We start from the raw sequence: 72,089 nt of genomic DNA, 5'->3' as shown, positions 1-72,089 counted from the left end.
AGATTTATATATCATTATTGTCTAGGAATCTGACAATAAGCAAAAGTTTTTCTAACACGAAATATGAAGGGAAGCCGTTTTTAAGATCCATACTTTTCCACCCCTAGATCCTAAGACTCCAAGAGGATGTGATTTGAATTATATTCGATCAAAAAAAATGCATTAGAATATCAAGAACCATTGATTGACCAGCTTATTCCTACTGATACCCGTATGAGGATTTGATGGGCACATCCTTCATGTAGGATTTTAAAATAGAATGATCACAGAACACCCTCTCATGTGTTACTTCACAATCTTTGGTTGACATCTGATGGTATCAATCAGATTTTCACGTATCACTTGCAAAATTTATGGTTAATGAAAGTTTATTGAAAAATTTTCATACACCAAGTACATAAAAGAGGACCAAAAAATACCATGGAAATACATTACCTCCCTCATAGGTTGACCTAAATATGAAGGGAAGCCGTTTTTAAGATCCATACTTTTCCACCCCTAGATCCTAAGACTCCAAGAGGATGTGATTGGTTTTGAATTATATTCGATGAAAAAAATGCATTAGAATATCAAGAACCATTGATTAACCAGCTTATGCCTACTGATACCCGTATGAGGATTTGATGGGCACATCCTTCATGTAGGATTTTAAAATAGAATGATCACAGAACACCCTCTCATGTGTTACTTCACAATCTTTGGTTGACATCTGATGGTATCAATCAGATTTTCACGTATCGCTTGCAAAATTTATGGTTAATGAAAGTTTATTGAAAAATTGTCATACACCAAGAACATAAAAGAGGACCAAAAAATACCATGGAAATACATTACCTCCCTCATAGGTTGACCGCCGATAGATAGGAATTTAAGAAGGCTACCATAATTGGAACACGTTTTAGGTTTAACAGCCGTTCAGTACCAATAGAATCTAACATACTTCCCTAATTTTCTTCGAAGGTTACACTAATAAAACCAAATGTAAAAATTGATAGAACTATTCAAGCAATGACAAAGGGAGCCTAAAATCGAATGACGGGAAGAGATGAGCAACCACAAGATTTCTTTACTGGGAGACACAGATGTAGTTGAGTTTTCTGGGTTAACGTATACGAATTGGCACTCTAACCGAATTAATAATAATATTATTGGAGATTCACTTTAATTATAATTAGGAATACTAAAAAGTTTCAGTAAATCGAAGTTATTGAACTGCATTCACAGGCATCATCGAATGATTGAAATGGGTAGAAAAACGGTAAATGATAATTTGGTGGTATGGAAATAGGACCATCACATTTTACAACTTCATAAACATAAAAACAATGGTGGAAAAATGTTTCATTTCCAATTTCATTGTTGATAGATCGATCATCAGGTCCATCACACTAACAACTAATGATATAAAGTAATATACATGATACAAATTCATAGTATTGTGAAATTGTCACAATAATGATGTCTTATTCCACATTGAACTCCTAAGGAGTATGATTCACAATAATATAACTAATCGAACAAGTGAAGCAAACACTCTGAATCAAAGCCCGTGCCATTACAGCATGGGTCATATCCTAGTATTGATAAAAGATAGAATGAACTTTTGACGACAAAAGTTAAGCCTATTATGTCATTATGCAAATATTGATGAAGATAGGATGAACTTTTTCATAAAAATATTAAATCTTTTACATGTCTCTATGCAAATATTGATGCGGAATAGAATGAATCTTTTAATATTCCGCAGTATTGGTCTTTCCTCGATCCACATCTTTGTGTAAGTATTGTGCGGCTCCATAAGTTCTCTTATGTGAGCATTTCCGATTAAATTAATCACGGGTTCTCTTGTGGTTAATTTAATTGAGTATTTTGGATACAAAGTCATGTTTCATGTGATTTGTTAATGCCTAAATAAGTCCTTCTTTTCTTGTGAAAGTAAGGTCGCTCTTGTTGTTCTTTCGGGAATGATATTTTATGGGGGAGAGTTCTTATTTGAACTTATGCTTCATTGCCAAGTATTTGTGGGGAGTGCGGTTGTGGAATATTGTAGGAGTATTCTTGTATGTTTATAAACTCCTTGATGAATACACTAGTTTCGGCTATGTGAAATCATCGAAACAAAGTTGATATGTTCTCTTTTGGTCATGAAGCATCTATATGGAAATTTCATTAGGATCCCACTAGTTTTCGTACCTTTGCCAATTTATATTGACAAAAAGGGGGAGAATTAATGTGTAATTCACACTACAAATACATATGGTTTACGGATCATTATGTAAGGGGGAGTGGTTTTCATGTGAGATGAAGTATTGACTAAGGGGGAGTGATACATATCACCATAGTATTGTTGTAAAAGTTGTGATACAATTGGACTTTGATACTATGTAATAATACAATGACACTGTATAACAATGATTGAGAGCTACTGTTTTCTCATTGTTATAGCTACGGATCTTCAACAACTATGATCCTGAGTTGAACACGTTCAGAATCACTGGAGTACTTGGAAGTGACGAAGATTTCGAGTAATGCTGAAGAACCAAGGAAATCAAGCATTTGGATTGAGAGATACAAAGTTTATTTATTTTGTAATCCATATGTATTGATAGTTTTGTCACTAAAATTGAGAAAGGGGGAGATTCTTAGAGCACTGCTCGGTCGAACTCGCAAACGTTTCTATCTCAAGCTTGTTTGTCTAGTTTAGTTGCCAAAACTATAAGTCTTGATTTCTAGTCTACTTAGAGCTAAGTCTCAGATTAGGATAGAAAGTGTAGTTGACCATTAGGCTTCACGGCGTTCATCGATTACAGACGAAGAACTAAGAGAAGCTTGTGGAACTGCATCAACAAAAGGTATGTGGAAACTTGAACTCATCTATCACTCAAAAGTATATCTACTCTATCTCCTATTTGAGACAAAATTTGCATAGCTATATAGACTTTAATTATGCACATTTGATATTACGAGCTGAGTTTAACTCGCTTACATATTTATCGAAATATGTGTTGGTAAGATTTCGTTTTAACCAAGTTCATCTTATATTCTTGACGAAATTCAAAAGATGATCATGTGAAAATCGCCTTGTAACATCTTACATGATTTGTGTGAGACAGTCATTTGATGTAGACTCGGAATGTTTCATACTGATCATTTGATCACTTGAAAATTACTTTGAAGCTAATAGTTTGTGTGGTACAGCTAATATCGTCTTCCAAGAATGTTTCAATGGTTGAAATGAGAGTTTAGAACAATTGGATATAAGCACAATATGCGTACTTGCATGTATGTTATCCAAGTTTGGGAACCATAGTATGCATACCCGTATGCGTACTGGTTGGTTAATGAAAGTCCGGGAACCTTGTACGCATATCGGTACACTTACTGGAGTGAGGTTCAAGTCCAGGAATTTCTGCTGAGTTTGGTGGTATGCGTACCCGTTCGCATACTGGCAAACCCAAACTTAGTCCGGCTACTTAGGTATGCGTACCTGTATGCATACCTGAGTAAGTTAAGTTCTAAAATCGATTTGTTCATGAACTGAATGCAATCTTTTGCAAACCGTGTCTATAATGTTCATGACTTGATTCGAGTGAATCAAAATCGATTTTGCTTCAATTGTGTCTTGTATACTTTTATGAGAATATAAACAATTGAACAACTCTAGAACTAGTTTCATTTGAGTCATTTGAACTAGCTATGGTTAAGATGAATGAGTTTGATATGAAATTGTTCATATGGATAACTTCGGTTAATTATTGTTGAGCCAACAAAGGTCTACACGTTTAGGTACGGTTACTCATATCTAAATGAAGTCACTTTTCATTTGTGTGTAACAAGCTAAGTTCGATCTAACGGTTGAAAGATATTAGCTTGAGTCTAATCAGGTTTTCATCTAACTGTGAATAATGAATGCTTTGTTACCAAGGTAACATTGATTGCAAACCCTGATTTGAAGACTATATAAAGGAGAAATCTAGCAACTGGGAAACCTAATCCCCACACCTCCTGTGTGATACTAGTTGCGACTAGAGTTGATTCTCCTTTAACCTTAGGTTTTTCCAAAACCCTGTAGGTTAACGACTTGAACACTTCATTGAGATTGTGAAGCCAGACCCAACTATTTTCTCTATAGTTGCGTGTTCTGATCTTTTTGTTTTCTATCATGATTGAGTACTATCTTCTCTAAGATTTTCTCGAGATTTAATCTCCGATAGGCAAGATAAAAATTAGTCACAAACATCTTCGTCTCATCGTTTGTGATTCCACAATATCTTGTTTCGCTACCATATGATAAAGATTATTGTGAGGTGATTGATATTTCTAGGGTGTTCTTCGGGAATATAAGTCTGGTACATCAATTGGTTCCCGTTCACCTTGATTTATCAAAAGTCGGAACAAAACTCATAGGTTTATCCGTGGGAGACAAATTTATCTATTCAATAAACTTTTCTGTGTGAGGCAGATTGGTTTATCAAGTCTTCGACTTTGGGTCGCAGCAACTCTTAGTTGTGGGTGAGATCAGCTAAGGGAATCAAGTGCGCAGAATCCGGCGTGGTTCTAGAGGCGTAAGGAATGCGACTGCACCTTGGTCAGTGTGAGATTGGTTAGGGCTCAACTACATTCCATTCTGAAGTTAACTTGGAGTAGGCTAGTGTATGTAGCGGCTTAATACAATGTGGTGTTCAAATATTGACTAGGTCACGGGGTTTTTCTGCATTTGCAGTTTCCTCGTTAACAAAAATTATGGTGTCTGTGTTATTTATTTTCCGCATTATATTTTTTTATATAATTGAAATATCACAGGTTGTGCATAAGTTCAATCAATTGTGAATCCAACCTTTGGTTGTTGATTAAATTGATTGACACTTGGATATTGGTTTTTGATACAGTCCAAGTTATTTCTTATATTCAATCGGGATCGCAAATTCCTATTTGTTTGATTGCAGATTGAATTGAGAAATTGAGATATAACTTTTTGATATACTTTTCTTAAGATTGAGTCTGACTGTCTAGTTGATTCTCTTGAAAGTATATTGGAGTTAGTCCATATAGATTGCTAAGCGAAATATTGGGTGTGGTTGTTAGACTCCCCGCTTTTTCAATTATAGTGAAAAAATGATGATGATTAAAACTTCAAACAAACTTGTATTAACTAATCAAACTTCACAATTAGAATATTGAATTCATCCTTAACCAACAAAGGTTTAGCTACACATGATTACAAGAAGAATGAGTTCCGAATAAACCCTAAGTTTTGATGTAGAATTGTAAATATGAGAAATATAATTGAGTTTTCAAGGTGTCTAGATGATAAAAGATGATGTCTTCTTATTGTATTGAGGGTCTTCTTATATAGTGCTCACATGGTCTAGGGTTTAGAATCCTCCCGAGACCGCATTTTCCTTGATTTAGAAGCCCAAACTCGTGACGAACACCTTATTTATGATTTTTTTCAAACCAGACGTAACTCTGACAAGAAAATAGTGTTAAAACTCTCAGAGTTACGGTTGGTATCGACTCTCTTAAAGCTTTCTCTAACTCCTCTTGCATACTTTTTTGTCTTTCGTCATTCTTCATCCTATATCCGATTGACCTTATTCTTTTTGGGTTGCATTCGAATCGTCGTCCTATACCAAATATTTATACCTCTTCGTTTAGATTTACGGTTGGTTTGGAATCAACTGTAACTCCTCATGAACTTTTAGTGGAAATCAACTTGTTTCTACGGTTCGCTTTGGGGTACTTCTTACGCCAACCGCAAATATTCCTGGAATTTGTATCCAAGAGTTGTCTTTGAACCTTACAACTCATTTTTTTTCATGCGGGAATGAAATCATTTCCTTTTCTTAGCTCTTTTTAACACCATTTTCATTGATTGCAGATGATTCACCTAAAGAAACAAATAAAATAAAAAAGAAGAGTAATACAAGGGTAATATGCAAGAATCATAGCAACTACTAGTATGGATTTGACACTCTAAACATGTAAATTAAGCACCTATCACCAAGCCTCTTGATAATAATTATTTATTGAGAATTGACCACATTTCATAACCCCGAGGAAAGAATTCAAATGAGCAGTTTTTGTCAGTCTTGAATTTGGAAATGTAAAGAGAATTATGTTTATTGTTTGGGACAAAAAAAAAACATTCTCTAACTTAAAAGAATTTGAACTAGTCACGGGGTGTAATACATTTGAACCAGTTAAAGTTATGGGGAGTAACTTACCATCATCCACCATGACCTGCTCATCACCATCAAATTCCTCAACAATAGTCAAAATGGATGAGTCATTAGTCATGTGACTAGTAGTACCAGAATATGGAATCCAAATAGGACCAGTTTCAATGGAACTCCAGTAACCGGTTTGAATAGATGTTTTACCAGGATTTGAATTAGACAAAGATACACTCCAGGGATGAGAAGCAGGTTGAGAGATTTCTATTCCAGCAAAACCTTTATGCAAAGCAGTAGATTCATTTCTTAAAGAAGAATATATATACTTGCACTGATTAGCAAAATGACCAGGTTAATTGTAGATCTCACATGAGAATGCTTGAATTCTCCTTTCTTAACGCATTGCCACCACTAGTATGAAAACTATAGTTTGCAGGAAAACCTCTTCGAAGACCATTATTACTACTGAACTGTTTTGAAGCATTATTAGCAGAACTATGAAGATGGGAACACCTTTAAACAAAAAATATTGATTTTGTAGGATCGAAAACTAGAGGGTAAAAAGAATATTTTAGCCATTGTTCATGGTGAATAAATCTATATCTAAGTTCACAGAAAGCAAGAGGTGTTTCTTTGTTCTGTATAGTAAGAACAAAGTTTGAATACTCTCTTCCAAGTCCAGATAGAGTATGCATGACAAGAGCCTCATCATGAACAGGTTAACCAATTTCATCAAATGAATCTGGATAGCTTTGATTTGAGAGATTACCTCTCCGGAAAGAATGCAGTTGAGATTTTCTGGAAAAAAATTGCTGAGTGAAAATCTTTGGTAGATGATTCATTTGTCTCATACCGTAACTTTTCCTAGTAATTCAGAAGCGAGAGAAGGAAAAACTATTTCATATATGCAAGAACCAGCAAAATGATCTAAATCTCTTAATTCCAAATACATAGGATTCACAATAGGGACATTGTTATGGAACTTTTTTTGTGGTTGAGGTTCAATAGATTCGTTGATGTAACCAAACAAATTGGTACTAATTAGTAAGGAAGAAAACTGATCTTTCCAAACAAGAAAATTAGATCAATCAAGCTTCACAAGGACATGGTTAGATTTGTTTGGTAAACGAAGTGGAGAAAAACGAAAATGACTTGGAGGCGGTGGTGGTAATGGTGACGGTTGAAAGTTTTATTTATTTGGTTGAGGCGGTGGTGGTGGTGGAAGATCTGTATGTGGTTGAAAAGTTTGCTGATAAATGTTTTGAGGTTGTAGATTTGATTGTTGCGGTTTATCTAAACCTAGAAATTTAGAGAATTGTTGATGAGGTTGTTTTTGTTGTTAGAATAGGTTGCAGCGGAATTTAGCGAGTTATTGGGTCTATCTCACCATTCTTGAAAATTTTGGATGAGGTTGTAAGAAAAATCCAGGGTTGTATACGAGGTTGTGATTCAAAGTATTTTAGTGGGGGAAGTCTAAATCCCTTGTTTGGTATATGATACTATATAAAAACAATGTTTGACTAAATTATTTCTGTTAAGAAGAAGATGCTTTTATAATATCATTACAGGCCAAAAAATACAGAGAGGATGACAATGACAGTTACAAAAATTAACTTTTTGACTAATTATGTTAGATGTGAGCTGTTAACCAGAACATCTGGTGCAGAATGATTGGTTGAGTAGGAATCATATGGAGGACCAACATTACTTGCGTTTACGGACAATATTTTACACTAAAATTAAATAAATAAAAAATGATAGTATCTCTTTTTTTTAAAAACGGATCTTTTGGGTTTGTGAGTCTTATTGAAATATTTGTTATAAATGAATGTGTATTTATATCAATATTTAAACAGTAACTCGTTATGAGGCAAGACGACATTACCTCAATTATACAAAATCTCTAAATTATCACTTCCGTCGGTATGGATAGTATACCGAGTTTTGGTCAGTATCACCAAAAATCTCCAAATTATCACTTTCGGTTAATATGGATAGTATACCGAGTTTCGGACAGTATCAAAGTAATCGAAAACGTTCCTCGGTCCTACTTGGTGGGGTACCTTGTAGCGAAGAACAATGAGCTCGGACTTGGAAATCGCCAATACTCGGCCTCATACTCGGAACCTTTTTTTATTATATATTTATATATAATACTCATGAGTCATGAATTATACCTAATACTCGGTCTCCTCGTCCAATTACTCGGCGAGTACTCGATCTCCTCGGTCGGTTATTCGGTCTCCTCGGTCGATTACTCGGATGTTCATCGGAATGACCTTGGACTCGGAAATCGTCTCGCTCGTTTACCTTGTAGCGAGTACTCGCCGAGTACTCGGCCGATGAGACCGATTTCGACTACTTTGGGACTCAGTATCACCAAATTGTATCGTATGTGTAATTGTGTACCTAATAGAAGAATATGTACTTATTGATACCAAAGAAATCATGCACTTACTGATGGAAGAATATGTTGCTCTCATAGGAGGAAGATTCATAAGTACTTATAACCGGAATGAAGATGGATCTCTCATCACAAATCCTTTTTAAATTAACAAATTAATTTCATTAGTCCTGTAACTAATAGAGCAGATAGAACTCTAGTAAGAATCTGTAGTAGATTTCATGAAAACCAGAACTGGTCTGGAAACAATTTAAGTTCTCTTATTTTCTACATTTTCAATTCCTAGCCATATCTAAGCAATGATGTAATCCCTCGTCATATCCTTATGTAAATGACTGGGCGGAAAATCTTGGGGTGGATTTATCCACATATGAGTAGTGTTCTTTCTTTTCGGATTAGAAAAAGGGTAATTTGCGTTACTTCCCCTGGAAAGATCGCTAATTTGAGTTACCTCCCCTACAGAGATTAAATTAGTAAAACCTCATTTCGTTACATATTTCCTCCAAAACTAGTTAGCTGAGTCACTGGTTTTGTACACGTGGAACTTCGCTACCGTAAATACCTTCATCTTCTGAAGTTCCGTTTTCTTCCTTCTTTCTGAACAGAAAAAATAATAAATTCCCCAAACCATTTGTAGCAGCCATGGATGGTCAATTAGGAATTTGGTAAGGTTTTTATGTCGAGAAGAGAGGGTAAACCAATTGGTGTTGTTGCTTCTTTTGATACAATTTTTGAAATTGGGAAAGAGAAATCAAATCCAAGAACTGATAAGAATTCAGATCTTCTGCCATTAATGAGTCTTGATGCTAATGGAGGAACTGATGGGGATTGTAGCTAAGAGAAGACCTTTTTATCTTTGATTTGAGAGGGGTATCGGATGATTAAGGTTTTTGGTGGAGAATCACAAGTTGGGTCGATGCCAATTTGCAATTAGTGGATGAACTGAAACTGCAAAGGAATTGAAGAATTGTTGTTGTTTCCATCGATTCACAACAACTAAAGAGAGATTCTTGACCTGATGGTATGAATCTAGTTATGGTTGTTGCAGAAATTACTGATGGGTTGGTGCTGAGTCTCTGGTGGTATGAATCAAGTTATGGTTTAGCTACAATAGATGGAGAATTGATTAGTGGTTGAATTTGTGGTGATTTGAGGTCGTACTGCGCAACTTCAAAATCAAAACAATGTTACTTCATATGGAGAATAAAGTGATTGAGATCCTTAACTGGTGAAGAACCGGATGAGCAATTTCAATTAAAAAATTAATTGAGATCCTTGATTAAATACAATGCAACTCCTCGTGCCTACTGTTCTTGAAGAAAAGATCAAATTGAAGATTTCACCTGCAAAATAAATTAAAAGGTTAAGTTTTCTTTCTACTTTTCCAATTTTGATATTAATTACTCTGACTTGGTTATTCTAGAGACAAAAAATTGTGAAAAAACTCCCACAAAAACTAGGGTTGTTCTTGAGAAAATTTCAATTTTCTTCTTCAGTTTTAAACCATTTTCGAATCTGAGTATAAATTCGTACCGCAAAAATCCTATATTCCAAACCCATTTGGATTTTTGAAAAACCTCATAGCACTAACCTTATTTGATATTCTTCATCCTCTATCGGAGTATGCAGCAAAGAAGATGACAATGATGTTCTAAGATTCTTAGGACTGTCAAATTAGAGAATCAACATATCTCATGTAGAAAATGAGGGTATTTTCGGTTGGGAAGTTCCACTCGTATATTTTGGTCCACCTGTACAAAGATGGTGTCCGCCTGTACAAAGCTGGTGACTCAGCTAACTGGCCTTTGACAAAATATGTAACAAAAAGAGGTTTTACTAATTTAATCTCTGTAGGGGAGGTAACTAAAATTAGAGATCTTGCCAGGGGAGGTAACGCAAATTACCAAAAAAAAGTATAATTACATACCACTTAGGAACCATACTCAGAAAAAGTAAATATAGACTCATAGACCCTTTTAATTTTTCGGCTGCTCCTCTGACTCCCCCAACGACTTTTTTTCTTCAATCTATTCCTCCATCTCTGAACTTCAAGAACTTTTCAATGCCTTCTAAGTAATTCCCTCATGTGGGTTTTTCTCCCTAGCCAGATGGGTATCCAGGAGAAGGGATGACATGATCAACTTGTTTTAATTTGTTCAAATTGCAGCGGAAACAGTGGGAATTGAAATCTTGCATCTATAATTCATTAAACATATTTATCATTTCACTCTGCATATTTAGCGTCCATCCAATTCATAGTTCTTTTATTTCATTAAAATCCATCAGCTCCTTAAAATCATTTCCCTTTTTTTCTTCCGTTATAGATTTCAAATTAATTTTCTTTCGTTTTTTTTTTCATAACCAGTCTGCTTCTTCTCTGACTTCTCTACTTTAGTCTTTTTGATTGAGTGAAATTTGCTGTAAGTAAATCATTATGCTTTCCTCTAAATCGATCTACAATTTTATTTCTTTAAGCTTACTGGTATTTGGTTGACGATGAACCTTAATCTAAACAGATAAGTTCTTGTGTATGTCTATTTCTTCCTACCGAAATGCGCTTCATATTTTTCAGGTTACCTCGATTCTTAGGGGTCTCAATCTTAGATTAGAAAATTCTTTAGATACCTAATATCCTTTTTCTTTTTCTTGCGGTTGTGAGTGAATCTATCTGATAAACTTCCTCTCTTTCTTTTAATCTGTTTTTGTTAGGTTCATTGTCAAAATTAAAATTAATAATAACAAAATAAAAATAAATAAATAAATAAAACACAATTCATTAGGAAATTCTTTCTTTACTTATAATTTAAAGATACAGTCCCAAGTTTGCTTATACGTTTGGATTTAGTAATTCTAAGCATCTTACCTCCTCGTGTTCCCTTATTCTCTGAACCTTCTGATTAGTAGCAATTTGAAATAAGTAACCTAACCATAGAATAGGTAACCTTCGTGACAAAGGAAATACATCCTATCTAGTTACCAGTAGCTGCACCGTTATGTCTAATCCTCTTATATCAACCATTTAGTCAAGCAAGAAAAAAATGATAAACCAGTCCTCTATATAGCCTATATAGCTCTCTTGGGACAGTGCATCGACTGTAGCTAAGCTCTCCCACATCTCTTTACTGATTGACAGTTCATGTTTTCTTATCCCAAATCCTTTAAAGAAATTGTTAAAAGATCTAATGCATATCCCAAAAATATATCATATACAAATGATGTCAACCTAGAATTGGTCGAGGTTTCCTTTTGTTTAAGGTTATTATACCAAGAATTTTTTCAAATCACAGACGTAGTAAACTATCTTTCTTCCAAATACCTTATACTATATATTTTCATGCAGTGCTCTTACTCTTTGTGTCTGCTCTTCCTTCTCTTCTCTTTAGAATAGTCTTCATAAGTTTCTTTTTTCCCCTCTAATGGGGGATAGTTATAGTCTTTACAGGCACCTAAGTGGTTTGTCATTAGCTCAACGTTATGCCAATTACACAAATATATGAATTCTTCCAACACCGTCTGAGTTTTTTAGAGATTATGGGATTAAAGAGAATAATATTCTAGCTCGAGTCTTCTCTGTTAAGACTTTTTCTTCAGAAAATATTAGGGGTGTTTTGAGACATTTTGGGGGTAATGGAATATGATTTCCAGTTAGAGAAGTAGATCCTTATTCATTATTACTTTTCGTTCTTCTGAAGATCTGAAATGGATTGGTCTTAACGGGCCATGGTACCCTTACGGTAATGTGCACTATGCTACTTCAGCTTTCCCGGGAATGAATATCTCTACTGATGCAGTTAAAGAAATCCCAATCTGGGCTAGCATATCGAATGTGAAATCTGAGCATAGATCGGAAGAAAGATTATGATTAATACCTAGTATAATTGGAACAGTAAGTAGAGTATGCAAAGGAAGTTGTTAGAGCACTGCTCGGTCGAACTCGCATGCGTTGCTATCTCAAGCATGTTTGTCAATGTTAGTGACCAAAACTATAAGTCTTGATTTCTAGTCTACTATAACTAAGTCTCAGACTAGGATAGAAAGTGTAATTGAGCTCAATAACTCCATGGAGATCATCATACAAGACGAAGAACTACTCAAGGAACTGGTGGAACTTCATCGACTAAAGGGTATGAGGAGACTTGAACTTATCTATCACTCAAAAGTCTATCTACTCTATCTCCTAACTTGAGACAAAATTCGTTTTGCTATATATACTTTGATTATGCACATTTGCTATTTCGAGCCGAGTTTATCTCGCTTATCTATTTCTCGAAATATGTGTTGGTAAGCTTTCGCTTTGGCCAAGTTCATCTTTACCTAGTGACAAAAGTCATATTATGTTTCAATCACTTTGAAAATGGCTTTGACAAAAAATGGTTTGTGAATAACAACTATATAACGTCCTCTAAGAATGTTTCAATGATTGAAATAGAAGTTTAGATTATATAACCATTGTTGGATATAAGCATTGTGTGGCAACACATATATGTATAAGTCCTTATTCCTTGAACCAAAGTACGCATACTTTGTTGATCAGGAAAACCGGAACAAGAGTTGTGAACTCAGTCCGCGAACTCAGTCTGCAAACCCAGTCCACGAACTGGCGGAGGTTCTCATTCCTAGAATATCTGATGGAGTTTGTGAACTCTTTCCGGGAACTTAAGTCCGCGAACTAAGTCCGCGTACTTGAGTTGGTTATATCTAAAGACGATTATTTATGAACTTATATTTATATTAACTAAGGAATGCAAATTGCAAACCGTGGCTATAAAGTTCATGAATCAATTCGAGTTGAATCAAATCTTTTTTTCTTCGATTGTGTCTTGTATGGTTATATAATATTTATACAATTGAACAACTCTCTAACTAGTTCATTTGAGTCATTTGAACTATTTATGGTGAAGAAGAATATGGTTGATATGAAAGTGCTCATATGGCTAACCATTTGGTTAACTACTGTTGAACCAACAAATATACATGTTTGGGTACGGTTACACAGACCTAAAATCGTGCATTTCATTTGTGTGTAACAAGCTAAGTTTTCAATCCAACGATTGAAAGATATTAACTTGAATCTAATCAGGTTTTCATCTAACGGTGAATATTGAATGCTTTGTTACTAATCTAACATTGATTGCAAACCCTGATTTGAAAGACTATATAAGGGAGAACTCTAGCAACTGGGAAACCTAATCCCCACACTTCCTGTGTGATACTAGTTGTATAACTTAGAGTCGATTCTCCTTTAACCTTAGGTTTCTTCTCGAGACCCTGTAGGTTAACGACTTGAAAACTTCATTGGGATTGTGAAGCCAGACCGATACTACTTCCTTGTAGTTGTGTGATCTGATCTTGCTGATTCTATCGTGTTGAGTACAATCATAACGATTGTCTTGAGATTGTTATCTACGATAGGTAAGATATAAAAGTAGTCACAAATATCTTCGTCTCATCGTTTGTGATTCCACAATATATTCTTTCGCCATGTCTATTAAGATTATTGTGAGGTGATTGATAATACTAGGTTGTTCTTCGGGAATATAAGTTGGGTTATCAATTGGATCATATTCACCTTGATTTATCAAAAGACAGAAAAAAACTTGTAGGTATTTCTGTGGGAGACAGGTTTATCTATTATCGTAGAATTTTCTGTGTGATACAGATTTGTTTATTAAAGTCTTCGACTTTGGGTCGTAGCAACTCTTAGTTGTGGGTGAGATCAGCTAAGGGAATCAAGTGCGTAGTATCCTGCTGGGATTAGAGACATAAGGAGCGCAACTGTACCTTGGATCAGTGTGAGATTGATTGGGGTTCAACTACAGTCCAGACCGAAGTTAGTTTGTAGTAGGCTAGTGTCTGTAGGGGCTTAATACAATGTGTGTTCAATCTGGACTAGGTCCCGGGGGTTTTATGCATTTGCGATTTCCTCGTTAACAAAATTTATGACGTCCGTGTTATTTCTTTTCCGCATTATATTTTGTTATATAATAAAAATATCACAGGTTGTGCGTTTGAATCAATCTATTGAAAATCCGACCTTTGATTGTTGATTGAAATTGATTAATCCTTCAACATTGGTCTTTGGTACCGTTCAAGTGATTTCTATGGTATTCAATTAGGCTCGCAGATTTTTATTTGCTTGAGTAAGAATTGAATCAAGAAAGAGAGATATAACTATTTGATATACTTTATTAAGATTGAGTTTAGTTGATTATCTTGAAAGTATATTGGATTTAGTCCATATAGATTTCTAAACGAAATATTGGGTGTGGTTGTTGTACCCCCGTTTTTTCAATTGGTATCAGAGCAGGAAAACACTTTAAACCTGATAAGTTTTTGTTTGTTGGATTCTTAAAAATTGTCCCATGGGAATTTCTTTGGAAAACTTGCTCTTGGCATCTGTAACGCATGCCAGAAATCCTTAAAAATTGCTCAAGGATTATTATGGATAAAACCTCCTATTTCTCATTATAATCTCATCTCATCTAAAAGGGAAAATTTATATGATGAGAATCAATCTAAAGGAAAAAATAAAAAGAAGGGAAGATTGAGGAAACATTCGTCACGCTCAAAGATGTGGACCCTCACTAGATTAACTCTTAATCTCTTTGAGGAATACTATCGTAATGGACCATATGACAAAGATCTATTCAGAGCGTTCGAAAGTGTTTTTAAATTCTTAGAAAAACTTAATTCTATTAAGACTAAGAATCAACCCGATAAAAGTTTTGTACATGTGAAATTATCAAATAATATTGTACGGACTAAAAATCGGAAGAATCTCCATTCTAGGAAGATAGAGAGATCCAACAACCCTGATTATCATCATTACTTTGATTATATCACTGGAACTGTTCACAAATACCAACCAGAAATGCCACATGAGAATCTCTCTGCACATCATGCCTCACGGTAACATGCCTGGAACTACCCCATTTGTATATATCTTGAGATGGGGCAAGAAAGGGTTTGATTTGTGTACAGTTGGGTTAATTTTTAGATTAAGCTTTCTACTGCATCTGGGCTCTCTCAACAATTTCTGTTGTTACGGATTGCACTTCAAAAAGGATCCCACATTTCTTTTGTGGGTCACGGTTCATAAACGGGTCCAAGCCCATTAGTGAGCCTATAAAGAAGAAGTACGCGGACCTTCTTCTTCCTCCCATCGGTCCGCGTACGTGAACTTTCTAGGGTTCATATTTTTTTCTCCATTAAATCTTCTTTGGAGGAAAATAAGACAAAGGGGTGGTCAATGTTCATTCCAAGTAAGTAATTTCCTCTTGTTCCTCTCTAATTTCTAGATCTCATGATGAATTTCAAGAGTTCAAAAAGAACTTCAAAAACTTTGGGTTCCTCTAGTATGAATCTTCCTTTGGACCAAAATTCTCTTAGGATTAGGTTTGTTAATGATTCTTGTGCTAATACTTTTGAAAGGAATTTATCTATGGGTTTCATTGTAGAAAAGAAATTGGATTTATCTAGTGGACATAAAGAGGATTTAGTTTGCTTTGAAAAAAATCAATCTTGGAAACATCTTTGATGGTCTTGGACAAGGTTTTGATTCTCTCACAAGAATTTTCTATGCCAACATTCATGATGTTGATCTTGAAAAGATGGAATTCAAATCCATGATAAATAGAGAAAGATTTCTTGTCAATAGAGAGTTGATTTCAAAGATTACCAAAATCTCGTTGGGAAACGTGCGTCTACCCAGGCCATATGATGAATGACCATCATGTGATGACATCTCTCTTGGGCTTTGCGGTAAGAAGGTTGCTTGGAATCAAGGGAAGTTTCCTACTAATGTTCTTAATGTTCCTTTGATGGCTTTGGAAAAAAAATCTTTGTCCCTCCACAATTGAGAATTCTCGGTGGAGTCGCGAGTTTGCGGAATTGTTCTATTTCCTTGAATTGGGTGTTCCAAGTCTCGATATTTGTGGATTCATCATTTTTCAAATGACCTCGATGACATCACCCATCAAGAATTTAGGTTACCCTTGCTTGATTAGTCAAATTTTCCGTGATCATGGTTTTGATTCAATTGGCAATTTTCTTGGGGTTCCCAAACCTGTTCGTCCCTGTACCTTCATACGCATAAGGGAGAATATGTGCAAAAGATAAAGAGATGATTCCCTTGACGATTATGACCATACCACCTTGAGTATTCTTCAAAAAGTTCACAATGGTGTGTGTAAGGTGAATGCAAGGGTAAAGTGTGTGCAAGAACAAGTGTCATTGGTTGCAACTATGTTTTCAGAGCTCAAGGAAGAATTAAACATGATTCAAGCATCTTGGAGTGTTTCCAATGATGAAGATGATAAGTGAATTTTGTTTTATAGTTTGCCTAGTAAATCTTCAGATAAAAATTTTCTTTTCATGTTTTGTTTAGAAGAATAACTAGAGTTTGGAATATCCATTATTGTGATTCACATAGATATGTCCAACGTTTTCATCTTCATGTTTTTAGGTTTATTTGTTTAAATTCTAAAATTGTTTGGAAGATGATTTTTGAAGTATTAATCTTTATGGTTTCATATATTGCAATTTGTTATGGGATATGTGTGTTTGCGTCCGTGAACTGTGATTGTCCCATACCTTGTCAAAAGTTAAGTCTTTCATATGTCGATATGCATGTATTGATAAAAGAATGAATGAACTTTTGACAATACAAAAGTTAAGCCTATTATGTCATTTATTGATGGAATATAGGATGAACTTTTGTTTATGAGGATTATGTCTATTGTATGTCATTGTGTAAATGGTGATGGAAAATAGAATGAATCCGTGTATATTCCGCAGTATTGATCTTCCCTGATCCATATTTTTATGTTATACTGTGAGTCTCCGTAAGTTCTCTTATGTCGAGCATGATCAATTAAATTCATCACTTTTTGTGGTTAATTTGGTTGTATATTTCCGATTAGATTAATTATGGGTTCTCTTGTGATTAATCTAATTGAGTATTTTTGGATTCAAATTCATATTCGTATGTGATTTGTTATGTCCAAAGAAATCCTTCTTTTCTTTTGAAATTAAGGTCGCTCTTGTTTTTCTTTCGGGAACGACATATTATGGGGGAGAGTTCTTAATTGAACTTATTCTTAATTGCCAAATCTTTGTGGGGAGTGCGGCTGAGGAATATTATAGGAGTTATCTTGTATCTTTATGAACTCCTTGATGAAAGCATTTAGCTTCGGCTTTATGATTGCATCTAAACAAGTTGATATGTGCTTTATTTTGGTCATGAAATGTCTCTTTTGGAAATTTCATTAGGAACCCGTTTTCGTACCTTTGCCAATTTTATTGACAAAAAGAGGGAGAATTAATAAGTAGTTCACACTAAAAATACATATGGTTTTCGGATCATTATGTAGGGGGGGGGGGGGTCCATGTGAGATGGAGTATTGACTAAGGGGAAGTGATACATATCACCATAGTATTGTTGTCGAAGTTGTGATACAATTGAACTTTGATGATGTATAATAATATTATGACACTGTATAACAATGAATGAGAATATTTGTTTTCTCATTGTTATAGCTACGGATTTTCAACAACGATGATGCTGAACTTACAATCTTTGGGATCATTGGAGTACTTGGAAGTGACGAAGATTTTGAGTAATGTTGAAGATTAGGCATGTGGAATAGGAGCTACAAAATTTTATTCATTTATTTTTGTATTCCATATGTATTGATAGTTTTTTCATCAAAATTGACAAAGGGGGAGATTGTTAGAGCACTGCTCAGTCGAACTCGCATGCGCTGCTATCTCAAGCATGTTTGTCAATGTTAGTGATCAAAACTATAAGTCTTGATTTCTAGTCTACAATAGCTAAGTCTCGGACTAGGATAGAAAGTGTAGTTGAGCTCAAGAACTCCATGGAGATCATCATACAAGACGAAGAACTACTCAAGGAACTGGTGGAACTTCATAGACTAAAAGGTATGTGGAGACTTGAACTTATCTATCACTCAAAAGTCTATCTAGTCTATCTCCTATCTTGAGACAAAAGTCGTTTTGCTATATACACTTTTATTATACACATTTGCTATTTCGAGGCGAGTTTATCTCTCTTATCTATTTATCGAAATATGTGTTGGTAAGCTTTCGCTTTGGCCAAGTTCATCTTTAACTAGTGACGAAAGTCATGTTATGTTTCAATCACTTTGAAAATGGCTTTGACGAAAAATGGTATGTGAATACAACTGTATAACGTCCTCTAAGAATGTTTCAATGATTGAAATGAGAGTTTAGATTATATAACCATTGTTGGATATAAGCATTGTATGGCAACACATATATGTATAAGTCCTTATTACTTGAACCAAAGTATGCGTACTTTGTTGATCAGGAAAACCGGAACAAGAGCTGTGAACTGAATCCCCGAACCCAGTACGCGAACTGGCGGAGGTTCTCATCCCGAGAATATATGCTGGAGTTTGTGAACTCCTTCCGGGAACTTAAGCCCGCGAACTAAGTCCGCTTACTTGAGTTGGTTATATCTAGAGACGATTATTTATGAACTTATATTTATATTAACTAAGGAATGCAAATTGCAAACCGTGGCTATAAAGTTCATGAATCGATTCGAGTGAATCAAATCGTTTTTGCTTCGATTGTGTCTTGTATAGTTATATAAGATTTATACAATTGAACAAATCTTTAACTAGTTCATTTGAGTCACTTGAACTAGTTATGGCGAAGAAGAATATGGTTGATATGAAAGTGCTCATATGTCTAACCATTTGGATAACTACTGTTGAACCAACAAATGTACATGTTTGGGTACGATTACACAAACCTGAAATCGTGCATTTCATTTGTGTGTAACAAGCTAAGTTTTCGATCCAACGATTGAAAGATATTATCTTGAATCTTATCAGGTTCCAATCTAACGGTGAATATTGAATGCTTTATTATTAAGCTAACATTGATTGCAAACCCTGATCTGAAAGACTATATAAGGGAGACTCTAGCAACTGGGAAACCTAATCCCCACACCTCCTATGTGATACTAGTTGTATAAGATAGAGTCGGTTCTCCTTTAACCTTAGGTTTCTTCTCGAGACCCTGTAGGTTAACGACTTGAAGACTTCATTGGGATTGTGAATCCAGACCAATACTACTTTCTTGTAGTTGTGTGATCTGATCTTGTTGATTCTATCGTGTTGAGTGCAATCGTAACGATTGGCTTGAGATTGTTATCTCCGATAGGCAAGATAAAAAATTAGTCACAAACATCTTCGTCTCATCATTTGTGATTCCAAAATATCTTCTTTCGCCGCGTCGATTAAGATTATTGTGAGGTGATTGATAATACTAGGCTGTTCTTCGGGAAAATAAGTCCGGGTTATCAATTGGTTCATGTTCACCTTGATTTATCAAAAGACGGAACAAAACTTGTAGATATTTATTTGGGAGACAGATTTATTTATTATCGTAGACTTTTATGTGTGATATAGATTTTTTTATTAAATTCTTCGGCTTTGGGTTGTAGCAACTCTTAGTTGTGGGTGAGATCAGTTTAGGGAATCAAGTGCATAGTATCCTGCTGAGATCAGAGACGTAAGGAGCATAATTGTATCTTGGATCAGTGTGAGATTGATTGGGGTTCAACTACAGTCCAGACCGAAGTTAGTTTGTAGTAGGCTAGTGTCTGTAGCGTCTTAATACAGTGTATGTTCAATCTGGACTAGGTCCCGGGGTTTTTCTGCATTTGCGGTTTCCTCGTTAACAAAATTTCTGATGTTTGTGTTATTTCTTTTCCGCATTATATTTTTTTATATAATAGAAATATCACAGGCTGTGCGTTTGAATCAATCAATTGAAAATCCGACCTTTGGTTGTTGATTGAAATTGATTGATCTTTGAACATTGGTCTTTGGTACCGTTCAAGTGATTTCTCTTGTATTCAATTAGGCTCGCATATTTTTATTTGCTTGAATAAGAATTGAATCAAGAAAGAGAGATATAACTATTTGATATACTTTATTAAGATTGAGTCTAATTGATTCTCTTGAAAGTATATTGGAGTTAGTCCATACAAATTGCTAAGCGAAATATTGGGTGTGGTTGTTGTACCCCCGCTTTTTTAGAAGTGAAATATCCGACTGTCTACCAAGAGTCTTGGTATGGGTTAATATAAAAAAAAACATTAGTAATGAAGCTGCTAGTCAAAGTGGATAGATATCCAGTTACAAATATATGCTTTAACTATCTCAATCTCCCCTCTAAGTTCTGTTCCCATTGTTTTAGATTTGGTTACAAATCAAATAATTGTGCCATAGTTCAAAACCGTCCTCTTGAAGATATTTACGACGTCATCATGAACTCTCCCTCTCCTGGAGATGATATCTTCTATCTGAACAATGTTCCAATCCAAATATGGAACCCTCAAGACAATGTAGATGCTCATCGGAAATCTGAATCAGTGGACGTTTTCTTGTCAAGGCCAGGGATGAGAGAAACAATGTATAATTTATTTAGAGAGGAGTATCATCAGAATGAACAATCCTCTATCCATCCTGGTGATAGAGTTAGAAATTTAGATAATGCTTATGAAGTTCTAGGACCAGTTATCATAGAAGAAGAGTTTCCTTTAGATGCTACTTCTATCCTCGGTAAACGAACTTTCCCTTTCAATCTCCCTCCAAACTTCATTTCCTTAGAATGTTCCAGTGCCGATTCTTTTCGAACGGTTTACTCGGAAACCCACCGAGTTCTTGATTCTATTGAACCGATTGAGCCTCTCATTTTTTCGGGTGATGAGTTGTCACATGTTATTGCTAATCCATTCCGACCTAGAACCAATCATGTGGATCCTGTGGTCAATCGTAGACTTTCATTTTCTGTGTCTCCTCCCTTTGTAGATGCTAGGGATTGGTTAGGCTCATCTTCATCGCCAGATTTTGTTGCTTCTGTCAACTCTTCTTCTATTATTTGTACGAATTTTTCAATCAATCATAGCATTCCTGCATCATCATTTGCATCTCCTAAAACACAACCTAAATCATCCTTTAAGATTTCAATCCCGAATTTTCCTCTATCTTTATCCTCGGAAGGCCTGCGTATTCTGGTTAATGAGAATGATGAAGAACTGCAAATTGATCAATATAGCTCTTATTTACGGGCACCAAAACAAGATCATGACTCATATCTACCTGTTCCTTTCTCTTTGGATTCTCCAGCTGTACAAAAGGGTAAAACTCATGTACTTTCCTATTCATTCTTATTCTTCTTGTCATTGTTGGATTTTGATCTGTTTAATTTCTAACAATTTCTAATTTGTCTCACCATTAATATTTTAGAATATTTCTTCACTCCTTGTAGTCCTTAGACTTAATTTTAGAAAATTTTAGGAGAATTTTTTTAGAAGAGGATTGGGGAGTTTGAACAAAATTCATTTACTTAGGGTTCTTTCTTGGCGTACTAAATTAGGAATCCTTCAGATTTCTGTAGTGTTTTCCTTTTTCTTATCCTTAAAAATATTTAACCCAAAAAGTTATTTCATATTCTAGTTTGTGAATTTCAATCATGAAAATCATAGCCTGGAATGTGCAAGGATGTGGTAATCCTTTTACACAAAATCACCTAAATTAGTTTATCTCTATTGATGAACCTGAAATTCTTTTTTTATCTGAAATAAAGTCTCAAAAGCACCTAGTTAGGTCTTTATTGAAGGATTATCCAAATATGCATATAGTAGATCTTATGGGGTTGGAAGGAGGCTTAGCTATAGCTTGGGTAGATGGTTTTTCTTTTGAAATAGTACAATGAAACATTAATATGATCAATATACTAGTACAAACAAACTCAGAATCAAAAAAATGGATGTTGACATGTTTCTATGGAAGTCCTTATCCTGCCAATATAAACATTGCTTGGTTTCTGAAATCTCAGAACATGTAGACAAGAACTCCACTCCTTGGATACTATTAGGAGACATGAATATGATCTTTAATCAGGAAGAAAAGCTAAGAGGCATGCCCTTTAAAAAAGTTGATAGCTACTATTATCAGAACATTCTAAATAACGCAGGACTTATTGACTTAGGATTTACAAGCTATGAGTTCACATGGAATAATCAAAGGGAAGGTGTGGCTAACATACATGAAAGACTTGATAGGGCAGTAGCTAATGCTGAATGGAACACCCAATTCCCAAATGTTAAGCTCCCTTATCTAGTTGTTGTAGGATCAAACTATAGCCCAATTTCTTTAAGACTAGACTCCAACTTTCTTAAACTAGAATATACCTTTAAGTTCTATGACACTTGGAAAAAAGAAAACTCATGTGTACAAACCATTAGAGACTCTTGGAATCATGTTATTAAGGAAAACACAACAAACTCCCAGATCCTTAACATTCAGGACCTTAAAACTAATTTAGAATACTGGAAGAAAAATGTGTTTGGAAAACCTTCAAATGAGATTAAAAAATTATTATTTAAAATAGATAACCTTAATAAATCTAGCTATGTTTATAAGAAGGAGGAAAAAATCAAGGAAAAACTTTATATACTGGAAAAGCTATATGACACACAGGAAGCTATAGCCAAACAACATTCTAGGGATAATCAGGTCCAATTAGGTGAAAAAAACACTAAATTCTTCCATATTAAAACCCTTAAGAGAAGGAAATGTAATAACATAGAGTGTCTTAAAATGGAAAATAATGAGATTACCTTTAACAGATTAGAAATGCAGAACACTTTATCTGACTATTTTCTAAAACTTTTTTCTGAGCCTTCAAACTCTATTTCCCCCTAACATGTTTTATTTGAAAATATTCAACTTTGTGTTTCTAAAGAGGAAAATTCAATTCTTAATGCCATACCTTCTTCTGAGGAAATCCTATTTGAAAATGCGGGGTAACAACCACACCCAACAATTCGTTTGGCAATCTGAGAGGACTTACTCCAATATACTTTCTAGAGAATCAACTAGACAGCCAGACTCAATCTAGAAAAAAGTATATCAAAGAGTTTAATATCTCTAACTCTTAATTCAATCCGCAATCAGCAAATAGAAATCTGCGAGCCCGATTGAATATAAGAGGAGTAAACTTGAACGGTACCAAAGACCAATGTTCAAGGATCAATCAATCTCAATCAACAACCAAAGGTTGGATTTCCTAATTGATCGATAGAACGCACAACCTGTGATATTTCAATTATATAACCAAATATCATGCGGAAAAGAAATAACATAGACATCAGAATTTTGTTAACGAGGAAACCGCAAATGCAGAATAACCCCGGGACCTAGTCCAGTTTTAACACCACACTGTATTAAGCCTCTACAGACACTAGCCTACTACCAATTAACTTCGGACTGGACTGTAGTTGAACCCTAATCAATCTCACATTGATTCAAGGTACAATTGCGCTCCTTACGTCTCTGATTCACCCACAACTAAGAGTTGCTACGACCCAAAGTCGAAGACTTGATAAACAAATCTGTCTCACACAGAAAAGTCTATAGAATTGAATAAATATGTCTCCCACAGAAATACCTAAGAGTTTTTGTTCCGTCTTTTGATAAATCAAGGTGAACAGGAACCAAGTGATAAACCGGACTTATATTCCCGAAGAACAGCCTAGTATTATCAATCACCTCACAATAATCTAAATTGTATGATGGCGAAACTAGATATTGTGGAATCACAAACGATCATACGAAGATGTTTGTGATCACGTTTTATCTTGTCTATCGAAGAAATTAATCTCGAGAAAATCTTAGAGAAGATAGTACTCAAACGATAGAATCGGGCAAGATCAGAACACGCAAGTACAAGATAAATAGTTGGGTCTGGCTTCACAATCCCAACGAAGTCTTTCAAGTCATTAACTTACAAGGTTTAGGACAACCTACAGTTAAAGGAGAATCGATTCTAGCTTATACAATTAGTAACACACAGGAGGTGTGGGGATTATATTTCCCAGTTGCTAGAGTTCTCCTTTATATAGTTTTCAAATCAGGGTTTGCAATCTAAGTTACCTTGGTAACAAAGCATTCAATATGCACCATTAGATGAAAAACCTGATTCAACCAAGCTAATATCTTTAGCTTGTTACACACAACTGAAATGTACCCTCATTTAGGTTTATGAACCGTACCTAAACTGTACACCATGTTGACTCACAATAGTTAACCGAAGTTAGCCATATGATTAACTCTCATATCAACCATATTCATCTTATCCATAACTAGTTCAAATGACTCAAATAAAACTAGTTAAAGAGTCGTTCAATTGTTATATTCTCATAGAAGTATTCAAGAACACAATTGAAGCAAAATCGATTTGATTCACTCGAATCAACTCATGAAAGTTATAGCCACGTTTTTCAAAGATTGCGTTCCTTAAAATATAAATGTTTAAGTTCATGTACACAACCAATTTTAGAAAGTAACCCACTCAATTATGCAAACGGGTACGCATACTTAAGTAGCCGGACCAAGTTTGGGTAACGCCAGTATGCGAACGGGTGCGCATACTACTTACACTTCCATACTCCAGCAGAAATTCACGGAGATGAACTTTCCACCTTGCCTAGACATCAACAACCTCCAGTACGCGTACGGGTACGCATACTTCAGGCTCCCGGTTTTGGACTTGCACGCTAATATGATTAACACACTGTGTTTATATCCAAACATGGTTACTTGATTCTAAACTCTTTATTTCAATCATTGAAACTTTCTTAAAGGATGACATTAGTCGTTTTCACAATACTACTGTATCAAAGCAATTTTCAAGATATTGAAATTATCATAATGAAACATTCCAAGATTACACCAAAATGATTGTATCAGACAAACCATGTAAGATGTTACTCGACAATTTTCATATGATCATATTTGGAGTTTCGTCACGAATGTAAGATGAACTTGGTCGAAGCGAAAGCTTACCAACACATATTCTGAAATATATAAGCGAGTTAAACTCAGCTCGAAATCTCAAATGTGTATAATAAAAAACTATATCGTAACACGACTTATGTCTCAATATAGGAGATAGAGTATAAATAGACTTTTCCAAGTGATAAATGAGTTTCATTCACACATACCTTTTTCTGATGAAGTTTCACAAGCTCCCCTTAGTAGTTCTTCGTCTTCAAATGATGAACACGGTGAAAGCTAAAGCTCAACTACACAATCTGTATCCTAGTCCGAAACATCTAAATAGGCTAGAAATCAAGACTTACAATTTTTTTCACTAACATTGACAAACATGCTTGAGATAGCAACGCATGCGAGTTCGAATGAGTAATGCTCTAACACTATTAGTTTTAAAAAAGTTGAAACCAAATAAATCCCCAGGACCAGATGGCCTTCCTGCAAGTTTTTTTTAAGATGGATTGGGAAACAGTAGGAGAACAAGTTATATCCTCTACCCAACACTTCTTCAGAACAGGAGTGCTATATCCTGAGTTCAACAAAACTTTCCTTTTTCTTATTCCTAAAAAAAGACATCCCAAAGACCCCAGCTAGTTCAGGACTCTGTAATACTATTTATAAAATTATAGCCAAAATTCTAGCAATAGGATCAAACCCCTTTGAACTCTATCATTTCTCCATTTCAAGCTGCCTTTCTCTCTAATAGAGAAATCTCAGATAATATAGTGATTTCCCAAGAGCTTATTCATTCTTTTAAGAAAAATAAAATCAAACATGCTGGAATGGGTATTAAAATTGATATGTCTAAGGCTTTTGATAGGGTAAAATGGGAATATATAATCTCTTTTATGAAAGCTTTTGGTTTTGATCAAGCTTTCTGTAACCTTATTTTTCAATGTGTCTCATCTACTTTTATAAATGTATTGCTTAATGGGAGTCCTAGAAGTTTTTTTAAACCTTCCAGAGGTCTTAGACAAGGAGATCCACTATCTCCTTATCTGTTCATTATTTGTATGGAGATCTTTTCTAGACTCCTTCTAACTAGTGAAGAGGAAAAAGGTATTTGTGGTATCAAGTTAACCCCTAAGAACAGTCCCATTTCCCACTTATTTTTTGCAGATGATTGCCTCATGTTTGTTAGAGTAGACCTAAAAGAATGCCACAACATCCTACAAATCATAGAAACATTTAGTAAAGCTTCTGGTCAGTTAATCAACTTTGATAAATCAAGGATTTTCTTCAGCAAAAAAGTTCAACCTAAACATCAGAGAATGATCAGTAAGACGTTGAAGATCAAACAAATAGACTTAAAGGATTCTTACCCAGGTACTCCTTTGTTTATGGATAAGGAAAAAATAAAACTTTTTGAAGGGATGATTGAGAAAATGGAACATAAGGTTCAAGGATGGGTAGGTAAAGTTCTAGCTCAATCCAGCAAAATGATTCTTAATAAAGCAACCTTAGCTAGTATGGCTAGTTATCAGATGGGATGTTTTATCCTACCAAAAAGGATTACCAGCAAAATTGATGCTCTTCAAAGAGACTTTTGGTGGGGAAAAGAAACAAATTATAAAGGATAATACTCAAAATCTTATTCCTGCTTATGTAAACCTATTAGTAAGAGAGGTTTAGGGTTCAGGAGTGCGCATAAATTTAACTTAGCCCTCATAACTAAATTAGCTTGGATACTCTTGACAGAACCTAAGGCTCTTTGGGTGACACAACTAAATCCTAGGTATTTTAGGAAAACCTCAGCTTTTAGAGCAAAAACACCGTCTACAAGTTCTTGAATTTGGAAATGCATTAACAAAGGGATTAAGCTAGTAGAACAAAATAGTATTTGGGAAATTAGGGATGGGAATAGTGTCAATATACTGGAGGATAACTGGATATCCTAGTAGGCACTCTTATTCAATTTAGAACAACAATTAACTCTTCACTATCCCTTGTAAAGGATCTTATTGTCCCTATAACTAAAAAGTGGAATGAATCTTTAATTCATGCCTCTTTTCCTCTCTCTATAGCTCAACAAATCTGTAACATTAGAATAGCCATAGGAAGTAACATGGTAAACAAAGTAGATTTTCTAAGATGGCTTCTCATCAAATCTGGAAAATTTACAGTGAAATCAATGTACAATAAGTTAAATGATAAAACTATAAATAACTATAACTTAGGCCAACCAGATTCTATTCGGAAACACTTATGGGCTTTAGAAATATCTCAAAGGATTAAGATTTTCACTTGGAAATGTTTACAAAATGAAGTTTCTACTAATCTTAAATTGTCGATTCAAGAAGGATATAGCTCCTACCTGTACGTTTGGTTTTTTAGAATCTGAATCCATAGAACACCTCTTTTTACATTGTTCTTTTGCTAAAGTTTTCTGGGCCAGAGATCCATATCCAGTAGAATTAAACTTCAACAATTCTACTACTTTCTTAGATGTCTGTAAAGAATGGATGGGAAAAGATAATCCAACTATTCCCATAGAAATTATCATGACTAAAATCTGGTTTATCTGGAAAGAGAGATGTAATAGAACATTTGGTAAACAACAACAAACCCATAACCAACTAGCTTTAGAAATCCAAAGATACTTGGTGTTCCGGCATAAGGATAAACACACAGTTCATAATAGATCAACTAATATAGGGAAATTTTCTAATGATAAATGGCAAGCTCCAGGAGCTGGTCAAAATAAGATTAACCTTGATGCAACTTGGATTTCGTTCCAGCAGGTTTCTCTTTAATCTTCAGAAATGCTGCAGGAGATTTCGAACAAGGCAAAGCAGGATAAATTACAACCTCATCTCCAGAAGAAACAGAAGCGCTAGGGCTACTACAACAACTCAGTGGACTAATGATGAAAGTCTTTCAAATTTCAGTGTAGAAGGCTACTGCAAAAACCTCTTTGATTATCTAAATGGGATACCGTCTCAAATTACCTGAATCAGACTATTATGGATGAAGTTAGAAGAGAGTTTAATATTTGTCAAAAAAAAATGGGTTTCTTTTATGTGCCAAAAACAACAAAGAATGCAGCTGATATACTGGCTAAGGAAGCTAAATCCTTTAGAAACATTCTTAAGCGGAGAAATGAACCTCCATCTTGTATTAAATTTGCTTTAGAAGTAGATAAATCAAATGTTCGGGTTGATCATAATTTGATGGCTCTACTCAAATTGATGTAAGGGTTACTAACTCCCTAAGTTAGTCTTTTGAATGCATTTTAACTCAAAAAAAAATAAAAAATAAAAAAATGACTCGAAGACATCATTGACTTACGTACCTCCTCCCACATAATATAATATATCTCTGGTGAGCTAAACCGGAACCAATCTATGAAAGGGCGTTTCCATTTCCAACCCTCAAAACTAAGACGGTTCTTTAGTTTTGTCTCACAACCAACAAATTCGTACGATGGAGGAGGTGAGCCAAAGTCCAGTATCACCCTACCCCAGAACTCATGAGGTAATGTCTTCTCCTGCAAATTTAAAACCTAGCTCTCTTTTTTATAATTTCGTATGTGCGAAAAGAGTAAGCAGTGGGGTTTAGTCAGGGTTTTTATGTTTATTTACTTGAAGAATTAGGTTTTGATTTCATGCAACCGTGTATGAATCAGAATTAGGGTATTTTAAAGAATCTGTGTATCTAGAATTGTTTAAAGGCTTCTTTAAAACTGAGAATTCCCCTATAAAGTATGAAGTAGACTTGTTTAGCTCATGTACATTTTTAGGAATGTTTAGTAATTTTCATAATCCTGTAGAAAAACTGAATTCAAACAGTGGTCAATGATCCCACTGTTGTCTCCATCTGTTTCCCCGATTTCCAATTTTTATACTTAGAAATCCTAAATCCGACTTTCATTATAGTTTTATCTCCTTCCACTTTTGCTCTTGAAAGTGAAAAGTGTCCTGCCTATAGGACCTCCAAACAAACCATACTGATGAAGCCCATCCCGACCATGGAATGTGTGGTTAACTAGCTTTACGCACTTTGCTTGTATAGGATCTCAGTCTCTCATTTTTCTAGCGGTTGAGTGGGTAGTTCTTTTCGGAGTTTAATTAGTAAAATTCTTTGGCTTCCATTTTGTGTGTTTTGAACTTAGATTGAAGTTGTTTGTAACTGAAATGATCCAGAACTCGTGCTTTGAGTTTTCAGTTTAGTACACTTTCTATAATTAAACATCAGGAATCGTGTAACTTGTCATATGTTCTTGCATGACTCTTGTATTTGATTGCAGTTTACCTGAGTAAACTGCAAAAGTTTTGATGACCTTTACATTTGCAATAGGAAGACACTACTAGCTCATCCGGACATTGATGTTGTGGCTAACTAGCTCTTTTCGGAGTTCAATTAGTAAAATTCTTTGGCTTCCATTTTGTGTGTTTTGAACTTAGATTGAAGTTGTCTGTAACTGAAATGATCCAGAACTCGTGCTTTGAGTTTGCAGTTTAGTACACTTTCTATAATTAAACATCAGGAATCGTGTAACTTGTCATATGTTCTTGCATGACTCTTGTATTTGATTGCAGTTTACCTGAGTAAACTGCAAAAGTTTTGATGACCTTTACATTTGCAATAGGAAGACACTACTAGCTCATCCGGACATTGATGTTGTGGCTAACTAGCTCTTTTCGGAGTTCAATTAGTAAAATTCTTTGGCTTCCATTTTGTGTGTTTTGAACTTAGATTGAAGTTGTCTGTAACTGAAATAATCCAGAACTCGTGCTTTGGGTTTGCAGTTTAGTACACTTTATATAATTAAACATCAGGAATCGTGTAACTTGTCATATGTTCTTGCATGACTCTTGTATTTGATTGCAGTTTACCTGAGTAAACTGCAAAAGTTTTGATGACCTTTACATTTGCAATAGGAAGACACTACTAGCTCATCCGGACATTGATGTTGTGGCTAACTAGCTCTTTTCGGAGTTCAATTAGTAAAATTCTTTGGCTTCCATTTTGTGTGTTTTGAACTTAGATTGAAGTTGTCTGTAACTGAAATGATCCAGAACTCGTGCTTCGGGTTTGCAGTTTAGTACACTTTCTATAATTAAACATCAGGAATCGTGTAACTTGTCATATGTTCTTGCATGACTCTTGTATTTGATCGCAGTCTACCTGAGTAAACTGCAAAAGTTTTGATGACCTTTACATTTGCAATAGGAAGACACTACTAGCTCATCCGGACATTGATGTTGTGGCTAACTAGCTCTTTTCGGAGTTCAATTAGTAAAATTATTTGGCTTCCATTTTGTGTATTTTGAACTTAGATTGAAGTTGTCTGTAACTGAAATAATCCAGAACTCGTGCTTTGGGTTTGCAGTTTAGTACACTTTCTATAATTAAACATCAGGAATCGTGTAACTTGTCATATGTTCTTGCATGACACTTGTATTTGATTGCAGTTTACCTGAGTAAACTGCAAAAGTTTTGATGACCTTTACATTTGCAATAGGAAGACACTACGAGCTCATCCGGACATTGATGTTGTGGCTAACTAACTCTTTACAATCTTCGTGTTAGTCCTTTGCCTAGCGCCTAGCGATTAAGTGGGTGGTCATGTCTGGAGTCCAATAGAAAGACATTTAGACTCATTTGGTTTCAGTGTATATGGTTAGAAATTATAACTTTGTTTCAGTTATCTTTTCGAAAAAATGCAGAACCCACAAAAATCATGCTTTCTAGCTGCTTTTCACTTTAACTTTCTGTGCCTCTCCGTAAGGGATTTTGTAGTGAATGCAAAATCTTGCAATCTTTAGTTTTCTCAGATAACTCATACTCTTGTTGTTTGCTTCCAGTGGAAAGTAAACTGCAAAGTTGGAATAATTTGCTAAACCTTTACATTCTCAATGACAGAAACTTCGGGATTCCTCACCTAGTGTGTCTGCGGTGCAATGTGCTAACTGCTTCCAATGGAGGTTAATTTCGTCTCAGGAAGAGTACGAGGAAATTAGAGAAAACTTCATACAGAAACCATGGTTCTGCGATGACAAAGCTAATGTGACTTGTCAGGATCCATCTGATATAGAGTATGATGCCACTAGAACATGGGTTGTTGACAGGCCAAACATTCCAAAAACACCAGCTGGTTTCAAAAGATATGTGCATGTTAGAAAGGATTACAGTAGGGCAGATACTTACTACATACTACCTGGTGGAAAGAAAGTCCGATCACGGACCGAAGTAGAGAGTTTTTTAGAAGCAAATCCAGGATACAGAGATGCTGGAATTACAGTTGATGGCTTCTGTTTCACAACTCCAAAGATAATGAAAGAAACAATCCCTGAAGATGTTGAAGTCGAAGTAGTAATAAGAAGAAAATGAAGAGATCAAAGATGGATGGTTTTGTTGATGAATATGAATAGGGTATGGTATGGTAGAGTTTTCTCTGATTTTCTAATGTAAGAACAAAGTTTTTGAGGGGTGATACAGCAAAATCACTCTTTTTCGTTACATTTCTTCAAATGACTTCCATCTTAAACATTGTAGCTAATGTTTCTGTTTGAGAAATTGGAGTTTTTGATGTTTCATTGTTATCGAACTGCGGAATCCGATATCTCCATAAGACTTTTGGTCAGAGGGATGATTTTTCAGATTTCGCAAGTTATCCATGTTTGTATAAAGATGCTTACCAAGTTAACCATATTATGAGCCTGCTTTTATTTATAATCCAACAACTTTGTGTTGCTAACCTCCCAAGACTCCTAAACTGGCTCAAATAACCTGCTTACAAGTGACGCTTAGATGATACGGATTAGTTGAAGCCCAAGAAGTTGTTGAACCAGTGCAAGCGGAGATTCAAGAGAAAATTTTCAACAAATTGCCTCTACAATCGTCAGAGTGGATCTAACGAGTTTCTCAAGGTTAATCGGAAGAACTATGATTTTGGGCATACTTAAATCTTATTAGGCATACTGAATAAAGACAAAAAAGGATGTGAAATAACAAAATCAGAAATCCCCTTAACCAATTTTTTTATAATGGCAAATCTACCCTTTACGTATTAGTGTTAGTAATCTGGATTAGTGATTAAAATTTTTGTTTAATGATTAAGATAATTTTCATAATTATAAAGGTTTGTTTAGATGAAAAAATTTGGGGAAAAAAAATCAAAGTTTTTATTGAGAAGGAGAGAAGGAGAAAGTGAGAAAATTTTTCTTCTTGATTCAATGGAGGATGAAGAGGGTCACTCTTCATCTAAAAAACCTAGGAAAATACATATCAACTACAACAATGATCCAGAAATGGATGATTTCTTAGATTATGAGAATGATTTTACACAAACTCAAACTCAAGATGATGATTTTTATGAGCCAAATCCAGATGATGAATACATAGATGAGGAACCCAATGCTTCTAACACACATGTACACTTCTATTTTATGTTTAATCTCACTTTTGTAGCTTGAAATCATCAAAAAATTGTATTTTTCATCATGGTTCGGCGAACCAGGACTATGTTCGGCTTAAAAATATAAGCCGAACCTACTAAATTGATGAACAGTTCGGCTAGCTGAATTTGTTAACCTTATATGCCGAACCTTCATTTTCCAACTTCCAACCTATTTGCAAGATCCTAGTTCGGCTTATATTAAAGTCTAATAACAAGCCGAACTTATTCCTGAGAGTTAGGTTCGGTTCTCGCTCTAAATATCGTATCAGCCGAACCATATATTTTTCCAAGTTCGGCTCATATTCAAAAAATCACATCAGCCGAACATGATACTGATTTTCCATGAACACTTAAATTCATACACATTTAGTGGTTAGGCTTTTTATTACATATGTTTTCTATTGTGCAGCATTTTCATAGGATGAACTAAACAAAAAAAGTGAAAATTACTAAAAGTGTTAAGAAAATGAAGTCTAATGATGAAGAATACCAATGTCCATATTGAACTCATTAAAATCAATTAGATCTTATCTTCAACTTCAATAGAATGAAAAGACAAACACAACGCAAAAAGAATGAGGTCATTCCGACATCAGACGAAAAAGTTATGGCCAAAACAAGATCGAAAAACTTGAGTGTGCAAAGAGAAGGTTCGGCTGATAACTCAACAACACGAGCTAGCCGAACCTAGAGCCTGCAAATCAATATTTTCGAAGTGTTTACAAAGAGAGGTTCGGCTTGAAAGTGATCCAATCGAGTCAGCCGAACCTGACAACCACCTGAGGTAAATTTCACTTCTCAGGTTCGGCCGGGAAGGTTTGCAAGGTATTAGCCGAACCTGACACTGTTCTGGGACGTATTCAATACACATTTTGGGGTTCGGCTAAAAATTGACATTTACGGTTTAGCCGAACTGTTCATAGACACTTTCAGGGTGAAATTTCAAGAACAGTTCGGCTCAAAACTCAACTAAATTATCAGCAGAACCCGCTACTGTAACCGTCAAAAACCCTAAGTTTTTAGCAATTTAACCCATTCAATCCATGAAAAACAACAAATAAAAGATTGGGTTTGTAGGGAATACATTCTTATCCTCATTTCAGTATTTGGAGCTTCAAATGGTTGAATTTTCGATTCAATTTCTGGTTCAATTATAGTTTTTACACCTTCATCTTCAATTGGTTCTTCTTCTTTAATTCATGGATTGGAAGAGGATTTAGAACACCTGACGTTTGCATTTTTCTTTGTACGATCCATTATATAGTTCAATTTAACCGATGATCGAATTTTCACGAATCGATAATTAATTACAGTGATGAAAAAAAAAATGCGAGAGAAAAGGAAGGTGGTTTAGCTGGAGGAATTAGAATAGTTTATTTTTTGATTTTAGGTTCAAGGGTATATAGGTAATTGGACTACTCAATAAACACCCCTTATAAGGTCACCTAGGATGGAAAAACTATTTTGTATGCCTTGAAATTTTTTGGTATGCCTAAAATCATAGTTCAATCGGAAGCGGCTGAGCCTGCCCTTGAGCACAACCAACCCAATCCGGCCATGATTATATTTACTCGACATACCCCATGTGGGCCCCATCTTCTGGACCCCACAAGGTTTTAAACCTCAACTTACCCCATTAAGTGCAACTATTTACCCTCACTTTCCCTTGATATTTCAGCCTCAGAAGGTAAAGTTAAAGTTTACATCTCAAGACAACACCACTCAGTCTCACACCCTCCCAGCACCAGATTCAGTGAGAGAGGATGATGATGATGGAGGAGGAGGAGCAGCAGCAGCAGCTGGAGAGTCAAGGAGGCAACCTTAAAGCTGCTGAGGTAATTTCTATATCTCATTCTTCCTCTCATCAATTTGGTGATTTTGTTACAAACTTAGTGTTTGGAGGGTTTGCACAGAATTTTTTTAGATCTGTTAGTGAAACCCCATCTTATGCAACATTGATCAACTATTACAATCTGATTTCAGTTTCTCTCTGTTTTGATTATGCTTTTTGGTTTTCTTCAAATTAGACATTACTGTGTTGTTGCCTCTGGAAGGATTGCATTATATCCCGTCCCTCTTAGTTGTACCTGGTTGATCCCGTCAGTACTCATATGCTTGTGTAAATCTTCGAGTCTCATTCTTGTTTCTTTGATAGCAAATCTTCCTTACACAACCTAGTCCTGCATCTAGTTTGTTTGCCTCTGAGTGGGGAGGCAATACCGCAAATTTCGATGCAGAAGTAGGATATGTATTTGGCTTGGAGTTTCTCTTTGGCATTTCCGTTTCTTTGGTAGTGTATGGTTAGATTCGCATTACAAGATCTACTTAAACTCTTGTTTCTAGTTGCTGTGTATTTTTCATTTACTTTCTACAATTTGAAGATTTCGTGGTTTATGAAAGAGCATGTGAGTTTGTGTTCTCACATAGCTCATTGGGTGGTGGTGATTGTTTCACATTTCACTCAATCTCTATGTAACTTTGTACTTATATATAAGTTCTGTACTTTGTCAAGACTTTGTTCCCAAATAACGTTACATTCTCAATGACAGAACAACCGGGAAGTTAGTGCATATGCAGTACAGTGCAGCAAGTGCACCAAATGGAGGTTAATTTCAACTTTAGAAGAGTACGAGGATATCAGAGAGGCCTCCTTACAGAACCCATGGTCTTGCGGAAACAAAGATGATAAGTCTTGTGACGATCCATCTGACATAGATATAGATAGCACACGGATATGGGCTATGGACAAACCTAACCTTCCAAAGTCACCAGCTGGTTTCGAAAGAGGTATGACTATAAGAAGAGATTGCTCTAGACTTGATGTATATTATGAAACATCAAATGGAAAGAAACTCCGGTCTATAACTGAAGTACAGAAATTTCTTGAAGCAAATCCAGGATGCAAAGCTGCTGGAATTACGATTTCAGACTTCAGCTTTAGAGCTCCAAGGGTTTTGGAGAATACAATTCCTGGAGATATTGCTAGTAGTAAGAAGAAAACAAAGACATCAAATATGGTGGTTGATGATTACATTTATGATTACTAAGAGTGAATTTTGGCAGGTATCCATGTTATGTTCCTGCTGCAGTTAAGGTTTAGGTTTGTCAAATGAGTCGGTGTGAAGTCAGATTTCAGTTTGTATAGCCAGTACAGGTGGGAGATGGTGTAGTTTAGGGGTAAGTCTTCCAACTGTAGGGTGTGGGGTTTTTATAAACCTGCGTTATATTAAAGAGGATGGATGTTTTTTCTTCTGAAACAACAGAATTTTGGAAGAGAAGTACAATGGTACTGACAAGTTTCATGATGAAAATTCACACAGAAACCTTTCTTTTTCTTTACTTTTTCTTCTATGTTTAAATTTGTTCATACGGCGCATATGTTCCATCAATTGCAAGATCTGTCTACATTGTTTGACCCGATACCGATGCACATGAAAATTTTAAGATACTTAAACTGTGCACTGATCACTTGTACATTTTTCACATTTCCATCTATTTGTTACAAAAGAATATATGATGATGAAACTGTTCTGCCGTCCTCTATTGAAACTTGGAAATTTTATAAACAATCACGCTCACAAGAACCTTATAACCCTACACTGAAAACCTTCCTCTATTAGGGTGGTTCTTTGATATATACAACATTCACAAATCTGCAGATGAGGCTTTCTGCACAATGGACGCCGCTGATGTGAGGATTCCCCTTCAAACTATGTTTAGATTCACCGAGGCTAATTTCACAATGGACACTGTAGGTGTCAAATACAATGACCCTCCGTCAAAATTCACTATGAATCCAACCAGCAAAAGAAGGTTGATCTGTGTGTAGGAACCCAAAAGCTTGAAAGCATGTGCCTCATTTTAGGTAAAAACTATTGTTAGTATTTTCCCCCAGAAGCTGCTAGGGCCATGAAGAACCTATTCAAGTTTCGTGTACTCAAGAAGCATGTGGGGGGACCGATATATCTTCACCAGTGTCCAGTAAAGGACCTCTTCAACTTCGAGCTCACCCTCCGCTCTTGCAGCATATATGTCCTCACATATGGCTATCAACCTACATTCAAAGAAAAACTCTTAATCCGTTTGTTTAGTTCACATGCGTCATTGTAGTAGACTGATAGTAGTAACAAGGGAGACGTTCGAGATGACGAGCTAATTTACTAAATCCTAAACAAGAGTTTTAGATATTTCAAGAAATTGACGGGAGAAGTGGAATTACCTGTCGCAAGAAGGAAGATTTTCATACGGTATTCTCATTCTCAGGTCAGAACATTGAAGTCTTATGAACCGACCAACTGCTAGGACAAATGTAATGTAGAGACTCCAGATGCTAAACTTGCTGAGAGTTTCACCAAGAATACCCTCTGCAAAAAGAATGACAGAGCAATTGACTATTGAGCGAAGTAGTAAAGTAAAATGAAAATATATCATCACAACCCAACTATTGACGCAAGAAAGTGTGTGCAGAAGAAGAAAACGCTCTAACATCAGAAGTAGCCAAAAGGTGCTTTACAAATTAAGAAGAAAACTTACGCGGTGTTTCCTCGGATACAATTATAGCCATGGCTCCTGTCAAACCTCCACAGGAACGTTTATCTCTTGCATCTGTATCATGGAAGGACCACCAGGGAACACTTCCATTGTTCAAAACAGCAGTACCATTGACATAACTGGATGGGTCCTGTGAAACAATGACACAGTTCATAATTATGAATGATCGTATACGAAAAAATACAAATGACCAACAGTACAGTTGACCATACCACTTGTTCAAGGACCCGCACATCGCCAGACCCCGTCAATCGAAAGAATCTTGGATAAACAAGCGACATGTTGAAACTGTTTGTTGTACCATTAAGCACTTTTTGAACTGCAGCTGGAGATGGGGGAAGCTTAGGGAGACTATCGTACTTCACAACCTCCTTCCCTTTCGGCCTCTCCCTAGTAAATACCCAAGAAAAGACAATGTTCATGTCCAAAACCAGGGATTGGGAGAACCTAGACTGAACTGTTGGTGGAAGAAGCCACATGGAGCTTGCATCTGATTGGCAGCAGATCAGTTGGATGTCTTTCACATTATATGAAGCAAGATAAGCTAGTGGGTCCAGATTAATAACAACAGATGCATCAAGGGTTTCCCATGGAAACTTTTCGCACAAAGTCGTCTGATATACGGTCAGCCTACCACCTGCTGTCTTAATATCAATCTGAACCGCTGCTTCTTTGATAGGATTTGCAATGTTTGTGGGGTTTCCACTGCTGTACATCTGAAATCATAAACTATTACTATAAATAGAAGACACCAAACAGAACTTGTTATACTAGCATACATACTTGATAGAGGAAGTTTACAGTAAATTTATTCTAAAAAAAAAAAAAAATCTTACCAACATAGGTGCCCAAATAACACAAATCAATACAAAGAAAAGACAGATTCCACCGCAAAACTTCGTCATTTTCGTTTGCTTCTGTCCTTGTTGATGATTAGCTCTATTTAACTTGGCATCGCATTTGACAAGATACAAGCTTGAATAAATATCTTCCAACTAGCAAGAAAGCCATACATCAGAATTTGAGAATGAACTTGCATGTACTGGAAAAACATTTAGTCCTAGAAAGACAAACAGACCCAAGGAGGGGTACAGTAATTCACTCAAGAGAGAAAGGAAAGAAAGAAACACAAAGAAGGTGAAACTGACTATTAACCTAGTCCTCTGAAGCAATCAAAAGCATATCAATGCAAAACGTGGGGCATGGCTTCTTTAGAAATGAGTTTTAAAAGGTAACTTACTGAAAAGCTGCAAAAACCGGAAACAACTTACCTTAAGCCAGTCATACATGGTTAGAGATGTGGTAGTGCAAGACCAATCAAGAACGCATCGCAACTCATAAAGGAATGGAACAACACGATACACGCGAAACCCTAAATAGTTTAGCCGTGAAACATCACTCGTCAAAAACTGCTGATATAGAGTACTTTGATGAGGAATTCCATATCGTATTTGGATGGCCTGCAGGACCAGGGAAGCTGCCTTCATAAGATAGATAGCACGAAGTGCTAGTCCTCCTGCTCGTCGGTGTAAAGGATCCATGTTCCAAGCATATACAGTAACCGAGTACGTAAAGAGGATAATACTACAGATATAGTATACAACTTTTCCTGTAGGGAATGAACACAGGTATATAATCCGATCAAGCACAATCAAGAAAAAGATTACCTGCACAAATGACAATAAAATACGGTTTCAGAGCTTGGCTAGAGATGCAATATACTATTATGTACTCTTACGACTTTTAGCTAATAATAATGAATGTTCTCTTATGTTCACTCAGAAGAGTGAAGAATTTTTGAAACCCAATAACTAGGTCATCTATAGCAGAGAAATTAAGTTTAACGCCATGCGCACTATGTAATAATGATCAATATATCAACTACCACGATGCAATTAAAAGCTCACCATCAAGATAAACACAAACTCCTTAGGGAATTGATCTTCAAGCTGATAAACGTCGAGAAATTCGCTGTTATTTTTTATCACGGACTGGTAAAACATCATAACCAGAAAGAACACAGCTAAATCTGTACCAAATACATAAGCGTAGAGATCAACTTCTCTTTTGCCTCCTCCAACCACTGAATTTATGGGATAAGGGAATCCCATCTCTTCAACAAGCCCCGACTGTTGTGCTTTTGCAATCTCCTTCGCTACATCAGCAGCTGGAGTCAGTGACATATACCGTTCCGTTGGCATGCACTGTTCCGAACTTGAAGCATATACTACCTCAAAGACAGCTAAGGCTAATTTTGGGCTCTCTTGACTCTTTTCGATACTCTGGATGCGAACTCGACTAGCAGAGTGACACATATTAGGATTGTCTTCCTTGCACCTCTCGCCATGAACGATTGAAAGTAACTTATTTATTCGAGATTCTATTCTCTCTGGTTGAATCCCATCCTCTGGCCACATATTAACATCCATTGTGAGCTGTACGAAGTACGGTGGAGATTCTGCTCCCTGGGTCAGTGATTTCCAGTACCTACAAATGCTTGTAGTAACCATCTTCAAGAAACTTGTTACCACTGAAATCATTCTCTGCGCCCTCTCCTTCAAACTGTAATTGACGAGTACCTCTTCTGCATGGAACATTCTTCTCTTGAAAATCGTATATTCGGTAAGAGAAACCAATTCACCATCTTTTGCAGTTATGGAGCTCTGCAAAAGAGTAAATAGATATACTAGAAAGAGAGGCAATGTGCTGATAACAAAAGAAGCTGTGATTGGAGCGGGAGGAAACCCTAAACCTGGCAGTAGGCTCCAGGTGATCCTCACCCCACAGTGTTGGATGATAATTTGATACAGGTATTGGAGCAGAATGTATATTTCTGTGTAGATCAGCATAATAACCCAGAACATGTAGCTTGGCCCAGTATGAACACAGAGTGCGTATAAGAACAGAGCTGCAAGGTACACCATTGAAAGTAAACTGAAGTTCCATAGGAACACAAGAATGAAGCAGCCGTAACATACAGCATCATTATTGGAGCGCATCTTGGCCCATACGTAACAGAATATCCTTCCAATTTGACGGCTTACAGCTTCCGACATGGTTCTGTCACCATCATCAGAATGCAGAGAAACAGCTCGGTCAAGATGAGCAAATCTTGTTTTTTGACTCTCGTCATCATCTGGAGAGGATTGCTCATTCATATCCGACTCTTCAGGGGATATGTTTAAGAAGGTCACAAGATTGGAAACTGCCTGATTTCCAAGAGTTTGTACCTGAGATACACCATCACCAATAAGCTGCACTGCAGATATTAATGGGTGTTCCTTGGATTGCCTACTTTCTTTCTCTTTCCTGGCCAAATCAGAAAATGAGTTTTTGGCAGGTTTCTCATTAAGTTCCACAATCTCAGGCATTTCAAGAATCTCGTGAATAGGAGAATCAACTGGAGATTGATTTATTTTAGGAGATCCGTGTAATTCTAATGGAAGTAGAGGATCTACTTCTGCATTAGTTTTTGAGTTCAAAATCCTGACAACACTATCACCCTCTTTATCTGACATATTGGTATACGTATCAACATTTGGAATAGGAGAATTTTTTCTTCTTCTGACACCTTCAACTTCAAGAGTAGGGCTTCCATGGTTTGTAGTTGTGTTCATGTTGTGAAGCTGAAGTTGTAGGTTTAGCATCTCTGATTTCATCTTCTCCACTTGCGAGTTACGCTGACGTTTTTGCTCTTCCGATTCACGAATATGCTGCAATTGTTCGGTCTTCCATGCAGCTTTCTTCTCTTGTTCCCGCACAATGGCACCAATTTGCTCTGCCTCAAGATATCTGCACACATGATCAAATTCTTTGGAGGCAAACATGTAAGATTGAAGTCCAACTAGCATAAATATGACAATCTCTACAAGTGCAGATCTCGAAGTAATCCGGAACCCATAGTCATATTTATAAAACCCAACCATTTCATATATGTAGTCCATCGTTCCACACTTCCCTTCATTGAAACCTCCTAAGAAAGGAGATTGATAGATGAGAGTGAGAATAATGAGGGAAAAGTTATAGATGCGCAAAAACTTGAATATGCTGTTCTTCTTTTTCAAAATTTCAAGCCTCAACCGGAAGAAAACCAGAGCGAAGCCGAGGTAACCAAGGTGCAAAATATCATACTCGAGTGTTCCAGTAATAAGAATCAACGCGAGAACAATATCCAGTAAATGACAGTAACAGTAAAGTCTCAGGTAGTCGATAAAAGTCCACATGCCCTTAGTTTCAAATGATAGATCCCTCCAAACTGATGCATTTTTTCGCTGAGACATCATTTGACAGTATGTGTGAGACCCAGATAAACTGACCAGATGATCGGCACGAAGTTTGAGGCAAGCTAGCATGAAAACCACATAATAGCTGACAAGCATTCGGTAATCATCAATAATAATTCCTACAAAATAAAACATGACAAATTGAGATTTGAGATTATAGCCAAAACATAATTTGAGATTATCGCCAAAAAATTATATTTTTGTTTAATAGGGGAAAATTAAATTAGGTATTGGTAAAACCAGTAATTAATTAGGGCAGAATCAAGTTCAACCTAGTCCTGTATCCCATAATTAAGCCACATATGCAAGAAAAGAACCATTGAGTTAGTTAATATAATTACCAAGCCAACAATTTCTGCAATAGTCGAAATACTGATTCGTCAGTCTCCAACACTCGTGGCAATTTATTTTTTCTTCACCAGGGAATTGTTGTATCCAAGGTGTCTGCTTCGTCCATATGACCAAGTACTCTACAGTTAGAACAGAAGCAAAACAGAATACAAATACAGACCAGAATTTTCGAATTACGCGGCGTTCAAGAAGTATACAAGCAGCAAGGGATGCAATATAAAGCATAGAGACCGCATTCAAAACCGCAAAGCTCGCAAGAAGTAAGGTGATCATGTTCACTTCAAGGCCAAAAAGATTGAACATATTCTCCATCCAAAACTTCAAATAAACTTTCATGGTTGTAATCTGCATTTCAAATCTCTCACTTCTCAAAGCAAAAATTCGTTTTTTGTTCCACTTGTGGCTTTCATTAAAACTACCCCACATGAATCTAAATCGCCTGTTCTTCCTAGTGTCTGATGAGGCTCCAGCTTCAGAGGTTAAAGAACTTAATCCCTGAGAAGAAGTACTAGAGCCTATATTTGGTAAAGAGTTCTTCCTTGTGATGCTCTTTCCTTTTTCGGATGGTAAAATAGAAATATTTTGTGGTTTATTTTCATCATCGGAAACAAATACTCTACCTATAGGATCCTCTGTTGAGATAAACAGCTGACAAGGCTCTTCCCATTTTCCCCTATTTATAAGGGCAATCGGCGTCTTCTCCAGCCAGCGGAATACATTATACTGAAGAGAACATGCAACAATGACCAGAACTTTTCCCCTCAATCCATATTCTCGGCCCCAAAAACCAGGACTGAATGACTGGAACCCTAGGAAAATGGATAGGTATGCGTACTTTTGACCAGGAAACATCTCAGCCTGTTTACCCCACATCTGATAAAGATACTCGGTTATCACCAGAAGTCCTGTATATAACAGAAATAGCTTGGATGGTACTCGAGAAGCTTTGGGTAAAAGCGAACAAATTAGAAGGCCAAGTAGATACAAGAAACCAAAGAAACTGATTGGGGACAAAGAGGCATAGAATATGGCAGCATATAAAATCTTATCACAGTGCCAAATTAGGAGTCGCCTTGCAAACCCTAATACTCCACTTTCCAGTGGACCATGATCTTCGGCTAGGTACCTACTTTGCCTCCTTTCATAGCTATAAAGTTGCATCACAATGACAACAGCTAAAGATTCCCAAACATTTTTCATCAATGATGCTTTTGGATTAAAACCCAAATCTTGATAAAGATCTATCCACTCAGACAACCATGTCTGAAATCTAGGGAAAATGCTCAAGATATAGACGAATACTAATACCACTATTGCATATAGTTTCAAGGGATACCACAGCCGTCGTTTTGTCTTCTCTACGAGTTGCCTCCCGATGATCCAGAAGAGAAGAAAGAAAAAGTAACCAAATGATATAAAATTAGGTGTTACCAGGTAGACTGTGATGAGAATCGTCAGGAAAGCTATATAGGTTCCCAAGGAGCGGTACATTGACAGAAACTTTTGTCCAATTGCTGTAAGATATGTCGCTATCCTCCTCTCTGAAAGATGATTTCAAAACATAACTAGAAGTTAGCAAACCATAGTGATTAGGAATAGTTCAAATGATATGAGTCTGACAATATTCGATTTGAATTGTGCTGGTAAATATGATATGAGTATGTCCATATTTTCAGCTTCTTATGAAAACATAATCATTCAGAGCAAGATACATTTGACCATGGATGCAATCGTACCATCTGAAGAGTTGACTTGGCTCTGTCTGGCTGCTGCGGAGGCATACACAGACAATAAAACTGATCTATTCAAACCAGCTTTCAAGATACTAAAACCAACTGGTGGACATGGGGTGTAATGCACGATTGACGAGAACGAGAAGAGCAAGTCAGACCCATGATTGTGAACTGCACAGAAGAATAAAAGGATGGCTATCTGGAAGTAATCCCAATATGTAACAACATCTAGGAGTCCTGCATCAAGCAATGATTTGTAAGCATAACAATCATCAAGTTACAGTAAAATACAAAGTAATTATAGTCCTCAAATATGTGTCTCACGTAGAGGATAGAAAGGTGGATCATTGAAGCAACTCATCCCTTTCAAAAAAACAGGTGATGATTATATGAACCGTTTGAATTTCCTGACATACCTAACTGTGTCAAGATTTCCTTTGCCAGTGACCCCTTTCGCTCCAAAGCATTGGAGATGATATTAAGCCGGAGAATGTATAACAGTGCAAAATGGATCTCGCACAGAAGAATCAAGGATTTGCGTATTTTTCTGCTTACAGTGTGCCTCAACAGAAACATCAAAAAGAAAACCACTGAAAAATGAAGCAGAAAATTGCAAATATCAGTAAAATCTTGCTACATTAGTTTGGTAATTGGATTTTGTAAATTCAAAAGAGAAAAAACATTATAGAAGCCTAAAGTCATGATGTTGTCTGCCCAGGAAATCTTGTAACTACGAGATAACATTACAAAATAGATGAGATCCATTAAAACGTACTATATACAGCATGTATGAACCCCGGTTTCAGAGCAAGAAGAAGAATCAAAGCCAGAGATATAGCACGAGAGCATTTGCGAAGACCCCAAGCTACTGTGGCTACAATCAACACTTTTGTCTCCTCCTTCTCTGCAACAATAACATAATGTCAATATAACAAGCCAACAATAACAAAAAAAAGAAGGGACGAGCAGAACCAGAATAAGCACAAGTTATTGTGATTAAAGTAGAAATTGCAGTAAACTGAGACATCATTTTTCTTGTTCAATAAAAAATCCATCACCTTCCACGGTATCATCAAGCGTAGGTGTCCTTTCCTCGTCGGACAAATAAAGGAAAACTGAATTGTTCACCAAGTTACCCATGGAAACAAGAAATCCTAGACAAAATTGGGCAAGAAGAAAAAATCCTGGAATAGGATAATGCCAAAAACCAACAGTTTCCCAAATTTCCATGTCCTGCAATATGTTCACAAGGAACACGTAAATAAATCACTAGATAATTATTCAGAAATCATGAATAGCATAAAGATATACCTTTCCAAGCTTGTTAAGGTATGTGAATGCCACATTAAAGACATAGGTACTAGCAGCCCAGAGAAGAATGAAGACGAGAAGCAAACCGTTCAACCGGTGCAAGTGGAACAAGGACGGAAAGGCATATAGTATATAACCAATATACGCAAGTAACCCAAATGCACATATACTTGTGAAATTGAAACTCCAAAATGAAAGAGCAACCAACAACACCTGTCAAATTCACCACTTAATGTTAACGTGAGGCAAAGTTAGTCAAAATTGTTCCTCAAAATGCTAGAAAAAATGAACAAATAAGATCCGCCATTGAAGTACATTAGAATATCATCTAAGAAGTTCATGTTTTTCTTCTAAAACCACCAGTATTATATGTGCAATAACTCAAAACAAGACATAGTTTCTGGTATTAGAATGCCTACCGGGAAACCATATGTGAAAAAGTTGATACTAAATGTACGGAATACCGCTCCTGACAATAACACATTGGTGTGTCTCACACCAGTTCTGCAAATCACGTACAATCCATTAGTAGCTTGCAGGCAAACACCATGAAACCTTAGTAAAACGTAATCGTGTTTAAAAAAATTCAGAGAATTTAAAGATGACCAGCATTACAATGAAAGTAAAACCAATTTTAAGGAAAATGCAGGTTTCAGTAACTGCAATTAGAGTAGTAAACGCCAAATAAAAAAAGAATAGTAGTGATGGTTGCAGCTAAAACGATATGCAACTCCTCCAACAGATATTTATGCTCTATTTTTAATGTTACTGCTATTAAAAGAAAAATTGAAATGAAATGGTAATAATTTATAGCAAGAAACATAATGGACAGAATTACCTTGATTCACGAATAAAAAATGTGTGTCTTGAAGGAAGAAGTGGCTCAGAGAAGCTACTTTGTCGCATGGACATAATAAAATTCATTTCCTCCAGGTCAGATTTAACACCTGATAACTACCAGAGAAGAGAGATGAAAAGGATGAGCGCATAAATGGTCAATACAATTAGGTATTAAGAGGTACAAAAACCTCTTGCCGAAGGAAAGATGAAAAGCACAAACTCATGAAAAATCAGAATGCAAAAATCCTATAAAACCAAAAGGCTAGATCTTTACCTAAGTTAGAGAAGAAGGTGTAAGTAAACCACATACCATGAAGTAGAAAAATACAAGAGAAAGAGCAGAAGTGATTTGAGGCCAGTCAGTGTTTGCGGATACTTTGTAAAGTCCAACCAAATGAGCTACAAATTCGAGCATCTTTGGCCACTCAAAAGGGAGCTGGTATACATAAAGCAGAACAATGTTGAACCCTGCATACACAAGAAGAGGCCTCCACCACCTTGTAACCCATGGATGTAAGGTAAGCTATTTGTAGTAAACAACACAACTGCTTCAACCGAGGCTTCACATTATAGACACTAATGAAAAAGCTTATACATATACTCACCAAAATAAGCCCAAAAAATTGCTGGTTAAAGACCAATCCACTAGCCCAACACAGCTACAGATAAAGAATGGTAAAGAAATCCAAGAGGGATGACTAATTCCCACAACCAGCTGAACAGCAGGTAATACTAAGCAGCAAGCAACCCTGATATGTGAACCTTCAAGGTTAAAAACAATAAATGATCAGATTGTATAATCACAAAACTTCTAGACGAACTAAAATGATAATTAATACTTAAATCTTACATTACCTAAATTATCAATAGATGAGGAAAACCGCTGCCAGGAAGAAGTGCGCACTGGTAGGTCAAATCTACTTAGATATGCATCAACCAAAGCAGCAACAGCTACTAGTAGCTGTACGACCAAGAAACAATATATAGGCGGAGTTCTCCAAGCTTGAACACTGCAAAAGAGTTCCATTTTAACAGGAGGGAAAGTATTCATCCACAAAGAAACCATGGACCGTAAATGTATTCATTGATAATCTTTTTACGAAGAGGATTAAGTGCACCACATTTTTACCTCACAAATCCAATGAGCTGTGCCCACCAAGAGTTGGCAGCATTCCATTTCTCCCCCAAGATAAGGCAAACAATATGAAATATTGCATGAGATAGGAGAGTGAGCAAGGAGAAGATAATAATGCACCATGAAAACAAAGTGTGTCTTCGAAAACGGAACCCTGTAGATACCAACAATGAGATAGTACAATCAAAAATCTTGATGGCCCTCAGTTAGTCAAAGCACGCGATGCGAACCTACTTAATGGATATGTATTAAACATTAAGCTTATGGTTATACAATTTGCTTCAAATTACATGATAGCTTTTCACATGAAATAAATAGTGCTCGGGGATCAAATAATCTTATCCTCATTGAAAATGAATTCCTTTGCAAACTATAAGGGAATGAGTTGAGCGCGTTACCTATTTTCTTATACGCAAACTGAATGACAAGAAATGTCAACAAATCAACCAGCGAGATCAAACTCCAATTCAGTAAAGAAGCTGTACGAAACAAAAAGGTAGATAATGATTAACAAAAAATAAATTAAATGTGAAATGCAACTTCAAGAAGTTTCAACACAGTTACTCCAGATGATAGAGTAACTTTGTTGACTGCAGACACAGTTCCCTTTCTAAGTGTATACATTTGCAAAAAATGTGTGACAGGGAACTTGGCAATTACCAACACGTATAGTTTACCTTTACGGTGCAATTAGATGGTAAACTACAACTCTCTAAGAAGAATATGCAAAAAAGGAACCTAGAGTAAACTAGTATGCACAAGCTCGCAAAGGAAGTAGACAATACTATTCCCTATATTTGTTATTAAGGAAATTAATTAATCAACTATTCATGATTTGCGTAGAATTAATATACATACAACAAAATGAGTAAGAAAAAGAATATTACCTGACAAAAGCAAAAGAGGCAAAACAAACCCGCCAAGACAATTATCCATGGCAGGCACTTTCTCCTCTTTGACTCTCTATCTCTATCTCAATATAAATACTTGCTTACCCTTAATCTTATCAAGAATAACATAACTGAGATCAACCTGAATTAGAGAAACTCCTTTCTGAGACCTATTATTTTCCATCACGATGTCACAACTAACATGTATCTTTCGATGAATCTGAGAAATAGTTTTTGTAAATTAATGTTAAAAACAAAAACCCTTTTCTTAAAACCACCAAATCCTTCCTCCTGAATACCCGATTTGAACTAAAATTAAAAATTACAAAAAGAAAAAGACTATTACAGAACGGGAGATTTCTGAGTCAGTGTCCAAGGACTTGTACTGGATTAAGAAAACAAATGAATTGAATGTCGATGAAATCAGGAATTTGAATTTTGGTTTGGAGTTGTCTGATTTCGTTTCATGTAAAGTGGTTTTTCTTTCCTCTTGATTTCGTTATTTGTTTCTTCTATATTATTATTTTTAGGTTCAGGAAGGATGTTTTGGGAATTTGGAATATTTTAAGGGGGAATCGAGCGCGAGGGTCAGGTCAACAACTAATACTCATCTCCTTGGACTGACAAGTAGTGATGAAAGACAGTCGGCCCCCAATTTATTGGGATTGGCCCATGCTTAATAACGGACTCGATCACCATAACCAAGTCATCGACATAGCTGTTTACCAACTTTGAGTAAGTAAATATATTATGGAGTGGGTCCAAGAGCATAGCTCAGTGATATCCCATCATCTCCAGTAAAGAGGAAGTTAGGAGTTCGATCCCCATCGTAGTAGAGGTTTGTTTTTAATTTAATTTAGTTGGGTTTGGCGGGGTTGGGTCTAGCAATGGGACTAGTCCAACTGGCCGGAATTGGGTAGGGCCCTGGATTCGGCTTTAGCCTATCAAAAAAAAATTACAGAGTCAAATTATTGGTGTCGCTGAGTAAAGCTTCTCTGATGGTTAGTGTACAACGTGGGATTTCTTTTTTTTTGTATGGAGAAAGAACTTTTTTCTCCCTCGGTAAAAATAACCATACTGAATAATACACACACCATGTACATCCAATTACAACTAAAGGAAAACAAAATATTGCGCTCAGAAAGAAAAGAATTTACAAAAATAAAATTGTTCTCATGAAAATCATCTTCAACTCATCTCATCAATTGAGATGTTTGGGCAAAAGAAAAAATCGAAAACATCTTAGTTATTATACTTTTACTAACTACAATAAAAATTAAAGTTTCAGCAACATACACTACATCTATCTTGTGTTAGCTTAATTATTAAGCTAGGGATATTTTAGAACGCGCAATTAGGGGATATGAAAACTAATTGGGGGATATGAATTACTTCCCCCAACCAAAGGTGTCTGTTAAGAGGTGTTTTTGGGGCCGAAAATACTAAAACACCCTTAGATTAATTTAAAAACATTATGAAAAGACTGTTATACCCTTTCAACTAAAACATAAAATCAAAAATCAAATCAAATATCCCCCATTTCTACACTATCAGTTCCGGCATTCTCGGTTAGGTTAGTTTTTGATTTTTTTTCCTTCATCTTCTTCATCGTTCACACCATCGTTCTTCATCGTCGATTAATCGTTAATTCAAAAATTTCTTCGTCGATTAAAACTAACCCATAAGAATACCTCCATGAAAGAAATCTGATGCCCAATCTAAATCAAAATCGATTGCTCAACAGAAAATAGAGAAAAGGCTTTCTTTGATTGCTCAAGAGCAAGAACACGAAGTCAAGAGTTATCGGACGATCAACTACCCAGAATTATGGCTTCTGTAAGAAGGTAAGTCATTTAAAACTGTTTAATTAATGTTTCAATCGATTTGTATCTATGGGTTTAGGTCAAAATCGCGAAACTCTAACTGAAACAGTTGAGTTTCAGTAGTTCCGGCACTCAATTTTGTATGAATACCACACCAGAAATCAATACCGGCATTCAATCTAGGATGAAGACCACACCGGTAGTCAGTGCCGGCATCTAATTTAGGTTGAAGACCGCACCTTAACTTAGTTTCAACATTGTGTTTAGGATGAACACCACTTCTGAACCTAGTACCGGCATTGATTTGAACTTTTACGAGTACGCCGGCAGTAAGCTTCTAATAAACAGAAAACCTTAGGATTTTGTTATTTGTACCGGCGTACATTTTAGGTTAAATTCCATGCTGGTACTTGAGTTTTGGTATCCAGAAACTTTAGAACTAATATCGGCATCCTAGACAAATTTTTTTTCAATGCCGGTACTGTGTTCCGGCATTTCTTTTTATTTTACGTAGCTGCCGGTACTGGTGTTTTCTTATCCAGGAATTTCCTATAGTGTACCGGCATCCTAAAAATTTATTTGTCAATGCCGGTAGTTACTCCCGGCATGTAATCGTTTGAATTTACAATGCCGGTATTAGCTCCCGGCATGTTCGATATTTTTTTCAGGATGCCGGTAGTGATGATTCTATACCGTAATGTGGTGTATCTATGCCGGTATTAGAAATGAAAGTTAGTTGTCTTATATTTATTTCGTGTTTCTTTTGAAATAGATCTAAAGCAAAGGAAGCTAAAGCAAAGGAGGCTAACAAAGGAAAAGCTAAAGATGTTATCACTAAGAAAAGAAGGAAGGATGGTCTTGATACTCCTCAGTCTCTGCCTCCTCGAGGGAAAATAAAAAGCGTTTGGGTGCTGATACAAGAGGGGCAATTTGGAAAGTGGTCGTGATCCTAGTAAAATCGTAATCCGTGAATCTACCGGAGTTGTTGAGGAGGAAGATGAGCAAGATGGGCAAGATGAATAGGAAAGTGAGGAGGAAGATAATGAGATTGATCCAACTCAATTAGCAAACCAAAGCCAAGGAGTAGTGTAAGAAGGTGGTCCAAGTCAACAACCCACACAAGGCAAGGGGAAAGGCAAAGGAAAAGTAAAATTTAAAGGTGCGCACCTTCCTCATGTTGATGACATGATACCCGGCCTTGATCGTGGTAAAATTTTGGGCGCAACTTCTTATGATCCGGGGTATCTATTTGGCTACAAGGACTCCTGGGCTCGTACTATATATCAAACCTATGTAAGAATTTCTATCTCGTGCATATGTATTTTTTTGTATTTATACAAAATTCGTTAATCGTATTATCTTCTAATTTTAGGATCATACGAAGGTTGTGCGTGTTTTCCGAAACCAATTCGCGGCTCATTGGGATTTGTCTAAGGAGCATGAAGAGGTTCAAGCAATAGTTAAGGATTCTGGTCTATATCCTTTGGTTGAAAATCCAGATATTGTGACAGTCAATTACTTCGTCGAAAGGTATCATGATGAATCAGATACCATGCACTTCCCGTTTGGGGAGATGACCTTGATCCCTGATGATGCTCAGAACATTCTAGGCTTGAGTGTTACCGGCAAATCAATTGCAGAAGGAGATAATCATTCTTTTGAACTAGAATGGACGAAGTTGCACGAGCTTACTAAAAAAGTTGCTTGGTTGGGACTACAAAACTTATGTAGAAAGCTTCTATGTATCTAAGATTAGTAGGACAAAGACCATCAAGCTGACCCTGCTTAAGGAGAAGTTTCAAAACTCAAAGAAAAGAAGTTTGAAGTATGGATGGGACCCCGCACAGATTCGTTATACAGCTGTTGCGTACCTGTTATTCATCTTGGGCACTAGGGTATTCCCTAACACTAGTGGCAACAGGGTTAGTGCAAACTACCTTCAATACTTGGATCCGTTGGAAGATGTCTTTATCTATTCTTGGGGCACCGTGGTAATGGCACATTTGATGACGGAGATGAGAAGGTCCTCTAAGGCGGTTACAAACCAATTTTTCGGGAATTTCACTCTACTCTGGGTAATTTTGTTTTAAAACTTATGTTCTTATTTATATTGTTATGTACCCTTTTCATGAACTTAGAAACAAAATTTACTGATTTTTATATGTATCATTTCACATTTGTATAGGTGTGGGCTTATAAACATTTCCCAACATTGTTCAAGGACAATCCCTTCTTGAAGTTTAATCCTGTTGATGACCCCGAGGAGCCTAAAGCCAAGAGATACGAGTTCAACAGCCATCCGAATCCCGGTAACGATCATCGACTGATAAAAATAAGATTAGCTCTGGACGCGATGACTACCAAAGATATTGTGTTCGACCCTTACAAGGAGGCTAGAGAAAACTGCCAATATTTGAGGTTTTATAACGTTGCATTTTACAATGGGCCTTTGTTCCACCCAAAGGGATACGTTATGGATGATCCTCGAAGTGTGATGCGGTAACTTGGATACAAGCAATTACCCTCCTTCATGACAACCTCTACTGAAAGGCATCAGCTTGACCTTTCTGTGTCCATGACAAGTTCCACAAGGTTGAGGGTAGAGTATGATCCAATTCCAGAACCAACACATTAGAGGGATAGAAAACCGCGTCGTTTGGTAGATACTAGTAATTGGGAGCTTGCGATCAACGGTGATGAAGCCGATCCCGCCTACATTGGTAATTACTTTGAATGGTCACATCCTTTTGTCGTGCGCCCGGAAGACGTCGAAGTTCCACCCCAGAAAAACCCTCCCGTTCCAACTCCTATAGAGGCACCACCTACGATAACCCAACTTAATAAGACTGTTGGATTGCTAGTAAGTATTGTTAATTGCTTAAACATTTAATGTACACATAATTTTATATTAGCATATATATACTAATTATGTGTTGTATGTATGAAACTAGCGGCGTCGGCTTGGTAAGTTGAAGAAGATGTTAGGTTGCAAGTACGAAGGAGGAGAGGTGGTATTCCTTGAAGAAATGAAGGAAGTCGTGGAAAAGCTTGATAAAATTGAAGACCCTAGTGAAAGAACTTTGTTTGGGGAAAGAAGGAAGGTGCCCGTTTCCAAGAAGCAAAAGACCAAGTGATGAACTCTATAGTTGTGTTTTGTTATTTGGATGGTGGTTGTTATGTTTTGAACAATTTCTAACATTGTCGAACTCTATAGTTGTGTTTTTGGTTGAAATCTTTATTTGTTTGGTTTACTTTTGGTTTATGTTGAACATGTTTAGATTTCTAGTAAAAGGTTGTCTGTGTAAGTTTTATTTACACGAGAAGCGCCGACATTCAAATGTTTGAGTTCCACAGCACCGGTACTGGTTCCGGCATAAAAATCAGTTTAAATTCTATGCCGCCATTTGTACCGGCACGGAACAGTTTACTCCAAACCATGCCGGGCATAATGGATGAAAATGACCAAGTTTCTGTGTAGATTATGGGTAGTTCCGGAATTAAAAAAATTATTGAATCTACGCCGGAATTCTGTTTTTCTTACTCTTGCATAGTTTTGCATAATTCCGGCATTGGATTTTGATAAATATACTATGTCGGTATTGTTTATAAATAGGTTACGAATGCTCTATTTATTTCATTCCTAGATAATCTATTACATTATATTTCAAACTTCAAATTAAAACATACTAAAACATGGTATGGAGCACTTTTGGTTTAAGATGATCTCCTATTTAGTAAGCCATCCCTTTTCAACAATTGCAGAACCTTTGAGCCTTTCGCGAATCTCTTCGAAGACATCATCCGGAAGGGGGGTGTCAAGGACCATCTTCATTGGTTTTTCTTTTCTTTCAACATATTCCTTTCCCTTCATATAACAACCATCACACCCATCGATAGGCTTGCATTGTCCCTTGTGGTTTTCTCTTGATTCTTCTAGTTCAACAGCTTTGTCAAACCATTGAAACTCATCGCACTTTGGTTAATTCAAACACCTTAGAAACATTCTTCCATTTTCAGCATCATCAGTTTTTGCAATCCAAAACCGGCGTGTGCCATCAAAGCTTCTACACTTTGAATAGATAAAAGGACAGTCCATGGCTAGATGAGAAGGTGACTTGCAAATTTGACACCTGCAATGATGATTCTGTAAGAGAAGATTATATTAGTTATGCGTTATAGTAGTGAAGATTTTAATTGTCCATATATTGTTAATAATGTTCAATCTACTTACTTTGCAAATAGAGCTTGATGATGAATCTCCCATCGCTTGTGAACTTCAACCGTGCTTGATTGATCTATTTCTTGAGAGAAGGATTTTTGTTATTTGGTAGGTGCTTTGTGTTGATTTTTCCAAAGGAATGGGGGGTATTATATAGAAATGACTCCAACGGTCTTATTTTTTCAAAAAACTAGCCTTTTTTTTTTAATTCACAAATACCGACATGGTTGCAATAATATATTCAATGATGGTATATTGTACAGGCGCTAAATCATGTTGTTCAACCATGCCGGTAATAGTTGCGTATTTCGCTGTGAAGAAATTCACTAGTTACGGCATTAACATCTAACGGTAAACTATACCGGTACTAGGGTCTGGCATCCTATGTCACATTTACTTCTATGCCGGAGTTTGGGTGATTTCAAAAAAACTAGTCGTTGAGGTTTTTCTATATATAAGGAGAGCTAATACTTGGACCCAAAAGCCCAAAACTCGTGTGTTCTTATATATCTCCTTGAGCCTCTTAACTTAGAAACCCTAAACCCTAGAATAATCATTTACAAATAGTTAAGTATAGTACCTAATCCCACATACAACAAATGTCATCGTTCGACTCCGAGGAAGATTTAGCAATCACCCAAGCATGGTACGCCGAAACTCGTCCTTCAACTATAGATAACAGCATGCGGGATTCCATGTGGTTGAAGATTTTTAACAAATTTATTCACGATTATGGTAACCCGAAAGGAAGAACTGCTCAACAAATCGAGCAACGACACGACATCATCCTAAATGCGGTGGTTGAGTATCTAAAAATGAAACACCGGATCGAGTACGCTACCCGCAATAGATTGTCCCCTCAACAACTTATAACTATCTTTATGATTAATTCGACACAATCCGTGAAAACGTTTTTGTATCTAAGTTTTTGTGTTGTTTTTGTAGCATGAAGCCGTGAAAACGCGTTACTTACAGGAAAAGGGAAAAGCATTCATGTTTGATGCCAACGTGAACCACATTGTAAGCAAAGTCACGGAGTACCACCAGCTGGGTGAATCAGAGACGGATTCTTCCTAAGAAGATTGATAGGTTTAGTGGTATTTGGTTAGGTTTTTAGGGTAGTTTTTGGTAAGGTTTTGTGGGTACATCTCTATGTAAACCCTCACGAGACTAACTCGTCCACTTGGGTCACCAAGTGGTTTAAAGGCTTGATGCATGTGCTAAGTGCATTCGTGCTTCCTGCGACAAGGATTACATTTGAAATAAATTATAGTTCCGGCTTACATCGTTAACATAATTCACTACTGTTATATCACCAGCATAGAAATTATATATTATTTTATGTCGGAATTTGGTGTCAAAATTCTATGTGCAATAAACCATGTTCTGGCTTTGAATTTATATACATTACTGTGCCGGTAAAGGCTACCGGTATGGTCGAACATCTTTCGTTAATTGCCGGAATTGAACATTCAATGCATAACGGCTATTTTTTTAAACCATAAACCAGTAAAGACCATTTCTGGCGTGGAATCTAAGTTACTGACAATGACGGAATGATAAAGTGGAAAAGAGCTATTGTGTCCTCATCTATTTAAAGTGGATACACCTATTGCAGTTGATACCTCAAAAAAAAAAATAGGTGAGCTCCAACACATTTCTCTGATGGCAAATCAATCACCAACTACCGATTTCAGAGAATTTTTATATGAAAAAAATTATCCACTCCAATAGGGAATCAATCATCATCCACCACCAACTCAATTCCCATGATAGTAGAAAAAATTAGAAGGAAGGAACAAACCACCAAGTCACTTGCCGCAATGGAAGAAGAGATACTAAGAAGGAAAAGAGTAGAAGAAGAGGCAACAATAGAAGAAAAATATCGCAAAAAAACTAAAGAGATATACGAACGTATAAAACAAGCGAAGATAGAAGCGGATGTTGAGGAAGAAACACAATGGATTAAAAATTACTACATAGTATCAGATCTCCCGGAAAATCACCGCCTTTCAAACCTTTTTTGGGGTCTTGTTGAGGATGGTCCTTATATGCCGAAGTTTGTGGACGGTAAGTGCAAGAAACGCAAAATTTACGGGGATGTGTTTGTAGCAAATCATACAATTGCCCTCATAAAATTATGTCGCAAATACAACAAGTTTCTCGCAAGATTCAGAGGGAATATGTATCAAGCTCAGGATGCATATAACGAGTGGAGAAAAGAGCCTTTTAGGCATTTCGAAGCTGCTTTGTTTCTTGAATCTCGTCCCAAGAAATGATGTTAGTTGCAATTAGCTTAAGATCTTTCATTTCATGTATAACGTTGTTTATGCGGTTAATGTTTCTAATTTTATTTCCTTAAGATTAGTATGAGGGCCTGTTTGGGTTAATGTTATTTATTTCCTTAAGATTATGTGGTTAATGTTGTTTTTTCCTTATTTTTTTTTCCAGTGTCGGCATTGAAAAAGAACCATATACTATACCGTTACAAGTGCTGGTATTGTAGACACAATTTAAACTTATTGTCAGAATTCTGGCATAGAATTGTACCTTATGTCCATGCCGGAATTATGACTGTTACAAACCCAATTTATGTGGCAGTTACAAATCCCTTAATTCCACTTATGAAAGTTCGACAACTAATTCTAACTCCTTATTCTTCTCCATTGTAACTGTCGCACCAATTATCCCCCATTGTAACCGTTACAAACTCCCTCATTCCATTTATGTGACGGTTACAAACTCCATTATTACATAAAATTGATGGTTATAGAATGGAAACGGTTCCATCTTTCAATTTCCTTGTTTTCACTTCACAATTCCAAAAGAACTTCCAAAATCACTAAACTCCATTATTTGGTTTCATCCTCTGAACCAAATTCATTCAATTCTTCAAACCCAAAAAAGAATGGGTCCTCGCAAACCTCCTGAAAAATCAAAACCTAATCCTGGTGGTAAATCGAAATCAGAAGCATCTATTGAACAAGATGATGAGGAGGAAATAAAAAAGATGATGAGGTAAGTGATGTCTATGTTTATTGAAGCATTCTTAGGGTTTATTCATAATATAAAAAACACAAATTGAAACTTGCATGTTTATTGTTTGTACTAGGTAAAAGGGAATTTGAATTTGCAGTTTAGTGAATTTGAAATTGAAGTTAGTGAACTGAAATTCGAATTTAGTTTCGGCGTACCATTAAATTTGAATACAATGATGGTTTATATGTCATGTATCCCCTTTTTATTGCATGTAAGTTATTAGAATACCGTCATACAAACCTTATAAATTTCAACGCCGGCACCTCTGCCGGCAGTATCGTAATGTTCACTATCCATGCCGGTTTTGATCACCTTATTTTGTTAAATCTCTGTAGACAATTCCCATATTACCGGCATAGGATTTTATTTACATACAATGCCGGTACCTGAAAACCGGCATAACATCCTCTCAGATTACAATGCCGGAACATTTGCCGGCAGTATCGTTATGTTCACCGGCCATGCCGATTCTGACTTTATTATTTGTTAAATCTCATTTTGTACGTAGGTCCATAGCTGCAAAAACGAAGAAAGGAAAGGGAAAAGCTGTTGATGATGGAAAACCTAAATATTCTCGGCCTCGACGTAGTCGAGATGATCCGGAACGTGGTAAGGTCGTGATTCGGGAGAATCCCCTAGAAACAGACACAAGCAGCGATGATGATGCTTAGTGGGAGAAATTTGTACCTCCTGATCCAGCAGGTGGATCATCCTCACATGGCTTAGGACAACCTGAAGTTGAAGCCGGTGAGAAAAAGGAAAAGGACCCACCAAAGAACCTCCGAAAAACATATGACATGATTTCAGAACGCAATGATGGCAAACACTGGGGTCAGCCGAGAGATCCGAAACTCTTATTTGACTACAAGGACTCTTGGGCTCGTTGGATCTATTCAACTTATGTAAGGCGTTTGCATCTTGTTATTATATTGTTTATATATGATATCCCGTGAATTGAAGTTTGTTTGGTGTATTTGGATAAGACCACAAGAAAGCCTTCCGTGTTTGCCGCCATCAAAAAATGGATACATGGATTTGGAAGGGGAGTGTGGGGATGTTCAAGCGGCAGTAAGAGCATCTGGGTTGTATCCCGCGGTAGAAAATTATGTGGCCACTGATCAAGTGACGGAGAATTGCTTCTTGGAGAGGTTTTTTGTTTCAACTGATACCATGCATTTTCCTTTTGGCGAGATGACCATTATCCCTGAATATGTCCAAAGAATATTAGGTCTACGGATCCTTGGAAAAGCCGTTAAGAAAGAAGATGACGGTAAGACCCTATAATGGTCCAAGATCTATGAGCTGACTAAAAAGTTGTTTGGTTTGGACGATGCAACGACAAAAGCAAATATATACGTGTCAAATAATACAATGACAAAGATTATTAAAGTCGTCAAGCTCAGAGAGTTGTTTGGGCATACGTTAGGCAAGGAATTGAATGCCGAACAAATTCAGCACACTATCGCTGCTTATCTGTTGTTCCTCTTGGGCATCGTAATATTCCTTGACTCTAATAGTAACAGGGTGCATATGAACCACTTACAATACTTGGATCCCTTGGAGGAGGTTCATGAGTATTCATGGGGCACTGCTTTCTTGACACATTTATTAGCGGAGATGCATAGATCTTCTAAGGCGACAGCCTGTCAATTTAATGGGAATTTCACTGTATTACAGGTAATGTGAACTAGTTATTTTGTTTTCCAATTAGTTCTTTTCTTATACATTTCACTGGAACGATCTTTCATTAGCGTAGGTGTGGGCTTATGAACACTTCCCAACATTGTTCAAGGAGTACAAATATTTGGAGTCGTCAACGTATGGTTTGGCACCACACATTCCTGTAGCTAAGAAATACTTTTTCGACAATAAACCGAAGCCTAATAACAGAACTCGGTTACTCGCCATGAGAGAGTATTTGGACTCTATCGCTGTCGAAGATGTAGTGTTTTACCCATATAAGAACGAAAGAGGAGTTCACTTTGCAAGGCATGACAATGTAGCATTTTACAACGGACCATTGTTTCATCCAAAAGTATTTTTTATCCATAACCCTAGCCGTGTGATACGCCAACTTGGGTACAAACAGAAAGAACTTACGGGTAAATCTGATGCCAAATTATCTCATGACTTTCCTCAATGTCTATTAGATGAACAACATATGCTGGTAGTTTACAAACCAACTCCTCTACTTGTACATTAGAATGAAAGGGAAGAACAACAACTACTGCTGGATAGGGTTGGTTGGGAATTGGCGGAAAACGGTTACGAGTCGGAACCAAGCTTCCTCAGAGGTCATTTGAGGTACTCCCATCGTTGTATTGTACGCCCGGCCACCGAAACAGTGCCTCCACAAGCAGAACCTCCCTCCACAACTGCTGAAAAACTTACTGTACCCATACTTCTAAAGACTCTCACGTTGGTGGTACGTAATTCTTGTTCACTTACTATTATTAGAATTATATCTATAAACTTATAAAAGTGAACATACTAATGGAATAATATAACAACAACGTTCGCGGCTAAGAAAATTGGGAAACTGGTTTAAATGCAAGAACAAGGAAGGAGATGTGCTGACTCCGGCAGAAATGAACACAGTCGAGGAAAAGATAGACAAAGTTGAAGATCCAGATGCAAAGGATTTGTGGAAGGAAACGAAGAAGAGGGTTCACAAGAAGCCAAGGACCGAGTGATCTAAGATGTTTGTTAACGTTTCTTTTATAGTATTAGTTATGTCTTTGAACAATCTACTGTCAATTTATGTTTTTTGTGTGTCTTGCTAAACTTTGAACATCTTTGTTTCATTTGTTTTCGGTTTGGAACATCTTAACTTTACGTATGGTTTGTTAAACAATCTAGTCTTTGCTTATGTTATTTTGTGTGTCTTGCTAAACTTTGGAGATGTTGATTTCATTTGTTTTTGCCTTAGAACATATTATATTGGTAAATCTATGTCAAACATTGCAATTGTTATGTTTTTTTTCAGAACCGGCATGGTCGAAATTGTAAGAACAACGCCGGTATACTGATTTCTTTTCCGGACCAAAGGAATTTAGAATTCCGGCATTGATACGCTTTTCTCGACAATGCCTGTACTCTTTCGTTTCCTCACACATAAGTTATCTGGTGCTTTTCCGGCATAAAAGAAAAAAGACTTTCTAAGCCGGGATCATTTCCCGGCATTGTAAAGTTTGAACTAAATCATGCCAGCATGTCATAGCATATGGTTTAATGATTACAATTCAAACTTCCAAAAAAATAAAAGGTTGCGTAGCAGTGAACCACACATTTCCAAATTACTCTTCATCACTTTCTAATTTATGAATAGGAATTTCTCCCTTTTCCGGGTTAATTGATAGCTTCAATGCATCCCACAAGTGGTGGTTCTCCTCATACAATTTCATCCATTCCTCCGGGTGATTGGGGACTATATCCTTGTTTTTAGTCAATGGACAAACCGGTGGCAATGGACAATTTTCCTTGAGCTTCAGAATAATGAAATGATTCCCGTTCATAAACGCCAAGACAACTCTTCTCTTCTTAAGAGATCCTTCGCACTTTTGCCACTTTGGTGTATAAGTTGTTTGTTCGGTGGGGGAAAAATAATGAACAACACAGTTAAATTTATCCGCTACAAGATGCCCACAAACCGACATTTTCATCCAATATTCAGTAGGAAGGAACTTCATCTCGTGCTATGGACCTAACACCCGAGCATGCAAACTATCAAACCCTTCGTCATCATCTACCAATTGTTCGTAACAACTCTTCTTTTTCATAAGTTTCTCGGCCATCCTCTTTCTAGCGTATCGACATGGTTTCATCCCTTTACTAACCGCTGTCTCAAAGATTCCTAATTGTTTGGTCACGACATGATAGCCACAATTTCCATCTCTATCGACATCATCCCTATATACAATATACTCGCGAATAAACTCGGGAAGTTGGTCTACATAACCTTCTATTTTGGTATGGTAATGTCTATAAGTCTTACCTGTTTTGGAATCCTTATACATCTTCATATTACCTATTTGCAGCTTAATTATATCCATTCCATCCTCTGCAATCTCTACACTTCTAATGTCTTCGGTATGTGTTGGGAGTCCGTACTTCCTTGGCCTACCCCTTCGCTTTTTAAAAGGGACTACTTTACCATCGTGTTGTTGATGATTAGGCATTGGTCGCTTATCTTTGCTATCACTTATCTTTGGCGTGACTTCGGAATTTTCAGCTTGATGTACTTGACTTGATGTAGGTTCCTTATTCGGCCTTTCATTTTTGATATGCAAAGCCGTCCCTTCGACTATGGGTGTGACTTCGGAATGCTCGCCTTTTTCAATCATCGTTGGTACCTTTCTAGGCCTACCCCTTTTATTTGGAACCTCCGCTACGTCGACTCTAGGCGTGGCATCCGCTTCCTTGGCTTGTTGTTCTTGTTCCATCAATGCGAGTACCTTCGTCGGCCTACCCCTTTTCTTTGGAACCGGCACTTCATCGGCTTGTGGTGTTGATACGGAATCCGTCATTTGTTCTTGACTTGATAGCGGTAAATTCTTCGGCCTAACCCTTTTCTTTGGAACCGGTACTTCACGACTTGTGGTGTGGATACGGAATTCCCCGTTTGTTGTTGACTTGATGGCGGTTCCTTCCTAGGCCTATCCCTTTTCTTTTGAACCGGCGCTTCCGCGAACCTTTCTTCCGAAAGCTCACATCTGGTTGGGTCTCGTTTCTTACTTGCCTCGTCTTCACATTCGCGTTGACTCATTGCTTTCATTTCTTTCCTTTGTTTTCTCCTTGTCGTTTTAATTTGTGGTCTACCGGGCGGATATCCCTTTCTTGGATCTTCACTTTGTGCTATCCATGGGCGTGTAATTATCCTTAGTTGGCTCAACAATACTTGTCGCCTAGCCGAGTTGCCACGTGAATAAGCTTCACAGAATTCATTTGCTTCGGGAGTATCCCATGGTGATTGTCCGGGAGCTTCTGTAGGGGGAGGGTCGAAAGATAATTGCTTCCAAAACGGATCAATAACCTCAATAGGTATCACTTATTCATACTTCACAAGCATATGATGACATGGAAGCCCCAATGAAGACATGTCAGGACAAATACACACATCACCCGGTCTGTCGTAGTTTCTCTCATTTTCCATTTCTTTAATCATATGTTTTATTGCCCATTGCGAGACGTTGAATTCTATTCCTCGGAGCAAATTACGATATCGAAGATGTGATTTCATCCTTTCCATTGATCTTTTCTCAAAGGCCTTCTTGATCCTATCTATATCTGACTTAAAGTACTGCTCAAAAGCCTCGGTGATCGTAACCACGTTTTCTTTGCCGGACTGGATGGGATCTTTAAATATTCCGTGAGCGGACTCCGCAATACTAGTTGCTTCGTTCCCGTAGTGTCTATACCGATTTGTCCATGCACGCACAAATCTTTCCTTGAACTTAGCTAACACTTCATCCCGACGGTACGAGACGGCACTTGGATACACTTAGTTATATTTGACACTTAACATGTTCAATCTGTTTTAATACATATCCTCGGTAAGAGACCAATAAACTTTCTCCCAATCCTTTAGAAATTCCAACCACTTTTTATGATTTTCGTCGTGTTCTTTGTCCACTCGCTCTTTAATCTTTCCTCTTTCATCTTCTTCTTGTTCGGATGATAGTTTCTTCTTGAGAACATCTTCCTCTAGTTGAACAATCATTCTTTTCTTAATATCCGCCTTAGAGGGTTCAAACAAAGCATGACAATGTTTTGTCACATTTTGACTTATATGATACATACATAGGAAATTTTGTGCATCCGGAAATACGTTGGATATAGCATTCATTAGTGCGTCATCTTGATCGGTTATGATGACCTACGGAAATTGATTTTCCGGGAACAATAATTTCAATTGTCGTAATGCCCAATGATAATTGTAATCCCTCTCGTTTTCCATTAAACACCAAGCCAATGTGAATGATACCTTGTCCGATGTTTGCCCCACGATGTTGAACAACGGCATGTTGTATTTGTTTGTCTTGTAGGTGCAATCCATCATAAGAACACCACAACATGTATGACCAATTGTATTTTTCCGGTCCTCTTTTAATGATACGTGTGTAGTTGTGATCCCAAGCTATCTTATAAAATTCTTGCATAATGGTCCTCCCTTCCCATTCCACCCTTCTAATGGTTGCTTGCGCGCTATAGATTGTACTTAGAGAAGAAACGTTCGTCTTATCCTTTTCCTTGAAGCCTCTGAGAATCACTCGTGGTTTGATACATACTTTGGTCATTTTCTTTACATCATCGAATTCATGAGGTTTTAGCTTCGCAACTAGGGAGTGACCAACAAAATCTTTCGGATCCCGGTGGTTATGACGGTCAAACCACACCGTACAATCCCATTCCTTTTCATTGGTTTCTTTGTCTCTTAAATAGAATACAAGCTTAAAGGGGCAATCATCCTTCCTCGTACGAGTCTTGTATACCCTATTAGTCTTCTTTGGATATGCATAACCCTTTCTCTTATGGCTATCCTTCTTATTGTATTTCTCACTTCTCTCGCAAACCATCTCAAAACGATAATCTGAATGTTGGGTATTCCTCACCAACACGCACATGTGTTTAAGTGCCATCTTTTTTGCCCAAGAAATTGCTTCCTCTGAATATTTTATTCCATATATGAGGACAACAATGGAAGATTATAAGGTTCATTACAAGCAATCCCCACACAAATTTTTAAAGACTAGGTGAAAAGTATTGTTTGGTAACATACCGGAGGTATTTTACAGTATTCGGACATATCCGGACCAAGTGGTTTGGAATTTGTTGGATCAATGTAGGGAAGAATCTAAGGAATGGATGAAAATAAAATTGAATTAGTTCACAAAATAAATAAATTACTATACTAGCTCCGGCATGCTCGATGACACTTCCGCCAAAATAACCAAAGCCGGAAACAAGTGCCGGCCTTCAAGAATAATGTTCCGGTATTTCGTAAATAAACTTGAAAAAGAGGACCTAATTTTAAATACTACCGGTATTGTATTTTCATGAATATTAATGCCGGAAAAGATAATACCGGCATGCACGATCCACAAGGATTGAAGCCGGAACATGGCGCCGGCATGCTCGATAAATTTAACACCAAGCCGGAAAACTACTACCAAAGTGAATAATTTCTGGTTGTTTTTTTAGTGGTGCCGGCATTCTTGAATACGTAAGGTTCCAAGCCGGTAGCCGTTTCCGGCATGATACTTAATTTTCAAACCATGCCGGGATTTAGTGCCGGCGTGCTCGATAACTTTTATACCACCCTGGTACCTATGTTCAAAATTCAATTAACTCGTTGATGTTTTTCTTGTGGTACCGGCATGGAAAGTTAGGAGAGAACCATGCCGGTTTGAATATTCCAGGGAATATTCGGTGGTAGGTAAAAAGTTAGTTGCATGCCGGCATGGTTTTTTTGGTTTAAGACAATGCCGGAAATTGTTTCAAAATGGGGGATAACAGGCGCCGACATGCAAATAGCATGAATACCATGCCGGTTTTGGGAGTTCAGGCGTAGTATTCGTATTACGTGTATGCCGACACCAAGCTTTTTCAGAGAAAAAATGGCGGTTTCAAAAAAAAAAAAAAAAAAAAATTCGACCTCTTAGCAGCATTACCTGTGTGTTGGGGTTGCTTGTATGTTGAACATGTTTACTTTCTTGGGTTGGTTCTTCAAAAAACACTTCATGCTCACGAAAATCATAATCCAAAGGTGTTGGTTCATCATATAACTCCTATTGTGAGTTGTTATCATTAACCGAAGATTGAAGATATGATTGTTGTTGTAGTTGAGCTAAAGATTCAGCGCTGCAATTTTATCCTCACAATCATCTTCCATTTTCACAAAAAAAATTCCACCCAAAAATAATTTTCCCTCCTTCAACTCTCACCTCACTCACACAAATTCAAATAAAAATACACACTAATCTATCCCCAAATACTTAAGATTTTACTAATTATTATTAACCACAAAACGTGATTAGTAAGTGCTAGATTATGAATTAAAATAGTAATTACATAAGGGGTGACCCAAATTTGATATTAGGATCCCTATTTTGTCATGTAGATATATTCCCTAATTAGTTTCCATATCCCCCAATTGTGCGTTCATATTTTAGTAAATAACTTTTTATCTATTTCCTTTAAAAAGGAAGAGATTAGATCAGAGAAAGGGGTTCTATTTTTCATCTGCTTTATCTCTTTCACTTGCAGAGATCCTCATTAATGGAGGCTCTTCTTACACATAATAAAATCACTAACCCGTAGACGTAGGCCTGAGTATGCTGAACCACGTTAAATCTGGTGTCAACATTTCAGTACCTCTCACCTTTTTCTTCTTATATTTTATTTATCATTCCATTGATATCATTTTCACCATTAAAATCATATTTGATTGTGCTACTAGATTTTCAGTAGTCACAATTTGGCGCTAGAAAACTAGGAGAGATGTTAAAAAAATTTATTTCTCTTGTATTTTATTCAAATCAAGTCTATCAAGTGAAAAATCTATTTCTTTTTCTTATACTTCGGTGAAGAATTTACTTGGATGGAAAAAATCAGATATCACCAGATCTATGAAGATATCAACAGATCTAAACACCACCCCAATATTGTTTATCCCTCATTAAAAAATATCCCATCTTTCCATTTTATTTACCGATAGAAACTACTAACTGCTTTGATTCCACGTCGTTACAAAAAAGTGTACGCAGTTGGAAACCGACGTACAGAGAATCACGATGCCACGTTCGTGTTATATTACTAGTAACTTGTTTTAAAGAAATCTAATATATTCACTTACTGCAGGGAGAAGAGATTCGACACTCAAAGCACGCAACACCAGCAATGCAAAGAAATTTGGACCTTGAAAGTCGTAGCCGAAGAAAATAGAGTTACATAAGCTGCGTTGTTAAATTTAGCTAATCTTTTGACATCTATGAAACCGCAGGAGATACGCAGATGTCTCCGAAGCCTCAAATCCGCTGCTCAAGTCCCTCCCCAAGCTCCAGTTCTGCTGCTTAGTTTCTGATGCTCAACTGTACTTACTCCAGAGCTTTCTTATACGTTTCTCAATGATACTTATCTCGTTACCTCTACACTCATAAAGTACTATCAGTAGGAAATATTTGCTGGAATCCTTTATACTTATTCAGGAATCAAGGCTTATTATTAATAATTGTGTTTCCATAAGGACTAATGTGGTATATGCAGGAGCAACAAACGATGCAGGCGCCACTGGCTCCAGTCATGACAAGGTGCTAGTACATACGAAGGAGAACTGAAATCATTCAAGCTACAACTCAGTTCACTGCACTTTCGGCTTGTACAACTGTAACATAATGATGCAGGCAACTTAACCCAACTCACATGTGTATGCATCCTGCAAATGTTAACACATTAGTTTCAATGTTCTTTGGTTTTGCAGGTATGTAATCCTAGAGTAGTACATCCAGTCTACCCTCAACAGCAGATTCCAATAGCATTGGACATGAAACTCGCACCACCATCATTACGTGCATGTGTACTAAGAAATTACGCGCATGTGACGATGCAACTTCAAACCTTCACAGATTCAATCCTTGAGCCATACTAGCTTTTTGTACATTTAGATAACTTTTGATCTTAAATTTACAGGCGCAAAAGGAGGCAGACATCCATTCAATATGGCGAGTACACTTCGCTAGTTAATTGTAACTCACATTTGAAACTACTTTGTTGCAGGACGTTGATCAAGGATACCTCGGAATCTCGCAAATAATTGGGGCAAGTATATATACTCCCGCGTAATTTTAACAGCCGCAGAAGCATAAAATGAAAGTCCTGTCTAATACGGTCAAAGCATCAACAACTGTAATACCTATGCAAGAAGGAAGAAATGCATCTAGAGCAGCAGAGCGTGAATCTACTGCTGGGGAAGGATCAACTTAAGACCAAAAGACATCTCCATCGATTAAAGAAAAAAATCAAGCCACCTGCAGGTCAAGTTAAAACTAATTTAATACATATTTGAGTCGCTGAGCAGTATCATTTTGTTTCCTTGTTTCAGAAACATAACCAAGCCTCCAGTACAATACAATTCAACGAAGTCTACCACGCTCCTAGCAAGACAAGTAGCACCAATGGACAGCCATCTTCATAAGAAATAATTGCACCAACCTAAATCTCAACCCTTTTGGAAACATGCAGGTCTAGACCACAACCATTTGCAAGTGCTCAGGAATCTATATTACAACTAGAAACAAGCAGAGATAACCACCAGTTGAGACAGATCCACATGGAAACTCGCAACGGAGCTAAGTACCCTTACCTCTTGGATCTGACATTAAAAAAAAGTTTCAATTTTCAACTAAAACTGTTTCAAATTTTCTTGCTTCATCCATCTATGGTATTTGGACATCGATATGAGTCATGAAAAGGTCTCTTACTGATAATAGCGGCACACTCGAGATGCCAGGTACTAATACAGGCATTGGCACGTACGTACAAATATGCGTCCAATGACACCCTTACAAACTACCCATCTCGATAACCCTCTTGAATTTGAGTCCTCGACTAACTTGTGCTTGTGCACTAGATGTTGTAGTACAGATTTTTTATAAAGATTAAATGGATGGCGAGTTCCATTCATCTAGCTATCATCTCTGTTCATAACGTATTGGGATGAGATCTTTACACGTGTGCTTATGTGTAAGTATTGGTAGCAAAACTCTGTACTTGAGTATACATTTCAGGCTAAAATCTCTCATCATGACAATGCAGGGAAAAAGCAACCACCAGGTAAACGCATGATCCAGGGACAAAACGCATTGTGCCATTTCCAAGCACCAGCGACACGATAGCAGCACCAGACCTAGTCAAGACGAAGCGCAGAACATCAACTATCAAATCAAAGTACAGTCAAGACATGAAGATATTTTCTTAAGGATCGTCCATCAACAACCCTCAAGAAAAAGGGGCAATTGTAGATACCAAATATATCATCGACATGTGGCATTAGATTAAAGCTTCAGCAACATACAATTCTACATCAACATACACTACATCTATCTTATGTTAGCTTAATTATTAAGCTAGGGATATTTTAGTAAAAAGATTTTTTATCTCTTTCCTTTAAAAAGTAAGAGATTAGGTCAGAGAAAGGGGTTCTCTTTTTCATCTGTTTTATCTCTTTCACTTGCAGAGCTCCTCATTAATGGAAGCTATTCTTACACATAATAAAATCACTAACCCGTGGACGTAGGCCTGAGTATGCCGAACCACGTTAAATCTGGTGTCAACATTTCAGTACCTCTCACCTTTTTCTTCTTATATTTTATTTATCATTCCATTGATATCGTTTTCACCAATAAAATCAGATTTGGTTGTGCTACTGGATTTTCAGTAGTCACAACTATTCTCATGAAAATCATCTTCAACTCATCTCATCAAGTTGAGGATGTTTGGGCAAAAGAAAAAATCGAAAACATCTTAATTATTATACTTTTACTAACTAAATAATGTTATAAACGAAAATTTATTATGTATATGTTTCCTTTAATAGGACATGGGTTGTATGGACGCTGCATTTTTTGAGTCGTGTCCGCATCCGACGCGTGTTGAACGCTAACACAACGCGTATCCGACGCACCAATGTGTGCGTCCTGCGCGCGTCTGGTTTCGACACACTGATGACTCGCGTTTGAAACATTTTATTTATTTATTTTCATTTAAACTTCTTCAATTATTTTTACTATTATTAACTATATGAAGAAAAGCGAACATTTAGATCAATCATTTAGGTCTTTATTAAGGTGTAATCGGAAATGACATCACGTATACCCTTGGTTGGGCATGTGTTGTTCTACCAATGCATTTTGATTGTGCCATGTGTTTAATAGTGATTGATTGCTTGACCTTCGGTTGTATAAACAAACGATCTCTTTTTTTTTGAAATTTATACACATGTAGCATCATTTTCTAATTTTTAGGATCAAAACACTTAATTTGTTGTATAAACACATGATTGTATATATAAATAAAATATGTATATACGTGTTCGCATCCTAGTTATTTGAGAATTTTGTAGTGTCCGCATCCGCGTCGTGTCTCCGGCCACATCTGTGCAACCCAGCCCTATTATTTGGACACAAGTATCTAAACTCTATAAATAGAATCGAAAATCGTTGCATTCCCTCTATTAGATTTGTGCCAGCGCTACGCAACGGGCATTTTCTTTCTTTTAACATGGTGTGTTGTGCACGGGGCTTCGCCCCACCCCGTGCCGTACATTATTGACTTGGTGTGCATGATTAGTCTGTTGTAGGAATTTCAGATGAAAAAAATAACTTGGAAGAATTAAGAAAGGTGCAGGAAACTGAAACTTAGGAGATGGCTCAACTATTGAAGGAAACCCGAATTTTTGTTTCGGAAGCTACAACATCGCTTAGTGAAGGTGATATGTAACTTATGGTTTCATACTTTCATGTTCCAATTGCTTTTTTCTCCCTTAAATCTATAATTTTTGTAAATCATTCTTAATGGTGAATTGTATCAATATGATATTATTACAGTGGTTGAGATTGATTGACATCACTTGAATGGGTTCCTTAACGTTGAAAATTGCCACAAATCTTTTACTTAAACTTCAATAGGTGAACAATGCAGATGCACCCTTAAAAATTCACCATGCAGCTGTTTTACAACAATCCATACTACATCCAGTCTTAGACAGAATCCTGGGAATCAAAATGCTTTTAACATGATATCAGATAATCTACATGGACAGTACATTGAAAATATAGAAACAAAACTATGTAGGATGTAACACCTACTCGATGCTTCCACAATCGGTTAGTGTAGCTCTTTGTCAAAGGGACTTGCCCTTCAGCGGTTGAATAGATACACTAGTATTGGTGAAAAGCAGACTGTAGTTTATCAATCTAACAAAAAGATGCTAAAGCTTGAGTCCCTGAAATGACAGTGGAACAACCACGATCAAATAAAAAAAATCTAAAATATCAGGCATATGCACGACAGACATCGCAACAAATTTCATTTTCTAGCTTTGCTATACTATGCTAAAACTGTTGTCCATGCCAACCACACATGAACAACATGGTGTTGGTTGAAGTAGCAATCATGGTTTTTCTTCGGCATGAAGAGAATTATTACAAAGTAAAATTAAGACGGATTTTTCAAGGATATGAATACTGATTGCTTGGATGCTTAATGCTAATAAACAAAATAGTTTTTGATTAACACAATTTCCTTATTAATAAATAAAATGTTGTTTGGACTACAGGTAACCCCGTTTTGGGTTTCCTTGCAAAAAAAAATTCTTTTTGTAATGAAATAATCGGTTAAGGACACGATTTCCTAATTAATCATTGTTTAAGTTAAAAATACACGGCAATACACAATTTCCTATTTTATACACAATTTTTTTTAATTATTATTGTATTTTTTTTTGATGGAAGTATAGTCCACCAGAAACAGTGTTATTTAAGTACAGTTAAGTATTTGGTGTAAACACGTTGTAACGAAAATTATTAGGTTAAATTCTTGGCGGAAATGTTGTCCACCTATCTTTTTGTCGACGGTGTTACTAACGAACGGTTAAATTTTTTATGTAAACAAAGTGTAACCCAATTTTTAATATTTTGACTTAGAATTCCGCCAAGTGTCCTCACCATAGTTTCTGCATTAGAAAAGGCCTATTTTTTCCAATAGGAAGCGAGTATGCCTGTCAACGGCACTTAACGTAACAAATAATGGCTCTGCCGCTACCTTTGTCGTTTAAATTAGAGGTTAACCGTTATCCGTTAAATGCCGACGGAATTGTAAAATCCAAAACCATTGCCGTTACGTCGGACTTATCGGCTAACGGTTAATTTTCCGGTATTAACCGGTATGTCACAGGACAACACAAAAGCAGGTTTAAAACACAAACCAATTACATAGAATAGTTCTAAATCCAAGCAAACAAGTTCTAAATCCATGACACACAGAAAAAAAAAAAAATACAGATGTTCATGTTCTAAACCAAATTACATGTTCAGATCATCACATGTTCTATCAAAAGAAAAAAACCAAGTTTTTGCAAAAGAAAAGACAAATGGATGCCAACTGCATCTGCAACTGCAAATGCATTCCTCCATCTCCAAATTCTCCACTGCCAATGCCAACTGCATTCCTCCTTAGTCCTCAACTTCTGCATTTTGAAAGGAAAATGAAAATTGTTAGACAGTGATGTCAGTGAAGCAACTTAAGTTGGCAAAGTGGCAATGTCAGTGCAATAAGCCAATAAAAGTAGCAATGTCAGTGCAATAAGCCAATAAAAGTGGCAATGTCAGTGCAGTCACAACTATCCCAATCTCCTTACCTTTTACCATCTTCTTTTCAGTTAACCTTTCAAAATCATCCCAAACATCAGACCTTACTGCACGCAGTTTCTTCTTTGCTTCAGCTATAATTGGATCTTCATCTACTTCTATTTCTTCTACTGCTTCTTCTGTTGCAACAACATCAGGTGTTGATTGAATTCCTGATTGTTGAACTTGAGATGCAGAAGGTAATTCAGATGCAACTGAAAGTGATTGAGAGGGATGACTTCTTTTTAATGAACCAACACAATTGGATGCTCCTCTTTCGCTTTGGGTCATGATTAATTTCACGAATTGAAAACCCTAATTTCAATTTTCAGAAACCCTAAATTGAAAATTTAGTTTTTAGGATTGAAATTAAACTCGAAATAAAAAGTACAAGATAACCCTAGTTTTCTAATCGAATGAAGATGATGATTTTGCTCGAATTGAAAGGAAGAAGATGACCCTAGTTTTCTAATCGACTGAGGGGTGAGTTTTTCTTCTCTCGTTTGTGAGTTGAAGAACAGAAGAAGATGAAAATGATGTTCATTCGAGTATAGTAACCTAGGTATAGATGAATGTTACACGTGCTAGGCACACGTTAGCGGTTAACGGAACTAAGGCTAACGGAAATAGGT

General features: G+C 36.6%; 3 protein-coding genes across 5 annotated transcripts; 2 read left to right on the top strand and 1 right to left on the bottom strand.

Annotated features, from left to right (window-relative positions):
• The first annotated feature begins 28,841 nt into the window (after positions 1-28,841).
• LOC113336792 (methyl-CpG-binding domain-containing protein 4-like) lies at positions 28,842-31,811 on the top strand. Its single transcript, XM_026582467.1, has 2 exons — positions 28,842-28,952; positions 31,344-31,811. Exons 1-2 carry the CDS (start codon positions 28,902-28,904, stop codon positions 31,809-31,811), a joined length of 519 nt encoding a protein of 172 aa, XP_026438252.1. The 5' UTR covers positions 28,842-28,901.
• A 2,747-nt stretch (positions 31,812-34,558) lies between these two features.
• On the top strand, positions 34,559-36,300 carry LOC113336756 (methyl-CpG-binding domain-containing protein 4-like). The gene is made up of 2 exons (XM_026582427.1): positions 34,559-34,715; positions 35,430-36,300. The coding sequence occupies exons 1-2, from the start codon at positions 34,644-34,646 to the stop codon at positions 35,925-35,927; spliced, it is 570 nt and encodes a 189-aa protein (XP_026438212.1). The 5' UTR covers positions 34,559-34,643; the 3' UTR covers positions 35,928-36,300.
• A 6-nt stretch (positions 36,301-36,306) lies between these two features.
• On the bottom strand, positions 36,307-48,491 carry LOC113336754 (piezo-type mechanosensitive ion channel homolog). 3 transcript variants are annotated; one of them, XM_026582424.1, is made up of 21 exons: positions 47,972-48,491; positions 47,483-47,563; positions 47,079-47,238; positions 46,805-46,959; positions 46,555-46,711; positions 46,260-46,446; positions 45,948-46,063; positions 45,529-45,613; positions 45,110-45,322; positions 44,857-45,031; positions 44,574-44,702; positions 44,215-44,388; positions 43,802-44,035; positions 42,056-43,606; positions 39,339-41,833; positions 38,703-39,098; positions 38,268-38,426; positions 37,644-38,147; positions 37,414-37,561; positions 37,100-37,244; positions 36,307-36,934 (listed from the first exon to the last, which is right to left on the bottom strand). In XM_026582424.1, exons 1-21 carry the CDS (start codon positions 48,018-48,020, stop codon positions 36,799-36,801), a joined length of 7,449 nt encoding a protein of 2,482 aa, XP_026438209.1. In that variant the 5' UTR covers positions 48,021-48,491; the 3' UTR covers positions 36,307-36,798. The 3 variants fall into 3 exon arrangements, with proteins under 3 accessions (XP_026438209.1, XP_026438210.1, XP_026438211.1); XM_026582425.1 differs by lacking the exons at positions 46,805-46,959; positions 47,079-47,238; positions 47,483-47,563; positions 47,972-48,491 and having other exon boundaries at positions 46,260-46,417; positions 46,555-46,673; XM_026582426.1 differs by lacking the exons at positions 46,555-46,711; positions 46,805-46,959; positions 47,079-47,238; positions 47,483-47,563; positions 47,972-48,491 and having other exon boundaries at positions 45,948-46,056; positions 46,260-46,390.
• Between the last annotated feature and the right edge of the window lie 23,598 nt (positions 48,492-72,089).

The sequence above is a fragment of the Papaver somniferum genome, unplaced genomic scaffold, assembly GCF_003573695.1.
Source record: "Papaver somniferum cultivar HN1 unplaced genomic scaffold, ASM357369v1 unplaced-scaffold_154, whole genome shotgun sequence".
In the NCBI taxonomy this organism is placed as follows: Eukaryota; Viridiplantae; Streptophyta; class Magnoliopsida; order Ranunculales; family Papaveraceae; genus Papaver; species Papaver somniferum.
Note: the sequence above shows the minus strand (reverse complement) of the source record. Positions and strands in the feature narration are given on the sequence as shown.

Excerpts from the sequence above, each read along its gene's own strand:
- LOC113336792 (XM_026582467.1), top strand. The coding sequence starts at position 28,902 with ATGGAGGAGGTGAGCCAAAGTCCAGTATCACCCTACCCCAGAACTCAT. Across the intron at positions 28,953-31,343 it reads CCTACCCCAGAACTCATGAG|AAACTTCGGGATTCCTCACC; the intron begins GTAATGTCTTCT and ends TCTCAATGACAG.
- LOC113336756 (XM_026582427.1), top strand. The coding sequence starts at position 34,644 with ATGATGATGATGGAGGAGGAGGAGCAGCAGCAGCAGCTGGAGAGTCAA. Across the intron at positions 34,716-35,429 it reads GCAACCTTAAAGCTGCTGAG|AACAACCGGGAAGTTAGTGC; the intron begins GTAATTTCTATA and ends TCTCAATGACAG.
- LOC113336754 (XM_026582424.1), bottom strand. The coding sequence starts at position 48,020 with ATGGATAATTGTCTTGGCGGGTTTGTTTTGCCTCTTTTGCTTTTGTCA. Across the intron at positions 47,564-47,971 it reads GCCTCTTTTGCTTTTGTCAG|CTTCTTTACTGAATTGGAGT; the intron begins GTAATATTCTTT and ends TGTTTCGTACAG. Across the intron at positions 37,245-37,413 it reads TGTATCCGAGGAAACACCGC|AGGGTATTCTTGGTGAAACT; the intron begins GTAAGTTTTCTT and ends TTCTTTTTGCAG.